General features: G+C 45.4%; 1 protein-coding gene across 1 annotated transcript; it reads left to right on the top strand.

Moving 5' to 3' along the window:
- The first annotated feature begins 43224 nt into the window (after positions 1-43224).
- Positions 43225-70478, top strand: LOC123486966 (forkhead box protein K1-like). The gene is made up of 8 exons (XM_045218125.1): positions 43225-43659; positions 50666-50878; positions 64345-64522; positions 64861-65007; positions 67715-67908; position 68965; positions 69447-69624; positions 70092-70478. Exons 1-8 carry the CDS (start codon positions 43229-43231, stop codon positions 70406-70408), a joined length of 1659 nt encoding a protein of 552 aa, XP_045074060.1. The 5' UTR covers positions 43225-43228; the 3' UTR covers positions 70409-70478.
- Positions 70479-72089: the final 1611 nt, after the last annotated feature.

The following is a 72089-nucleotide window of genomic DNA, read 5'->3' as shown; positions in this document are numbered from 1 at the left end:
AGGTTTGCACACATCTTAGGAGGGATTTTGTCCCACTCCTCTTTGCAGATCTTCTCCAAGTCATTAAGGTTTCGAGCCTGACGTTTGGCAACTCGAATCTTCAGCTCCCTTCACAGATTTTCTATGGGATTAAGGTCTGGAGACTGGCTAGGCCACTCCAGGACCTTAATGTGCTTCTTCTTGAGCCACTCCTTTGTTGCCTTGGCCGTGTATTTTGGGTCATTGTCATGCTGGAATACCCATCCACGACCCATTTTCAATGCCCTGGCTGAGGGAAGGAGGTTCTCACCCAAGATTTGACGGTACATGGCCCCGTCCATTGTCCCTTTGATGCGGTGAAGTTGTCCTGTCCCCTTAGCAGAAAAACACCCCCAAAGCATAATGTTTCCACCTCCATGTTTGACGGTGGGGGTGGTGTTCTTGGGGTCATAGGCAGCATTCCTCCTCCTCCAAACACGGCGAGTTGAGTTGATGCCAAAGAGCTCGATTTTGGTCTCATCTGACCACAACACTTTCACCCAATTCTCCTCTGAATCATTCAGATGTTCATTGGCAAACTTCAGACGGGCCTGTATATGTGCTTTCTTGAGCAGGGGGACCTTGCGGGCCCTGCAGGATTTCAGTCCTTCACGGCGTAGTGTGTTACCAATTGTTTTCTTGGTGACTATGGTCCCAGCTGCCTTGAGATCATTGACAAGATCCTCCCGTGTAGTTCTGGGCTGATTCCTCACCGTTCTCATGATCATTGCAACTCCACGAGGTGAGATCTTGCATGGAGCCCCAGGCCGAGGGAGATTGACAGTTCTTTTGTGTTTCTTCCATTTGCGAATAATCGCACCAACTGTTGTCACCTTCTCACCAAGCTGCTTGGCGATGGTCTTGTAGCCCATTCCAGCCTTGTGTAGGTCTACAATCTTGTCCCTGACATCATTGGAGACCTCTTTGGTCTTGGCCATGGTGGAGAGTTTGGAATCTGATTGATTGATTGCTTTTGTGGACAGGTGTCTTTTATACAGGTAACAAACTGAGATTAGGAGCACTCCCTTTAAAGTGTGTGCTCCTAATCCCAGCTCGTTACCTGTATAAAAGACACCTGGGAGCCAGAAATCTTTCTGATTGAGAGGGGGTCAAATACTTATTTCCCTCATTAAAATGTAAATCAATTTATAACATTTTTGACATGCGTTTTTCTGGATTTTTTTGTTGTTATTCTGTCTCTCACTGTTCAAATAAACCTACCATTAAAATTATAGACTGATCATTTCTTTGTCAGTGGGCAAACGTACAAAATCAGCAGGTGATCAAATACTTTTTTCCCTCACTGTACACATGTTCATCGTTGGTGTTTCAACCAGAACGCGGGAATGCCCTTTCTTTATTTTCGCATATGCGCAGTTGTACATCTCTCATAGGACATAACTGTACCAGTGTAAGAACACAATTTATAACATATTAGTCTATATGTTAATAGAGGGGGAATCCCGGCTTTCCAACGGTGCAGATCTATTTAGGCTATACAGTGCCGGTGGAAAGGCGACGACATTAATGCTCAGTTAGATAACTGCTACAAGTTATGTTTTGAATTGGCTATGCGGTTAGTCTGTTGTCTGTCATTATTTTATACCTGCTGTTGAAATGTCGCGGCTCTCTCCTCGGGCAACGGCACACACAGACGCAGCACTGAAGGGTCATTAAGATAATGAATTATATGTGTAGATTTTTAAGTGATTTATAATATTTCAAAGTGTGCCTTCGTGAATTACGTTAACAAACACGATTAAACTGATTTCCATTACGTTTTTTATGACATTACAAACCCTCATTTGACAACTTGGAACAGTGCGTCATGCGTTTTCAAGCTGGTGCATTTTTCAATCTGCGCCTACTGTCACGCACAGATTCACAGACTTCCGGCAAATCAACTTGAACAAAAGCAGAATCAGGAAATGAATGACCCCACTCAATTGCTGTTCAATGCAGATCCCGCCATCATTCTGCTTCGATCAACCTTTAATGCGTGTCAATCTGGACCAGTTGTAGGCTACTTTGTTTAATAGAGGTGCTGCAAAATTAGAAGTGTCGGTAAAGCGCTCCGGACAGCTCCGGCCCAAGTCAAGCACTGTCCATATATGACGTTACGAGCGCTTATTTCAAAGAGCGCTCCGGAAGCCACGCCCCAGTGGGCAGAGATAGGCACGTTGCACTGGCACACATTTCAATATGGTGAAAAGCCTCTTATATTACAATGGGTCCGCCGTGTTTCTGTGCAGCCTAGTTATGCTAATATATTTTAGACTAGTGTATTGCTGTTAATTTCGTCTTTGACTTAAATACTGTATATTTCGGTAGTTGACAGTGAAGCACGAGTCCCAGACAGTTCACAATAGAACACACCAGAGCGGAGCCTCATTTACCACCTCAGTTATTGGGATCATCTGGTTATCACCAGTGTTTTGGAAATACTTTGAGCTCGTTGACAAAAAACAGACCATGGGACGCCTTTTTCTTGTGATCGCAGCGAAACGACTTATTTAGCTCAAATGGTGTTTTACTTTAAAAGATGCGGCCTGGCTGAAAATAGAACATTCCGTTTTCTGCCTGAGTGTGGCGCTGTCTACCGCAATTTTTTCTGCATTATCTCGTGACCAGATCAAAACGACTTATTTTACTTGAAATAAATAGTGTTTCTTTAAAAAGATGCGCCTGGCTGACATGGACTGATTCCTAACCTTATTCTCCTTGTGGTTTCAATGGTTGTTGGTTATTTACCAGGTAACAACAAGTGAAAGCGAAACAAGATTGAAATAAATGGTGTTTCTTTTAAAAGATGCGCCTGGCCGACATGAACAATACATTAAGGGGAAAGGATCCACAGACACAGAGACTTATTATCTTTCTGCACAGCTCTTTAGTTACAATGCTGGTTGCCATGGTTAACACAAACACAGGACGTTGAAGGCTTCCTGAACTGACTCAGAAAAGTAACCTAAGCAGTCATACAGCATCACAGTGAGGTCAAACAGGTGTGTGTGTGTTAGTCAGATTACCCAGTGTCCACAGCAACACTATTGATTATTCTTTACCTCCAGTGTATGTGGTGTCCTATGGTCTCACTAGTCTCTACTCCCAGTGTATGTGGTGTCCTATGGTCTTAGTCTCATTAGTCTCTACTCCCAGTGTATGTGGTGTCCTATGGTCTCACTAGTCTCTACTCCCAGTGTATGTGGTGTCCTATGGTCTTAGTCTCACTAGTCTCTACTCCCAGTGTATGTAGTGTCCTATGGTCTTAGTCTCACTAGTCTCTACTCCCAGTGTATGTGGTGTCCTATGGTCTTAGTCCCACTAGTCTCTACTCCCAGTGTATGTGGTGTCCTATGGTCTCACTAGTCTCTACTCCCAGTGTATGTGGTGTCCTATGGTCTCACTAGTCTCTACTCCCAGTGTATGTGGTGTCCTATGGTCTTAGTCTCACTAGTCTCTACTCCCAGTGTATGTGGTGTCCTATGGTCTTAGTCCCACTAGTCTCTACTCCCAGTGTATGTGGTGTCCTATGGTCTCACTAGTCTCTACTCCCAGTGTATGTGGTGTCCTATGGTCTCACTAGTCTCTACTCCCAGTGTATGTGGTGTCCTATGGTCTTAGTCTCACTAGTCTCTACTCCCAGTGTATGTAGTGTCCTATGGTCTTAGTCTCACTAGTCTCTACTCCCAGTGTATGTGGTGTCCTATGGTCTTAGTCTCACTAGTCTCTACTCCCAGTGTATGTGGTGTCCTATGGTCTTAGTCTCACTAGTCTCTACTCCCAGTGTATGTGGTGTCCTATGGTCTCACTAGTCTCTACTCCCAGTGTATGTGGTGTCCTATGGTCTTAGTCCCACTAGTCTCTACTCCCAGTGTATGTGGTGTCCTATGGTCTTAGTCTCACTAGTCTCTACTCCCAGTGTATGTGGTGTCCTATGGTCTTAGTCTCACTTGTCTCTACTCCCAGTGTATGTGGTGTCCTATGGTCTTAGTCTCACTAGTCTCTACTCCCAGTGTATGTGGTGTCCTATGGTCTTAGTCTCACTAGTCTCTACTCCCAGTGTATGTGGTGTCCTATGGTCTTAGTCTCACTAGTCTCTACTCCCAGTGTATGTAGTGTCCTATGGTCTCACTAGTCTCTACTCCCAGTGTATGTGGTGTCCTATGGTCTTAGTCTCACTAGTCTCTACTCCCAGTGTATGTGGTGTCCTATGGTCTTAGTCTCACTAGTCTCTACTCCCAGTGTATGTGGTGTCCTATGGTCTCACTAGTCTCTACTCCCAGTGTATGTGGTGTCCTATGGTCTTAGCTCACTAGTCTCTACTCCCAGTGTATGTGGTGTCCTATGGTTTTAGTCTCACTAGTCTCTACTCCCAGTGTATGTGGTGTCCTATGGTCTTAGTCTCACTAGTCTCTACTCCCAGTGTATGTGGTGTCCTATGGTCTTAGTCTCACTAGTCTCTACTCCCAGTGTATGTGGTGTCCTATGGTCTCACTAGTCTCTACTCCCAGTGTATGTGGTGTCCTACGGTCTCACTAGTCTCTACTCCTAGTGTATGTAGTGTCCTATGGTCTTAGTCTCACTAGTCTCTACTCCCAGTGTATGTGATGTCCTATGGTCTCACTAGTCTCTACTCCCAGTGTATGTGGTGTCCTATGGTCTCACTAGTCTCTACTCCCAGTGTATGTGGTGTCCTATGGTCTTAGTCTCACTAGTCTCTACTCCCAGTGTATGTGGTGTCCTATGGTCTCAATAGTCTCTACTCCCAGTGTATGTGGTGTCCTATGGTCTTAGTCTCACTAGTCTCTACTCCCAGTGTATGTGGTGTCCTATGGTCTTAGTCTCACTAGTCTCTACTCCCAGTGTATGTGGTGTCCTATGGTCTCACTAGTCTCTACTCCCAGTGTATGTAGTGTCCTATGGTCTCACTAGTCTCTACTCCCAGTGTATGTGGTGTCCTATGGTCTTAGTCTCACTAGTCTCTACTCCCAGTGTATGTGGTGTCCTATGGTCTTAGTCTCACTAGTCTCCACTCCCAGTGTATGTGGTGTCCTATGGTCTCACTAGTCTCTACTCCCCAGTGTATGTGGTGTCCTATGGTCTCACTAGTCTCTACTCCCAGTGTATGTGGTGTCCTATGGTCTTAGTCTCACTAGTCTCTACTCCCAGTGTATGTGGTGTCCTATGGTCTTAGTCTCACTAGTCTCTACTCCCAGTGTATGTGGTGTCCTATGGTCTTAGTCTCACTAGTCTCTACTCCCAGTGTATGTGGTGTCCTATGGTCTTAGTCTCAATAGTCTCTACTCCCAGTGTATGTGGTGTCCTATGGTCTTAGTCTCACTAGTCTCTACTCCCAGTGTATGTGGTGTCCTATGGTCTCACTAGTCTCTACCCCCAGTGTATGTTGTGTCCTATGGTCTTAGTCTCACTAGTCTCTACTCCCAGTGTATGTGGTGTCCTATGGTCTTAGTCTCACTAGTCTCTACTCCCAGTGTATGTAGTGTCCTATGGTCTCACTAGTCTCTACTCCCAGTGTATGTAGTGTCCTATGGTCTTAGTCTCACTAGTCTCTACTCCCAGTGTATGTGGTGTCCTATGGTCTCACTAGTCTCTACTCCCAGTGTATGTAGTGTCCTATGGTCTTAGTCTCACTAGTCTCTACTCCCAGTGTATGTAGTGTCCTATGGTCTCACTAGTCTCTACTCCCAGTGTATGTAGTGTCCTACGGTCTCACTAGTCTCTACTCCCAGTGTATGTGGTGTCCTATGGTCTCACTAGTCTCTACTCCCAGTGTATGTGGTGTCCTATGGTCTTAGTCTCACTAGTCTCTACTCCCAGTGTATGTGGTGTCCTATGGTCTTAGTCTCACTAGTCTCTACTCCCAGTGTATGTGGTGTCCTATGGTCTTAGTGTCACTAGTCTCTACTCCCAGTGTATGTGGTGTCCTATGGTCTTAGTCTCACTAGTCTCTACTCCAGTGTATGTGGTGTCCTATGGTCTCACTAGTCTCTACTCCCCAGTGTATGTGGTGTCCTATGGTCTTAGTCTCACTAGTCTCTACTCCCAGTGTATGTGGTGTCCTATGGTCTTAGTCTCACTAGTCTCTACTCCCAGTGTATGTGGTGTCCTATGGTCTTAGTCTCACTAGTCTCTACTCCCAGTGTATGTGGTGTCCTATGGTCTTAGTCTCACTAGTCTCTACTCACAGTGTATGTGGTGTCCTATGGTCTCACTAGTCTCTACTCCCAGTGTATGTGGTGTCCTATGGTCTCACTAGTCTCTACTCCCAGTGTATGTGGTGTCCTATGGTCTTAGTCTCACTAGTCTCTACTCCCAGTGTATGTAGTGTCCTATGGTCTTAGTCTCACTAGTCTCTACTCCCAGTGTATGTGGTGTCCTATGGTCTCACTAGTCTCTACTCCCAGTGTATGTGGTGTCCTATGGTCTTAGTCTCACTAGTCTCTACTCCCAGTGTATGTGGTGTCCTATGGTCTTAGTCTCACTAGTCTCTACTCCCAGTGTATGTGGTGTCCTATGGTCTTAGTCTCACTAGTCTCTACTCCCAGTGTATGTGGTGTCCTATGGTCTTAGTCTCACTAGTCTCTACTCCCAGTGTATGTGGTGTCCTATGGTCTTAGTCTCACTAGTCTCTACCCCCAGTGTATGTGGTGTCCTATGGTCTCACTAGTCTCTACTCCCAGTGTATGTGGTGTCCTATGGTCTTAGTCTCACTAGTCTCTACTCCCAGTGTATGTGGTGTCCTATGGTCTTAGTCTCACTAGTCTCTACTCCCAGTGTATGTGGTGTCCTATGGTCTTAGTCTCACTAGTCTCTACTCCCAGTGTATGTGGTGTCCTATGGTCTCACTAGTCTCTACTCCCAGTGTATGTGGTGTCCTATGGTCTCACTAGTCTCTACTCCCAGTGTATGTGGTGTCCTATGGTCTTAGTCTCACTAGTCTCTACTCCCAGTGTATGTGGTGTCCTATGGTCTTAGTCTCACTAGTCTCTACTCCCAGTGTATGTGGTGTCCTATGGTCTTAGTCTCACTAGTCTCTACTCCCAGTGTATGTGGTGTCCTATGGTCTTAGTCTCAATAGTCTCTACTCCCAGTGTATGTGGTGTCCTATGTTCTTAGTCTCACTAGTCTCTACTCCCAGTGTATGTGGTGTCCTATGGTCTCACTAGTCTCTACTCCCAGTGTATGTGGTGTCCTATGGTCTTAGTCTCACTAGTCTCTACTCCCAGTGTATGTGGTGTCCTATGGTCTTAGTCTCACTAGTCTCTACTCCCAGTGTATGTAGTGTCCTATGGTCTCACTAGTCTCTAACCCCAGTGTATGTGGTGTCCTATGGTCTTACGCTCACTAGTCTCTACTCCCAGTGTATGTGGTGTCCTATGGTCTTATTCTCACTAGTCTCTACTCCCAGTGTATGTGGTGTCCTATGGTCTCACTAGTCTCTACTCCCAGTGTATGTAGTGTCCTATGGTCTTAGTCTCACTAGTCTCTACTCCCAGTGTTTGTGGTGTCCTATGGTCTCACTAGTCTCTACTCCCAGTGTATGTGGTGTCCTATGGTCTTAGTCTCACTAGTCTCTACTCCCAGTGTATGTGGTGTCCTATGGTCTTAGTCTCACTAGTCTCTACTCCCAGTGTATGTGGTGTCCTATGGTCTTAGTCTCACTAGTCTCTACTCCCAGTGTATGTGGTGTCCTATGGTCTTAGTCTCACTAGTCTCTACTCCCAGTGTATGTGGTGTCCTATGGTCTTAGTCTCACTAGTCTCTACCCCCAGTGTATGTGGTGTCCTATGGTCTCACTAGTCTCTACTCCCAGTGTATGTGGTGTCCTATGGTCTTAGTCTCACTAGTCTCTACTCCCAGTGTATGTGGTGTCCTATGGTCTTAGTCTCACTAGTCTCTACTCCCAGTGTATGTGGTGTCCTATGGTCTTAGTCTCACTAGTCTCTACTCCCAGTGTATGTGGTGTCCTATGGTCTCACTAGTCTCTACTCCCAGTGTATGTGGTGTCCTATGGTCTCACTAGTCTCTACTCCCAGTGTATGTGGTGTCCTATGGTCTTAGTCTCACTAGTCTCTACTCCCAGTGTATGTGGTGTCCTATGGTCTTAGTCTCACTAGTCTCTACTCCCAGTGTATGTGGTGTCCTATGGTCTTAGTCTCACTAGTCTCTACTCCCCAGTGTATGTGGTGTCCTATGGTCTTAGTCTCAATAGTCTCTACTCCCAGTGTATGTGGTGTCCTATGTTCTTAGTCTCACTAGTCTCTACTCCCAGTGTATGTGGTGTCCTATGGTCTCACTAGTCTCTACTCCCAGTGTATGTGGTGTCCTATGGTCTTAGTCTCACTAGTCTCTACTCCCAGTGTATGTGGTGTCCTATGGTCTTAGTCTCACTAGTCTCTACTCCCAGTGTATGTAGTGTCCTATGGTCTCACTAGTCTCTAACCCAAGTGTATGTGGTGTCCTATGGTGTTAGGCTCACTAGTCTCTACTCCCAGTGTATGTGGTGTCCTATGGTCTTATTCTCACTAGTCTCTACTCCCAGTGTATGTGGTGTCCTATGGTCTCACTAGTCTCTACTCCCAGTGTATGTAGTGTCCTATGGTCTTAGTCTCACTAGTCTCTACTCCCAGTGTATGTAGTGTCCTATGGTCTCACTAGTCTCTACTCCCAGTGTATGTAGTGTCCTACGGTCTCACTAGTCTCTACTCCTAGTGTATGTAGTGTCCTATGGTCTTAGTCTCACTAGTCTCACCTCCAAGTGTATGTGATGTCCTATGGTCTCACTAGTCTCTACTCCCAGTGTATGTGGTGTCCTGGTCTCACTAGTCTCTACTCCCAGTGTATGTGGTGTCCTATGGTTTTAGTCTCACTAGTCTCTACTCCCAGTGTATGTGGTGTCCTATGGTCTTAGTCTCACTAGTCTCTACTCCCAGTGTATGTGGTGTCCTATGGTCTTAGTCTCACTAGTCTCTACTCCCAGTGTATGTGGTGTCCTATGGTCTCACTAGTCTCTACTCCCAGTGTATGTGGTGTCCTACGGTCTCACTAGTCTCTACTCCTAGTGTATGTAGTGTCCTATGGTCTTAGTCTCACTAGTCTCTACTCCCAGTGTATGTGATGTCCTATGGTCTCACTAGTCTCTACTCCCAATGTATGTGGTGTCCTATGGTCTCAATAGTCTCTACTCCCAGTGTATGTGGTGTCCTATGGTCTTAGTCTCACTAGTCTCTACTCCCAGTGTATGTGGTGTCCTATGGTCTTAGTCTCACTAGTCTCTACTCCCAGTGTATGTGGTGTCCTATGGTCTCACTAGTCTCTACTCCCAGTGTATGTAGTGTCCTATGGTCTCACTAGTCTCTACTCCCAGTGTATGTGGTGTCCTATGGTCTTAGTCTCACTAGTCTCTACTCCCAGTGTATGTGGTGTCCTATGGTCTTAGTCTCACTAGTCTCTACTCCCAGTGTATGTGGTGTCCTATGGTCTCACTAGTCTCTACTCCCAGTGTATGTGGTGTCCTATGGTCTCACTAGTCTCTACTCCCAGTGTATGTGGTGTCCTATGGTCTTAGTCTCACTAGTCTCTACTCCCAGTGTATGTGGTGTCCTATGGTCTTAGTCTCAATAGTCTCTACTCCCAGTGTATGTGGTGTCCTATGGTCTTAGTCTCACTAGTCTCTACTCCCAGTGTATGTGGTGTCCTATGGTCTCACTAGTCTCTACCCCCAGTGTATGTGGTGTCCTATGGTCTTAGTCTCACTAGTCTCTACTCCCAGTGTATGTGGTGTCCTATGGTCTTAGTCTCACTAGTCTCTACTCCCAGTGTATGTAGTGTCCTATGGTCTCACTAGTCTCTACTCCCAGTGTATGTAGTGTCCTATGGTCTTAGTCTCACTAGTCTCTACTCCCAGTGTATGTAGTGTCCTATGGTCTCACTAGTCTCTACTCCCAGTGTATGTAGTGTCCTACGGTCTCACTAGTCTCTACTCCCAGTGTATGTGGTGTCCTATGGTCTCACTAGTCTCTACTCCCAGTGTATGTGGTGTCCTATGGTCTTAGTCTCACTAGTCTCTACTCCCAGTGTATGTGGTGTCCTATGGTCTTAGTCTCACTAGTCTCTACTCCCAGTGTATTTGGTGTCCTATGGTCTTAGTGTCACTAGTCTCTACTCCCAGTGTATGTGGTGTCCTATGGTCTTAGTCTCACTAGTCTCTACTCCAGTGTATGTGGTGTCCTATGGTCTCACTAGTCTCTACTCCCAGTGTATGTGGTGTCCTATGGTCTTAGTCTCACTAGTCTCTACTCCCAGTGTATGTGGTGTCCTATGGTCTTAGTCTCACTAGTCTCTACTCCCAGTGTATGTGGTGTCCTATGGTCTTAGTCTCACTAGTCTCTACTCACAGTGTATGTGGTGTCCTATGGTCTCACTAGTCTCTACTCCCAGTGTATGTGGTGTCCTATGGTCTCACTAGTCTCTACTCCCAGTGTATGTGGTGTCCTATGGTCTTAGTCTCACTAGTCTCTACTCCCAGTGTATGTAGTGTCCTATGGTCTTAGTCTCACTAGTCTCTACTCCCAGTGTATGTGGTGTCCTATGGTCTCACTAGTCTCTACTCCCAGTGTATGTGGTGTCCTATGGTCTTAGTCTCACTAGTCTCTACTCCCAGTGTATGTGGTGTCCTATGGTCTTAGTCTCACTAGTCTCTACTCCCAGTGTATGTGGTGTCCTATGGTCTTAGTCTCACTAGTCTCTACTCCCCAGTGTATGTGGTGTCCTATGGTCTTAGTCTCACTAGTCTCTACTCCCAGTGTATGTGGTGTCCTATGGTCTTAGTCTCACTAGTCTCTACCCCCAGTGTATGTGGTGTCCTATGGTCTCACTAGTCTCTACTCCCAGTGTATGTGGTGTCCTATGGTCTTAGTCTCACTAGTCTCTACTCCCAGTGTATGTGGTGTCCCTATGGTCTTAGTCTCACTAGTCTCTACTCCCAGTGTATGTGGTGTCCTATGGTCTTAGTCTCACTAGTCTCTACTCCCAGTGTATGTGGTGTCCTATGGTCTCACTAGTCTCTACTCCCAGTGTATGTGGTGTCCTATGGTCTCACTACTCTCTACTCCCAGTGTATGTGGTGTCCTATGGTCTTAGTCTCACTAGTCTCTACTCCCAGTGTATGTGGTGTCCTATGGTCTTAGTCTCACTAGTCTCTACTCCCAGTGTATGTGGTGTCCTATGGTCTTAGTCTCACTAGTCTCTACTCCCAGTGTATGTGGTGTCCTATGGTCTTGGTCTCAATAGTCTCTACTCCCAGTGTATGTGGTGTCCTATGGTCTTAGTCTCACTAGTCTCTACTCCCAGTGTATGTGGTGTCCTATGGTCTCACTAGTCTCTACCTCCAGTGTATGTGGTGTCCTATGGTCTTAGTCTCACTAGTCTCTACTCCCAGTGTATGTGGTGTCCTATGGTCTTAGTCTCACTAGTCTCTACTCCCAGTGTATGTAGTGTCCTATGGTCTCACTAGTCTCTACTCCCAGTGTATGTAGTGTCCTATGGTCTTAGTCTCACTAGTCTCTACTCCCAGTGTATGTGGTGTCCTATGGTCTCACTAGTCTCTACTCCCAGTGTATGTAGTGTCCTATGGTCTTAGTCTCAAAAGTCTCTACTCCCAGTGTATGTAGTGTCCTATGGTCTCACTAGTCTCTACTCCCAGTGTATGTGGTGTCCTACGGTCTCACTAGTCTCTACTCCCAGTGTATGTGGTGTCCTATGGTCTCACTAGTCTCTACTCCCAGTGTATGTGGTGTCCTATGGTCTTAGTCTCACTAGTCTCTACTCCCACTGTATGTGGTGTCCTATGGTCTTAGTCTCACTAGTCTCTACTCCCAGTGTATGTGGTGTCCTATGGTCTTAGTGTCACTAGTCTCTACTCCCAGTGTATGTGGTGTCCTATGGTCTTAGTCTCACTAGTCTCTACTCCAGTGTATGTGGTGTCCTATGGTCTCACTAGTCTCTACTCCCAGTGTATGTGGTGTCCTATGGTCTTAGTCTCACTAGTCTCTACTCCCAGTGTATGTGGTGTCCTATGGTCTTAGTCTCACTAGTCTCTACTCCCAGTGTATGTGGTGTCCTATGGTCTTAGTCTCACTAGTCTCTACTCCCAGTGTATGTGGTGTCCTATGGTCTTAGTCTCACTAGTCTCTACTCACAGTGTATGTGGTGTCCTATGGTCTCACTAGTCTCTACTCCCAGTGTATGTGGTGTCCTATGGTCTCACTAGTCTCTACTCCCAGTGTATGTGGTGTCCTATGGTCTTAGTCTCAATAGTCTCTACTCCCCAGTGTATGTGGTGTCCTATGTTCTTAGTCTCACTAGTCTCTACTCCCAGTGTATGTGGTGTCCTATGGTCTCACTAGTCTCTACTCCCAGTGTATGTGGTGTCCTATGGTCTTAGTCTCACTAGTCTCTACTCCCAGTGTATGTGGTGTCCTATGGTCTTAGTCTCACTAGTCTCTACTCCCAGTGTATGTAGTGTCCTATGGTCTCACTAGTCTCTAACCCCAGTGTATGTGGTGTCCTATGGTCTTAGTCTCACTAGTCTCTACTCCCAGTGTATGTGGTGTCCTATGGTCTTATTCTCACTAGTCTCTACTCCCAGTGTATGTGGTGTCCTATGGTCTCACTAGTCTCTACTCCCAGTGTATGTAGTGTCCTATGGTCTTAGTCTCACTAGTCTCTACTCCCAGTGTATGTAGTGTCCTATGGTCTCACTAGTCTCTACTCCCAGTGTATGTAGTGTCCTACGATCTCACTAGTCTCTACTCCTAGTGTATGTAGTGTCCTATGGTCTTAGTCTCACTAGTCTCACCTCCAAGTGTATGTGATGTCCTATGGTCTCACTAGTCTCTACTCCCAGTGTATGTGGTGTCCTATGGTCTCACTAGTCTCTACTCCCAGTGTATGTGGTGTCCTATGGTTTTAGTCTCACTAGTCTCTACTCCCAGTGTATGTGGTGTCCTATGGTCTTAGTCTCACTAGTCTCTACTCCCAGTGTATGTGGTGTCCTATGGTCTTAGTCTCACTAGTCTCTACTCCCAGTGTATGTGGTGTCCTATGGTCTCACTAGTCTCTACTCCCAATGTATGTGGTGTCCTACGGTCTCACTAGTCTCTACTCCTAGTGTATGTAGTGTCCTATGGTCTTAGTCTCACTAGTCTCTACTCCCAGTGTATGTGATGTCCTATGGTCTCACTAGTCTCTACTCCCAATGTATGTGGTGTCCTATGGTCTCAATAGTCTCTACTCCCAGTGTATGTGGTGTCCTATGGTCTTAGTCTCACTAGTCTCTACTCCCAGTGTATGTGGTGTCCTATGGTCTCACTAGTCTCTACTCCCAGTGTATGTAGTGTCCTATGGTCTCACTAGTCTCTACTCCCAGTGTATGTGGTGTCGTATGGTCTTAGTCTCACTAGTCTCTACTCCCAGTGTATGTGGTGTCCTATGGTCTTCAGTCTCACTAGTCTCTACTCCCAGTGTATGTGGTGTCCTATGGTCTCACTAGTCTCTACTCCCAGTGTATGTGGTGTCCTATGGTCTCACTAGTCTCTACTCCCAGTGTATGTGGTGTCCTCATGGTCTTAGTCTCACTAGTCTCTACTCCCAGTGTATGTGGTGTCCTATGGTCTTAGTCTCAATAGTCTCTACTCCCAGTGTATGTGGTGTCCTATGGTCTTAGTCTCACTAGTCTCTACTCCCCAGTGTATGTGGTGTCCTATGGTCTCACTAGTCTCTACCCCCAGTGTATGTGGTGTCCTATGGTCTAGTCTCACTAGTCTCTACTCCCAGTGTATGTAGTGTCCTATGGTCTTAGTCTCACTAGTCTCTACTCCCAGTGTATGTAGTGTCCTATGGTCTCACTAGTCTCTACTCCCAGTGTATGTAGTGTCCTATGGTCTCACTTCTCTACTCCCAGTGTTGTAGTGTCCTATGGTCTTAGTCTCACTAGTCTCTACTCCCAGTGTATGTAGTGTCCTATGGTCTCACTAGTCTCTACTCCCAGTGTATGTAGTGTCCTACGGTCTCACTAGTCTCTACTCCCAGTGTATGTGGTGTCCTATGGTCTCACTAGTCTCTACTCCCAGTGTATGTGGTGTCCTATGGTCTTAGTCTCACTAGTCTCTACTCCCCAGTGTATGTGGTGTCCTATGGTCTTAGTCTCACTAGTCTCTACTCCCAGTGTATTTGGTGTCCTATGGTCTTAGTGTCACTAGTCTCTACTCCCAGTGTATGTGGTGTCCTATGGTCTTAGTCTCACTAGTCTCTACTCCAGTGTATGTGGTGTCCTATGGTCTCACTAGTCTCTACTCCCAGTGTATGTGGTGTCCTATGGTCTTAGTCTCACTAGTCTCTAATCCCAGTGTATGTGGTGTCCTATGGTCTTAGTCTCACTAGTCTCTACTCCCAGTGTATGTGGTGTCCTATGGTCTTAGTCTCACTAGTCTCTACTCACAGTGTATGTGGTGTCCTATGGTCTCACTAGTCTCTACTCCCAGTGTATGTGGTGTCCTATGGTCTCACTAGTCTCTACTCCCAGTGTATGTGGTGTCCTATGGTCTTAGTCTCACTAGTCTCTACTCCCAGTGTATGTAGTGTCCTATGGTCTTAGTCTCACTAGTCTCTACTCCCAGTGTATGTGGTGTCCTATGGTCTCACTAGTCTCTACTCCCAGTGTATGTGGTGTCCTATGGTCTTAGTCTCACTAGTCTCTACTCCCAGTGTATGTGGTGTCCTATGGTCTTAGTCTCACTAGTCTCTACTCCCAGTGTATGTGGTGTCCTATGGTCTTAGTCTCACTAGTCTCTACTCCCAGTGTATGTGGTGTCCTATGGTCTTAGTCTCACTAGTCTCTACTCCCAGTGTATGTGGTGTCCTATGGTCTTAGTCTCACTAGTCTCTACTCCCAGTGTATTTGGTGTCCTATGGTCTTAGTGTCACTAGTCTCTACTCCCAGTGTATGTGGTGTCCTATGGTCTTAGTCTCACTAGTCTCTACTCCAGTGTATGTGGTGTCCTATGGTCTCACTAGTCTCTACTCCCAGTGTATGTGGTGTCCTATGGTCTTAGTCTCACTAGTCTCTACTCCCAGTGTATGTGGTGTCCTATGGTCTTAGTCTCACTAGTCTCTACTCCCAGTGTATGTGGTGTCCTATGGTCTTAGTCTCACTAGTCTCTACTCACAGTGTATGTGGTGTCCTATGGTCTCACTAGTCTCTACTCCCAGTGTATGTGGTGTCCTATGGTCTCACTAGTCTCTACTCCCAGTGTATGTGGTGTCCTATGGTCTTAGTCTCACTAGTCTCTACTCCCAGTGTATGTAGTGTCCTATGGTCTTAGTCTCACTAGTCTCTACTCCCAGTGTATGTGGTGTCCTATGGTTTCACTAGTCTCTACTCCCAGTGTATGTGGTGTCCTATGGTCTTAGTCTCACTAGTCTCTACTCCCAGTGTATGTGGTGTCCTATGGTCTTAGTCTCACTAGTCTCTACTCCCAGTGTATGTGGTGTCCTATGGTCTTAGTCTCACTAGTCTCTACTCCCAGTGTATGTGGTGTCCTATGGTCTTAGTCTCACTAGTCTCTACTCCCCAGTGTATGTGGTGTCCTATGGTCTTAGTCTCACTAGTCTCTACCCCCAGTGTATGTGGTGTCCTATGGTCTCACTAGTCTCTACTCCCAGTGTATGTGGTGTCCTATGGTCTTAGTCTCACTAGTCTCTACTCCCCAGTGTATGTGGTGTCCTATGGTCTTAGTCTCACTAGTCTCTACTCCCAGTGTATGTGGTGTCCTATGGTCTTAGTCTCACTAGTCTCTACTCCCAGTGTATGTGGTGTCCTATGGTCTCACTAGTCTCTACTCCCAGTGTATGTGGTGTCCTATGGTCTCACTACTCTCTACTCCCCAGTGTATGTGGTGTCCTATGGTCTTAGTCTCACTAGTCTCTACTCCCAGTGTATGTGGTGTCCTATGGTCTTAGTCTCACTAGTCTCTACTCCCAGTGTATGTGGTGTCCTATGGTCTTAGTCTCACTAGTCTCTACTCCCAGTGTATGTGGTGTCCTATGGTCTTGGTCTCAATAGTCTCTACTCCCAGTGTATGTGGTGTCCTATGGTCTTAGTCTCACTAGTCTCTACTCCCAGTGTATGTGGTGTCCTATGGTCTCACTAGTCTCTACCTCCAGTGTATGTGGTGTCCTATGGTCTTAGTCTCACTAGTCTCTACTCCCAGTGTATGTGGTGTCCTGTGGTCTTAGTCTCACTAGTCTCTACTCCCAGTGTATGTAGTGTCCTATGGTCTCACTAGTCTCTACTCCCAGTGTATGTAGTGTCCTATGGTCTTAGTCTCACTAGTCTCTACTCCCAGTGTATGTGGTGTCCTATGGTCTCACTAGTCTCTACTCCCAGTGTATGTAGTGTCCTATGGTCTTAGTCTCAAAAGTCTCTACTCCCAGTGTATGTAGTGTCCTATGGTCTCACTAGTCTCTACTCCCAGTGTATGTAGTGTCCTACGGTCTCACTAGTCTCTACTCCCAGTGTATGTGGTGTCCTATGGTCTCACTAGTCTCTACTCCCAGTGTATGTGGTGTCCTATGGTCTTAGTCTCACTAGTCTCTACTCCCACTGTATGTGGTGTCCTATGGTCTTAGTCTCACTAGTCTCTACTCCCAGTGTATGTGGTGTCCTATGGTCTTAGTGTCACTAGTCTCTACTCCCAGTGTATGTGGTGTCCTATGGTCTTAGTCTCACTAGTCTCTACTCCAGTGTATGTGGTGTCCTATGGTCTCACTAGTCTCTACTCCCAGTGTATGTGGTGTCCTATGGTCTTAGTCTCACTAGTCTCTACTCCCAGTGTATGTGGTGTCCTATGGTCTTAGTCTCACTAGTCTCTACTCCCAGTGTATGTGGTGTCCTATGGTCTTAGTCTCACTAGTCTCTACTCCCAGTGTATGTGGTGTCCTATGGTCTTAGTCTCACTAGTCTCTACTCACAGTGTATGTGGTGTCCTATGGTCTCACTAGTCTCTACTCCCAGTGTATGTGGTGTCCTATGGTCTCACTAGTCTCTACTCCCAGTGTATGTGGTGTCCTATGGTCTTAGTCTCAATAGTCTCTACTCCCAGTGTATGTGGTGTCCTATGTTCTTAGTCTCACTAGTCTCTACTCCCAGTGTATGTGGTGTCCTATGGTCTCACTAGTCTCTACTCCCAGTGTATGTGGTGTCCTATGGTCTTAGTCTCACTAGTCTCTACTCCCAGTGTATGTGGTGTCCTATGGTCTTAGTCTCACTAGTCTCTACTCCCAGTGTATGTAGTGTCCTATGGTCTCACTAGTCTCTAACCCCAGTGTATGTGGTGTCCTATGGTCTTAGTCTCACTAGTCTCTACTCCCAGTGTATGTGGTGTCCTATGGTCTTATTCTCACTAGTCTCTACTCCCAGTGTATGTGGTGTCCTATGGTCTCACTAGTCTCTACTCCCAGTGTATGTAGTGTCCTATGGTCTTAGTCTCACTAGTCTCTACTCCCAGTGTATGTAGTGTCCTATGGTCTCACTAGTCTCTACTCCCAGTGTATGTAGTGTCCTACGGTCTCACTAGTCTCTACTCCTAGTGTATGTAGTGTCCTATGGTCTTAGTCTCACTAGTCTCACCTCCAAGTGTATGTGATGTCCTATGGTCTCACTAGTCTCTACTCCCAGTGTATGTGGTGTCCTATGGTCTCACTAGTCTCTACTCCCAGTGTATGTGGTGTCCTATGGTTTTAGTCTCACTAGTCTCTACTCCCAGTGTATGTGGTGTCCTATGGTCTTAGTCTCACTAGTCTCTACTCCCAGTGTATGTGGTGTCCTATGGTCTTAGTCTCACTAGTCTCTACTCCCAGTGTATGTGGTGTCCTATGGTCTCACTAGTCTCTACTCCCAATGTATGTGGTGTCCTACGGTCTCACTAGTCTCTACTCCTAGTGTATGTAGTGTCCTATGGTCTTAGTCTCACTAGTCTCTACTCCCAGTGTATGTGATGTCCTATGGTCTCACTAGTCTCTACTCCCAATGTATGTGGTGTCCTATGGTCTCAATAGTCTCTACTCCCAGTGTATGTGGTGTCCTATGGTCTTAGTCTCACTAGTCTCTACTCCCAGTGTATGTGGTGTCCTATGGTCTTAGTCTCACTAGTCTCTACTCCCAGTGTATGTGGTGTCCTATGGTCTCACTAGTCTCTACTCCCAGTGTATGTAGTGTCCTATGGTCTCACTAGTCTCTACTCCCAGTGTATGTGGTGTCGTATGGTCTTAGTCTCACTAGTCTCTACTCCCAGTGTATGTGGTGTCCTATGGTCTTAGTCTCACTAGTCTCTACTCCCAGTGTATGTGGTGTCCTATGGTCTCACTAGTCTCTACTCCCAGTGTATGTGGTGTCCTATGGTCTCACTAGTCTCTACTCCCAGTGTATGTGGTGTCCTATGGTCTTAGTCTCACTAGTCTCTACTCCCAGTGTATGTGGTGTCCTATGGTCTTAGTCTCAATAGTCTCTACTCCCAGTGTATGTGGTGTCCTATGGTCTTAGTCTCACTAGTCTCTACTCCCAGTGTATGTGGTGTCCTATGGTCTCACTAGTCTCTACCCCCAGTGTATGTGGTGTCCTATGGTCTTAGTCTCACTAGTCTCTACTCCCAGTGTATGTGGTGTCCTATGGTCTTAGTCTCACTAGTCTCTACTCCCAGTGTATGTAGTGTCCTATGGTCTCACTAGTCTCTACTCCCAGTGTATGTAGTGTCCTATGGTCTTAGTCTCACTAGTCTCTACTCCCAGTGTATGTAGTGTCCTATGGTCTCACTAGTCTCTACTCCCAGTGTATGTAGTGTCCTACGGTCTCACTAGTCTCTACTCCCAGTGTATGTGGTGTCCTATGGTCTCACTAGTCTCTACTCCCAGTGTATGTGGTGTCCTATGGTCTTAGTCTCACTAGTCTCTACTCCCAGTGTATGTGGTGTCCTATGGTCTTAGTCTCACTAGTCTCTACTCCCAGTGTATTTGGTGTCCTATGGTCTTAGTGTCACTAGTCTCTACTCCCAGTGTATGTGGTGTCCTATGGTCTTAGTCTCACTAGTCTCTACTCCAGTGTATGTGGTGTCCTATGGTCTCACTAGTCTCTACTCCCCAGTGTATGTGGTGTCCTATGGTCTTAGTCTCACTAGTCTCTAATCCCAGTGTATGTGGTGTCCTATGGTCTTAGTCTCACTAGTCTCTACTCCCAGTGTATGTGGTGTCCTATGGTCTTAGTCTCACTAGTCTCTACTCACAGTATATGTGGTGTCCTATGGTCTCACTAGTCTCTACTCCCAGTGTATGTGGTGTCCTATGGTCTCACTAGTCTCTACTCCCCAGTGTATGTGGTGTCCTATGGTCTTAGTCTCACTAGTCTCTACTCCCAGTGTATGTAGTGTCCTATGGTCTTAGTCTCACTAGTCTCTACTCCCAGTGTATGTGGTGTCCTATGGTCTCACTAGTCTCTACTCCCAGTGTATGTGGTGTCCTATGGTCTTAGTCTCACTAGTCTCTACTCCCAGTGTATGTGGTGTCCTATGGTCTTAGTCTCACTAGTCTCTACTCCCAGTGTATGTGGTGTCCTATGGTCTTAGTCTCACTAGTCTCTACTCCCAGTGTATGTGGTGTCCTATGGTCTTAGTCTCACTAGTCTCTACTCCCAGTGTATGTGGTGTCCTATGGTCTTAGTCTCACTAGTCTCTACTCCCAGTGTATGTGGTGTCCTATGGTCTTAGTCTCAATAGTCTCTACTCCCAGTGTATGTGGTGTCCTATGGTCTTAGTCTCACTAGTCTCTACTCCCAGTGTATGTGGTGTCCTATGGTCTCACTAGTCTCTACTCCCAGTGTATGTGGTGTCCTATGGTCTTAGTCTCACTAGTCTCTACTCCCAGTGTATGTGGTGTCCTATGGTCTTAGTCTCACTAGTCTCTACTCCCAGTGTATGTAGTGTCCTATGGTCTCACTAGTCTCTAACCCCAGTGTATGTGGTGTCCTATGGTCTTAGTCTCACTAGTCTCTACTCCCAGTGTATGTGGTGTCCTATGGTCTTATTCTCACTAGTCTCTACTCCCAGTGTATGTGGTGTCCTATGGTCTCACTAGTCTCTACTCCCAGTGTATGTAGTGTCCTATGGTCTTAGTCTCACTAGTCTCTACTCCCAGTGTATGTAGTGTCCTATGGTCTCACTAGTCTCTACTCCCAGTGTATGTAGTGTCCCTACGGTCTCACTCAGTCTCTACTCCTAGTGTATGTAGTGTCCTATGGTCTTAGTCTCACTAGTCTCTACTCCCAGTGTATGTGATGTCCTATGGTCTCACTAGTCTCTACTCCCAGTGTATGTGGTGTCCTATGGTCTCACTAGTCTCTACTCCCAGTGTATGTGGTGTCCTATGGTTTTAGTCTCACTAGTCTCTACTCCCAGTGTATGTGGTGTCCTATGGTCTTAGTCTCACTAGTCTCTACTCCCAGTGTATGTGGTGTCCTATGGTCTTAGTCTCACTAGTCTCTACTCCCAGTGTATGTGGTATCCTATGGTCTCACTAGTCTCTACTCCCAGTGTATGTGGTGTCCTACGGTCTCACTAGTCTCTACTCCTAGTGTATGTAGTGTCCTATGGTCTTAGTCTCACTAGTCTCTACTCCCAGTGTATGTGATGTCCTATGGTCTCACTAGTCTCTACTCCCAATGTATGTGGTGTCCTATGGTCTCAATAGTCTCTACTCCCAGTGTATGTGGTGTCCTATGGTCTTAGTCTCACTAGTCTCTACTCCCAGTGTATGTGGTGTCCTATGGTCTTAGTCTCACTAGTCTCTACTCCCAGTGTATGTGGTGTCCTATGGTCTCACTAGTCTCTACTCCCAGTGTATAGTGTCCTATGGTCTCACTAGTCTCTACTCCCAGTGTATGTGGTGTCCTATGGTCTTAGTCTCACTAGTCTCTACTCCCAGTGTATGTGGTGTCCTATGGTCTTAGTCTCACTAGTCTCTACTCCCAGTGTATGTGGTGTCCTATGGTCTCACTAGTCTCTACTCCCCAGTGTATGTGGTGTCCTATGGTCTCACTAGTCTCTACTCCCAGTGTATGTGGTGTCCTATGGTCTTAGTCTCACTAGTCTCTACTCCCAGTGTATGTGGTGTCCTATGGTCTTAGTCTCAATAGTCTCTACTCCCAGTGTATGTGGTGTCCTATGGTCTTAGTCTCACTAGTCTCTACTCCCAGTGTATGTGGTGTCCTATGGTCTCACTAGTCTCTACCCCCCAGTGTATGTGGTGTCCTATGGTCTTAGTCTCACTAGTCTCTACTCCCAGTGTATGTGGTGTCCTATGGTCTTAGTCTCACTAGTCTCTACTCCCAGTGTATGTAGTGTCCTATGGTCTCACTAGTCTCTACTCCCAGTGTATGTAGTGTCCTATGGTCTTAGTCTCACTAGTCTCTACTCCCAGTGTATGTAGTGTCCTATGGTCTCACTAGTCTCTACTCCCAGTGTATGTAGTGTCCTACGGTCTCACTAGTCTCTACTCCCAGTGTATGTGGTGTCCTATGGTCTCACTAGTCTCTACTCCCAGTGTATGTGGTGTCCTATGGTCTTAGTCTCACTAGTCTCTACTCCCAGTGTATGTGGTGTCCTATGGTCTTAGTCTCACTAGTCTCTACTCCCAGTGTATTTGGTGTCCTATGGTCTTAGTGTCACTAGTCTCTACTCCCAGTGTATGTGGTGTCCTATGGTCTTAGTCTCACTAGTCTCTCACTCCAGTGTATGTGGTGTCCTATGGTCTCACTAGTCTCTACTCCCAGTGTATGTGGTGTCCTATGGTCTTAGTCTCACTAGTCTCTAATCCCAGTGTATGTGGTGTCCTATGGTCTTAGTCTCACTAGTCTCTACTCCCAGTGTATGTGGTGTCCTATGGTCTTAGTCTCACTAGTCTCTACTCACAGTGTATGTGGTGTCCTATGGTCTCACTAGTCTCTACTCCCAGTGTATGTGGTGTCCTATGGTCTCACTAGTCTCTACTCCCAGTGTATGTGGTGTCCTATGGTCTTAGTCTCACTAGTCTCTACTCCCAGTGTATGTAGTGTCCTATGGTCTTAGTCTCACTAGTCTCTACTCCCAGTGTATGTGGTGTCCTATGGTCTCACTAGTCTCTACTCCCAGTGTATGTGGTGTCCTATGGTCTTAGTCTCACTAGTCTCTACTCCCAGTGTATGTGGTGTCCTATGGTCTTAGTCTCACTAGTCTCTACTCCCAGTGTATGTGGTGTCCTATGGTCTTAGTCTCACTAGTCTCTACTCCCAGTGTATGTGGTGTCCTATGGTCTTAGTCTCACTAGTCTCTACTCCCAGTGTATGTGGTGTCCTATGGTCTTAGTCTCACTAGTCTCTACTCCCAGTGTATGTGGTGTCCTATGGTCTTAGTCTCAATAGTCTCTACTCCCAGTGTATGTGGTGTCCTATGGTCTTAGTCTCACTAGTCTCTACTCCCAGTGTATGTGGTGTCCTATGGTCTCACTAGTCTCTACTCCCAGTGTATGTGGTGTCCTATGGTCTTAGTCTCACTAGTCTCTACTCCCAGTGTATGTGGTGTCCTATGGTCTTAGTCTCACTAGTCTCTACTCCCAGTGTATGTAGTGTCCTATGGTCTCACTAGTCTCTAACCCCAGTGTATGTGGTGTCCTATGGTCTTAGTCTCACTAGTCTCTACTCCCAGTGTATGTGGTGTCCTATGGTCTTATTCTCACTAGTCTCTACTCCCAGTGTATGTGGTGTCCTATGGTCTCACTAGTCTCTACTCCCAGTGTATGTAGTGTCCTATGGTCTTAGTCTCACTAGTCTCTACTCCCAGTGTATGTAGTGTCCTATGGTCTCACTAGTCTCTACTCCTAGTGTATGTAGTGTCCTATGGTCTTAGTCTCACTAGTCTCTACTCCCAGTGTATGTGATGTCCTATGGTCTCACTAGTCTCTACTCCCAGTGTATGTGGTGTCCTATGGTCTCACTAGTCTCTACTCCCAGTGTATGTGGTGTCCTATGGTTTTAGTCTCACTAGTCTCTACTCCCAGTGTATGTGGTGTCCTATGGTCTTAGTCTCACTAGTCTCTACTCCCAGTGTATGTGGTGTCCTATGGTCTTAGTCTCACTAGTCTCTACTCCCAGTGTATGTGGTGTCCTATGGTCTCACTAGTCTCTACTCCCAGTGTATGTGGTGTCCTCACGGTCTCACTAGTCTCTACTCCTAGTGTATGTAGTGTCCTATGGTCTTAGTCTCACTAGTCTCTACTCTCAGTGTATGTGATGTCCTATGGTCTCACTAGTCTCTACTCCCAATGTATGTGGTGTCCTATGGTCTCAATAGTCTCTACTCCCAGTGTATGTGGTGTCCTATGGTCTTAGTCTCACTAGTCTCTACTCCCAGTGTATGTGGTGTCCTATGGTCTTAGTCTCACTAGTCTCTACTCCCAGTGTATGTGGTGTCCTATGGTCTCACTAGTCTCTACTCCCAGTGTATGTAGTGTCCTATGGTCTCACTAGTCTCTACTCCCAGTGTATGTGGTGTCCTATGGTCTTAGTCTCACTAGTCTCTACTCCCAGTGTATGTGGTGTCCTATGGTCTTAGTCTCACTAGTCTCTACTCCCAGTGTATGTGGTGTCCTATGGTCTCACTAGTCTCTACTCCCAGTGTATGTGGTGTCCTATGGTCTCACTAGTCTCTACTCCCAGTGTATGTGGTGTCCTATGGTCTTAGTCTCACTAGTCTCTACTCCCAGTGTATGTGGTGTCCTATGGTCTTAGTCTCAATAGTCTCTACTCCCAGTGTATGTGGTGTCCTATGGTCTTAGTCTCACTAGTCTCTACTCCCAGTGTATGTGGTGTCCTATGGTCTCACTAGTCTCTACCCCCAGTGTATGTGGTGTCCTATGGTCTTAGTCTCACTAGTCTCTACTCCCAGTGTATGTGGTGTCCTATGGTCTTAGTCTCACTAGTGTCTACTCCCAGTGTATGTAGTGTCCTATGGTCTCACTAGTCTCTACTCCCAGTGTATGTAGTGTCCTATGGTCTTAGTCTCACTAGTCTCTACTCCCAGTGTATGTAGTGTCCTATGGTCTCACTAGTCTCTACTCCCAGTGTATGTAGTGTCCTACGGTCTCACTAGTCTCTACTCCCAGTGTATGTGGTGTCCTATGGTCTCACTAGTCTCTACTCCCAGTGTATGTGGTGTCCTATGGTCTTAGTCTCACTAGTCTCTACTCCCAGTGTATGTGGTGTCCTATGGTCTTAGTCTCACTAGTCTCTACTCCCAGTGTATTTGGTGTCCTATGGTCTTAGTGTCACTAGTCTCTACTCCCAGTGTATGTGGTGTCCTATGGTCTTAGTCTCACTAGTCTCTACTCCAGTGTATGTGGTGTCCTATGGTCTCACTAGTCTCTACTCCCAGTGTATGTGGTGTCCTATGGTCTTAGTCTCACTAGTCTCTACTCCCAGTGTATGTGGTGTCCTATGGTCTTAGTCTCACTAGTCTCTACTCCCAGTGTATGTGGTGTCCTATGGTCTTAGTCTCACTAGTCTCTACTCACAGTGTATGTGGTGTCCTATGGTCTCACTAGTCTCTACTCCCAGTGTATGTGGTGTCCTATGGTCTCACTAGTCTCTACTCCCAGTGTATGTGGTGTCCTATGGTCTTAGTCTCACTAGTCTCTACTCCCAGTGTATGTAGTGTCCTATGGTCTTAGTCTCACTAGTCTCTACTCCCAGTGTATGTGGTGTCCTATGGTCTCACTAGTCTCTACTCCCAGTGTATGTCGGTGTCCTATGGTCTTAGTCTCACTAGTCTCTACTCCCAGTGTATGTGGTGTCCTATGGTCTTAGTCTCACTAGTCTCTACTCCCAGTGTATGTGGTGTCCTATGGTCTTAGTCTCACTAGTCTCTACTCCCAGTGTATGTGGTGTCCTATGGTCTTAGTCTCACTAGTCTCTACTCCCAGTGTATGTGGTGTCCTATGGTCTTAGTCTCACTAGTCTCTACCCCCAGTGTATGTGGTGTCCTATGGTCTCACTAGTCTCTACTCCCAGTGTATGTGGTGTCCTATGGTCTTAGTCTCACTAGTCTCTACTCCCAGTGTATGTGGTGTCCTATGGTCTTAGTCTCACTAGTCTCTACTCCCAGTGTATGTGGTGTCCTATGGTCTCACTAGTCTCTACTCCCAGTGTATGTGGTGTCCTATGGTCTCACTAGTCTCTACTCCCAGTGTATGTGGTGTCCTATGGTCTTAGTCTCACTAGTCTCTACTCCCAGTGTATGTGGTGTCCTATGGTCTTAGTCTCACTAGTCTCTACTCCCAGTGTATGTGGTGTCCTATGGTCTTAGTCTCACTAGTCTCTACTCCCAGTGTATGTGGTGTCCTATGGTCTTGGTCTCAATAGTCTCTACTCCCAGTGTATGTGGTGTCCTATGGTCTTAGTCTCACTAGTCTCTACTCCCAGTGTATGTGGTGTCCTATGGTCTCACTAGTCTCTACCTCCAGTGTATGTGGTGTCCTATGGTCTTAGTCTCACTAGTCTCTACTCCCAGTGTATGTGGTGTCCTATGGTCTTAGTCTCACTAGTCTCTACTCCCAGTGTATGTAGTGTCCTATGGTCTCACTAGTCTCTACTCCCAGTGTATGTAGTGTCCTATGGTCTTAGTCTCACTAGTCTCTACTCCCAGTGTATGTGGTGTCCTATGGTCTCACTAGTCTCTACTCCCAGTGTATGTAGTGTCCTATGGTCTTAGTCTCACTAGTCTCTACTCCCAGTGTATGTAGTGTCCTATGGTCTCACTAGTCTCTACTCCCAGTGTATGTAGTGTCCTACGGTCTCACTAGTCTCTACTCCCAGTGTATGTGGTGTCCTATGGTCTCACTAGTCTCTACTCCCAGTGTATGTGGTGTCCTATGGTCTTAGTCTCACTAGTCTCTACTCCCAGTGTATGTGGTGTCCTATGGTCTTAGTCTCACTAGTCTCTACTCCCAGTGTATGTGGTGTCCTATGGTCTTAGTGTCACTAGTCTCTACTCCCAGTGTATGTGGTGTCCTATGGTCTTAGTCTCACTAGTCTCTACTCCAGTGTATGTGGTGTCCTATGGTCTCACTAGTCTCTACTCCCAGTGTATGTGGTGTCCTATGGTCTTAGTCTCACTAGTCTCTACTCCCAGTGTATGTGGTGTCCTATGGTCTTAGTCTCACTAGTCTCTACTCCCAGTGTATGTGGTGTCCTATGGTCTTAGTCTCACTAGTCTCTACTCCCAGTGTATGTGGTGTCCTATGGTCTTAGTCTCACTAGTCTCTACTCACAGTGTATGTGGTGTCCTATGGTCTCACTAGTCTCTACTCCCAGTGTATGTGGTGTCCTATGGTCTCACTAGTCTCTACTCCCAGTGTATGTGGTGTCCTATGGTCTTAGTCTCACTAGTCTCTACTCCCAGTGTATGTGGTGTCCTATGGTCTTAGTCTCACTAGTCTCTACTCCCAGTGTATGTAGTGTCCTATGGTCTCACTAGTCTCTACTCCCAGTGTATGTGGTGTCCTATGGTCTCACTAGTCTCTACTCCCAGTGTATGTGGTGTCCTATGGTCTTAGTCTCACTAGTCTCTACTCCCAGTGTATGTGGTGTCCTATGGTCTTAGTCTCACTAGTCTCTACTCCCAGTGTATGTGGTGTCCTATGGTCTCACTAGTCTCTACTCCCAGTGTATGTGGTGTCCTATGGTCTCACTAGTCTCTACTCCCAGTGTATGTGGTGTCCTATGGTCTTAGTCTCACTAGTCTCTACTCCCAGTGTATGTGGTGTCCTATGATCTCAGTCATGATCTCACTAACCCTCATCTTTTCTCTGACTCTCCCTTCCGGAGGGCCTGAGGCTCTTGGACTGTGACTGAGGACAACCTGGCCTGACACCTGGAAGGGCCCGGCCCAATCCCAGCTGGTTCCCCCTCTACCAGCCTGTTGCTGCCTCCACTGGTTCTGTCTCCCCCTCCAGTCACTGACCCACAAACCTGGATTCCATTACTTACCATGACGTCTTTGTGAAAAGCCAAATGACCATAAGGTCTTGAAGTGTTAGTACTTTCTCTGTAGTCATTATGGATATTGTCTGAGCCTGCTGGCCGTGTAATACAGGCATTGCTCTTTCATTATTGAAATGGTGAATAAAATAAGACTATGCTTTCAATTGAGACACAATGAAGACATTGTCAGATTAAATGTGTGTTTTTGTTCGGTCTGTATCTCTGTATTACAGTAAGTCAAATAAAGATTGGTGCCAACTGGAAGCGTGACTTTTCCCCCATTGATTTCCTATTGGTGCCAACTGGAAGCGTGACTTTTTCCCCCCATTGATTTCCTAAGGCGGAGGTACTTTGTCAGTTATTCCATACCAAGGCTAGATGGGGCTGAATAGCAACTAGTTCATCTCATTGGTACATGACTGTTCAGTCTGCTGAATATTTCATCAATGAAAATATGGATTTCTTGGCTGAATAAAGGTTTTATTAAACGTTCAAAAAGGGGAGACACACATACACAATAAAGGGAGTTCATCACATTCAGTCATTGACACAAAAAATAAAAAAAGCAATTTACCGCATCAATTACAGTCACAGCCTCTCCCCTTCATCTGATTAACGTTGACACAATTACAGTCACAGCCTCTCCCCTTCATCTGATTAACGTTGACACAATTACAGTCACAGCCTCTCCCCTTCATCTGATTAACGTTGACACAATTACAGTCACAGCCTCTCCCCTTCATCTGATTAACGTTGACACAATTACAGTCACAGCCTCTCCCCTTCATCTGATTAACGTTGACACAATTACAGTCACAGCCTCTCCCCTTCATCTGATTAACGTTGACACAATTACAGTCACAGCCTCTCCCCTTCATCTGATTAACGTTGACACAATTACAGTCACAGCCTCTCCCCTTCATCTGATTAACGTTGACACAATTACAGTCACAGCCTCTCCCCTTCATCTGATTAACGTTGACACAATTACAGTCACAGCCTCTCCCCTTCATCTGATTAACGTTGACACAATTACAGTCACAGCCTCTCCCCTTCATCTGATTAACGTTGACACAATTACAGTCACAGCCTCTCCCCTTCATCTGATTAACGTTGACACAATTACAGTCACAGCCTCTCCCCTTCATCTGATTAACGTTGACACAATTACAGTCACAGCCTCTCCCCTTCATCTGATTAACGTTGACACAATTACAGTCACAGCCTCTCCCCTTCATCTGATTAACGTTGACACAATTACAGTCACAGCCTCTCCCCTTCATCTGATTAACGTTGACACAATTACAGTCACAGCCTCTCCCCATCATCTGATTAACATTGACATTTTAGTCATTTACCAGACGCTCTATCCAGAGCCACTTACAGTTAGTGAGTGCATACATGTTTCATACTTAATCTGGGGCAATGGGATGGAGAAATGGTTTACAGCAGGCAGGGTAGGGGCTGAACAGGAGGAAAGAGATGGAGAAATGGTTTACAGCAGGCAGGGTAGGGGCTCAACAGGAGGAATGAGATGGAGAAATGGTTTACAGCAGGCAGGGTAGGGGCTCAACAGGAGGAATGAGATGGAGAAATGGTTTAGAGCAGGCAGGGTAGGGGCTCAACAGGAGGAATGAGATGGAGAAATGGTTTACAGCTGGCAGGGTGGGGCTCAACAGGAGGAATGAGATGGAGAAATGGTTTACAGCTGGCAGGGTGGGGCTCAACAGGAGGAATGAGATGGAGAAATGGTTTACAGCAGGCAGGGTAGGGGCTCAACAGGAGGAATGAGATGGAGAAATGGTTTACAGCAGGCAGGGTAGGGGCTCAACAGGAGGAATGAGATGGAGAAATGGTTTACAGCAGGCAGGGTAGGGGCTCAACAGGAGGAATGAGATGGAGAAATGGTTTACAGCAGGCAGGGTAGGGGCTCAACAGGAGGAATGAGATGGAGAAATGGTTTACAGCAGGCAGGGTAGGGGCTCAACAGGAGGAATGAGATGGAGAAATGGTTTACAGCAGGCAGGGTAGGGGCTCAACAGGAGGAATGAGATGGAGAAATGGTTTACAGCAGGCAGGGTAGGGGCTCAACAGGAGGAATGAGATGGAGAAATGGTTTACAGCAGGCAGGGTAGGGGCTCAACAGGAGGAATGAGATGGAGAAATGGTTTACAGCAGGCAGGGTAGGGGCTCAACAGGAGGAATGAGATGGAGAAATGGTTTACAGCAGGCAGGGTAGGGGCTCAACAGGAGGAATGAGATGGAGAAATGGTTTCCAGCAGGCAGGGTAGGGGCTCAACAGGAGGAATGAGATGGAGAAATGGTTTACAGCAGGCAGGGTAGGGGCTCAACAGGAGGAATGAGATGGAGAAATGGTTTACAGCAGGCAGGGTAGGGGGCTCAACAGGAGGAATGAGATGGAGAAATGGTTTACAGCAGGCAGGGTAGGGGCTCAACAGGAGGAATGAGATGGAGAAATGGTTTACACCAGGCAGGATAGGGGCTCAACAGGAGGAATGAGATGGAGAAATGGTTTACAGCAGGCAGGGTAGGGGCTCAACAGGAGGAATGGGTCCTAAAGGTCTCCCTAATGGATCCAGAGCTGGTTAATTATGGGCTCAACAGGAGGAATGAGTCCTAAAGGTCTCCCTAATGGATCCAGAGCTGGTTAATTATGGGCTCAACAGGAGGAATGAGTCCTAAAGGTCTCCCTAATGGATCCAGAGGTGGTTAATTATGGGCTCAACAGGAGGAATGGGTCCTAAAGGTCTCCCTAATGGATCCAGAGCTGGTTAATTATGGGCTCAACAGGAGGAATGAGTCCTAAAGGTCTCCCCTAATGGATCCAGAGCTGGTTAATTATGGGCTCAACAGGAGGAATGAGTCCTAAAGGTCTCCCCTAATGGATCCAGAGCTGGTTAATTATGGGCTCAACAGGAGGAATGGGTCCTAAAGGTCTCCCTAATGGATCCAGAGCTGGTTAATTATGGACTCAACAGGAGGAATGAGTCCTAAAGGTCTCCCTAATGGATCCAGAGCTGGTTAATTATGGGCTCAACAGGAGGAATGGGTCCTAAAGGTCTCCCTAATGGATCCAGAGCTGGTTAATTATGGGCTCAACAGGAGGAATGGGTCCTAAAGGCCTCCCTAATGGATCCAGAGCTGGTTAATTATGGGCTCAACAGGAGGAATGAGTCCTAAAGGTCTCCCTAATGGATCCAGAGCTGGTTAATTATGGGCTCAACAGGAGGAATGAGTCCTAAAGGTCTCCCTAATGGATCCAGAGCTGGTTAATTATGGGCTCAACAGGAGGAATGAGTCCTAAAGGTCTCCCCTAATGGATCCAGAGCTGGTTAATTATGGGCTCAACAGGAGGAATGATTCCTAAAGGTCTCCCTAATGGATCCAGAGCTGGTTAATTATGGGCTCAACAGGAGGAATGAGTCCTAAAGGTCTCCCTAATGGATCCAGAGCTGGTTAATTATGGGCTCAACAGGAGGAATGAGTCCTAAAGGTCTCCCTAATGGATCCAGAGCTGGTTAATTATGGGCTCAACAGGAGGAATGGGTCCTAAAGGTCTCCCTAATGGATCCAGAGCTGGTTAATTATGGGCTCAACAGGAGGAATGAGTCCTAAAGGTCTCCCTAATGGATCCAGAGCTGGTTAATTATGGGCTCAACAGGAGGAATGGGTCCTAAAGGTCTCCCTAATGGATCCAGAGCTGGTTAATTATGGGCTCAACAGGAGGAATGGGTCCTAAAGGTCTCCCTAATGGATCCAGAGCTGGTTAATTATGGGCTCAACAGGAGGAATGGGTCCTAAAGGTCTCCCTAATGGATCCAGAGCTGGTTAATTATGGGCTCAACAGGAGGAATGAGTCCTAAAGGTCTCCCTAATGGATCCAGAGCTGGTTAATTATGGGCTCAACAGGAGGAATGAGTCCTAAAGGCCTCCCTAATGGATCCAGAGCTGGTTAATTATGGGCTCAACAGGAGGAATGAGTCCTAAAGGTCTCCCTAATGGATCCAGAGCTGGTTAATTATGGGCTCAACAGGAGGAATGAGTCCTAAAGGCCTCCCTAATGGATCCAGAGCTGGTTAATTATGGGCTCAACAGGAGGAATGGGTCCTAAAGGTCTCCCTAATGGATCCAGAGCTGGTTAATTATGGGCTCAACAGGAGGAATGAGTCCTAAAGGCCTCCCTAATGGATCCAGAGCTGGTTAATTATGGGCTCAACAGGAGGAATGGGTCCTAAAGGTCTCCCTAATGGATCCAGAGCTGGTTAATTATGGGCTCAACAGGAGGAATGAGTCCTAAAGGCCTCCCTAATGGATCCAGAGCTGGTTAATTATGGGCTCAACAGGAGGAATGAGTCCTAAAGGCCTCCCTAATGGATCCAGAGCTGGTTAATTATGGGCTCAACAGGAGGAATGGGTCCTAAAGGTCTCCCTAATGGATCCAGAGCTGGTTAATTATGGGCTCAACAGGAGGAATGAGTCCTAAAGTTCTCCCTAATGGATCCCGAGCTGGTTAATTATGGGCTCAACAGGAGGAATGGGTCCTAAAGGTCTCCCTAATGGATCCAGAGCTGGTTAATTATGGGCTCAACAGGAGGAATGGGTCCTAAAGGTCTCCCCTAATGGATCCAGAGCTGGTTAATTATGGGCTCAACAGGAGGAATGAGTCCTAAAGGTCTCCCTAATGGATCCAGAGCTGGTTAATTATGGGCTCAACAGGAGGAATGAGTCCTAAAGGTCTCCCTAATGGATCCAGAGCTGGTTAATTATGGGCTCAACAGGAGGAATGGGTCCTAAAGGTCTCCCTAATGGATCCAGAGCTGGTTAATTATGGATTTCACTACTACTTACTACTGCAGCATCTTGTGTCAATTATCTGCCCTTTTATGGAATACCTTTTTTACTACGGACTCAAAAGGTGTCTGTGGCCGTTAACATTGGACTGCATATCCATTGTCCTTCTCTCAAAGTCTGTGCCCGTTAACATTGGACTGCATATCCATTGTCCTTCTCACAAAGTCTGTGCCCGTTAACATTGGACTGAATATCCATTGTCCTTCTCCCAAAGTGTGTGGCCGTTAACATTGGGCTGAATATCCATTGTCCTTCTCCCAAAGTGTGTGACCGTTATCATTGGACTGCATATCCATTGTCCTTCTCCCCAAAGTGTGTGACCGTTATCATTGGACTGCATATCCATTGTCCTTCTCCCAAAGTGTCGACTCATTTCTTCTCATCTCAGGGATGTAACCATGACGACAGCGACAACAACACAATACATATAAAAATCATGTGGATAGCGTGAAAGGGGTAGATTTATGTAATCTAGTCTTCAGGAGATTTTATTAGCTCTTTACTTTATTTAGTCAGATCAGTGCGAACAATTCCCGTTCTTAACGGGGCAATAATACAGGGTAATTACTGTGCTTGTCTGTCGCGTTCGTTGTATAAATAAATGGTCGGACCAAGGTGCCGCGTGGTATGCGTACATAGTCGTTTATAAATAAACACTTGACAAAATAACAAAATCCAACAGACCGTGAAGTTCAAACGCTAACAGCAACAAGCCTAAAAAACCGAAACAAGATCCCCACAACATAGGTAGGCAAAATGGCTACCTAAGTATGATCCTCAATCAGGAGACAACGATCGACAGCTGCCTTTGATTGGGAACCACAACCCGGCCAACATAGAAACACATGACATAGAATTCCCACCCTGACCAACTCAACTGGAGATCTCAACGGCAGGGCGTGACATCTTCAGCAACAGCACCACCGGTATTCCCCACGTCTATTGTACTATTCTACTTCTTCCCAGTGTCGCCAGTGTAATCACATATTTGAAATCTGATATGCCCTACTTGTGTGTTTGAAGATGAATTATATGAGGCTGTGTATTTTTTTGCGGCCATTCATGGACTGTTTTCAATAAGTCATACAAATAAGCATTGGATGTGAAATACTCCAAGAAACAAATATAGTTTTTGACGTGCACATGCTAGGCAGAGACGGTAGGGAGACTCACAACTCATAAAGGCATCATATTGTGTCTATGTAGAGGAAGATGACGGTGAGGATATTCAACTAGTAGGCATAAACCACCTGAATATTGATATTCATTAGATTTTTTCTTGAAGGTTGGGTGATTTTGATAAATGAATTGTTATATGACGAGAACATTTTCAAACACCCGGCACTTGGGAAACATAGCTCAGGGGTGGCCAACCCTGCTGGAGAGCAAGCAGGATTTTCTTCCAGACCTATTTTAAAGAGAGTTCACCCTAATTACAAAATATAAAATGTTTGTGTCCTTACCTTGAAAGTAGTCTATGGACAAGCAGACTGCAATCTATAATTTGGTTACCCACTGCCATCAACCATTAATATTAACATTTCCTATGCAGAGCCTTGGTGTAGTGGTAACACTCCCCAGCACGTGTCGCATACAACTTTCCACATTAGAACAGGGATCAATCCCTGCTTCCAACCTTCCCACTGTTTCTAGCACTTTCCACATGAGAACAGGGATCAATCCCTGCTTCCAACCTTCCCACTGTTTCTAGCACTTTCCACATGAGAACAGGGATCAATCCCTGCTTCCAACCTTCCCACTGTTTCTAGCACTTTCCACATGAGAACAGGGATCAATCCCTGCTTCCAACCTTCCCACTGTTTCTAGCACTTTCCACATGAGAACAGGGATCAATCCCTGCTTCCAACCTTCCCACTGTTTCTAGCATTTGTCGGTCTACCTATATCATTTAATTACTGTCTGAATAAAGCGTCAAACCACCTAAAAAACATTAGCATACTTTACATTTAATTCCCAAAAAGTCTCAAAGTAAAAAAGTAGTCACATTTTTTGTATTCATTTAGTGTTCAAAACATCCTGAATACAGCTGATTGGTCATATGCCTAAGCCATGTCGAAATACGTAAAACAGGAAATTAGCTTTAAAACAGTCAAATCTGTGCCCTCTGGCACAGTCAAAACAAACAGTCAAAGCTTTAAAACAGTCAACCCCCCCGTGTAGGGATTGTGCCAGAGGGCAATACAATTCACACAGTAAATCTCACTCCAAGCTTTTCTAAAAATAAAAAATAAAGGTCAGCCCTGAGAAAATGACATGCTCGCTAACTTGTTTAGCTACTTGATGAAATGAATCTGTTTCCAACAAATCAACTGTTTTAGACTGTTTGTATTTGAACCAAGCAAGAGGAAACAAACGACCCAGAATAGTTTTGGAACAAACACTTCAGGACTGTCCGTTAAAATGATCTGTCGAAATCAGCGTTTTAAGAACAGGGTTCGTATTTGTAAAGGCTAGAAGTACCGCATGTGTATCTGAAGGTTGGATACATTTTGACAATTATTAATTTATAGTTTTGACAATCCCCATCCCCGACACACACACTTATGTATATTTATTAGGCGGCTCTTGAAAGAGGCCTTTGGGTTGGTGGAGTGGCAGGCGAGTGGCAGTGAGTGGGGTGGCCTTTGGGTTGGTGGAGTGGCAGGCGAGTGGCAGTGAGTGGGGTGGCCTTTGGGTTGGTGGAGTGGCAGGCGAGTGGCAGTGAGTGGGGTGGCCTTTGGGTTGGTGGAGTGGCAGGCGAGTGGCAGTGAGTGTGGTGGTGTGTACTACTGTGTGTGTCTCGCTAGAACGGAGGAAAGACCAGCTCTCAGACTCTCAAGGAAGAGGTCTTTGCCCTCATCTGTAGAGATGCAATCCAATCGCCACAGTGCTTTATGGCAGATTGGGGGGGTGATTGTGGGAATGTGCCTGTCACGGAGAAATGCAAGCTGGCCCATGTGGAACTGACAAACAACTCATGGCAATTCAAATTCACGCAGTAAACACGCTACTTCGCACACTGTCAATATTTAAAAATGTATGTTCTGTTCCAAATCTGTGAGTTCTCCCACCTGTTTTCCTATTTATAAATGAGGATGTTGGACAGCTGTGTTCAGCATTACTTAGGACATTTATAGCTGAGGTTTTTCTATTCAAGGGTTTAGAGCACCTATCCACTTTCAGATTTGTAAATATGTCTATAATTTATCTTAAGAGTTTTGTACTTGTCTAATGACTTTGTATTTTTCCAGATGTTTCTCAGCCGTTGGTCATTTATTTACAGTGGTTGGTTGAATCAGGAGTTACCAAAGTTGCTCTTGACGATCTACAAGGTTATGCAGGCTGTTCGTCAAGCCCAGTGGTACCACACCTGGTTCTACCACTCAGCTGTTCGTCAAGCCCAGTGGTACCACACCTGGTTCTACCACTCAGCTGTTCGTCAAGCCCAGTGGTACCACACCTGGTTCTACCACTCAGCTGTTCGTCAAGCCCAGTGGTACCACACCTGGTTCTACCACTCAGCTGATCGTCAAGCCCAGTGGTACCACACCTGATTCTACCACTCAGCTATTCATCAAGCCCAGTGGTACCACACCTGGTTCTACCACTCAGCTATTCATCAAGCCCAGTGGTACCACACCTGGTTCTACTACTCAGCTGTTCGTCAAGCCCAGCGGTACCACACCTGGTTCTACCACTCAGCTGTTCGTCAAGCCCAGTGGTACCACACCTGGTTCTACCACTCAGCTGTTCGTCAAGCCCAGTGATACCACACCTGGTTCTACCACTCAGCTGTTCGTCAAGCCCAGTGGTACCACACCTGGTTCTACCACTCAGCTGTTCGTCAAGCCCAGTGGTACCACACCTGGTTCTACCACTCAGCTGTTCGTCAAGCCCAGTGGTACCACACCTGGTTCTACCACTCAGCTGTTCGTCAAGCCCAGTGGTACCACACCTGGTTCTACCACTCAGCTGTTCGTCAAGCCCAGTGGTACCACACCTGGTTCTACCACTCAGCTGTTCGTCAAGCCCAGTGGTACCACACCTGATTCTACCACTCAGCTGACCTCAAGACCTCAGCTGTTCAAGACCTCAGCTGTTCATCGAGACCATGAATAGTCCAACAGAGCTGTTGCCAGATAATTGAATGTTAATTTCCCCTACCATAAGACGCCTCCAACGTCATTTTAGAGAATTTGGCAGTACGTCCAACCGGCATCGCAACCACAGACCACGTGTAACCACGCCAGCCCAGGACTTCCGCATCTGGCTTCTTCACCAGTGGGATCGTCTGAGACCAGCCACCCAGACAGCTGATGAAACTGTGGGATTGCACAACCAAAGAATTTCTGCACAAACTGTCAGAAACCGTCTCAGGGACGCTCATCTGCATACTCGTCATCCTCACCAGGGTCTTGACATGACCGCAGTTTGGCGTCATAACCGACTTCAGTGGGCAAATGCTCACCTTCAATGGCCACAGCTATGCTGGAGAAGTGTGCTCTTCACGGATGAATCCCGGTTTTCAACTGTACCGGGCAGATGGCAGACTATGGTGTCCTGTGGGTGAGGGGTTTCCTGATGTCAACGTTGTGAACAGAGTGCCCCATGGTGGTGGTGGGGTTATGGTATGGGCAAGCATAAGCTACAGACAACGAACACAATTGCATTTTATCAATGGCAATTTCAATGCACAGAGATACCGTGATGAGATCCTGAGGCCCATTGTCACTCCATTCATCCACCGCCATCACCTCATGTTTCGGCATGATAATGCACAGCATCATGTTGCAAGGATCTGTACACAATTTCTGGAAGCTGAAAATGTTCCAGTTCTTCCATGGCCTGCATAGTCCCCAGACATGTCACCCATTGAGCATGTTTGGGATGCTCTGGATCGACGTGTACGACAGCGTGTTCCAGTTCCCGCCAATATCCAGCAACTTCGCACAGTCATTGATGAGGAGTGGGACAACATTCCACAGGCCGCAACCAACAGCCTGATCAACTCTATGCGAAGGAGATGTGTTGCGTTGCACGAGGCAAATGGTGGTCACACCAGATACTGACTGGTTACTCTGATCCACGCCCCTACCTTTAAAAAAAAATCTGTGTTCCCAGTCATGTGAAATCCATTAGATTAGGGCCGAATTTATTTATTTCAATTGACTGATTTCCTTATATGCAATGTTGCGTTTATATTTTTGTTCAGCATAAGAATAGAAGCAAAGGTTGCTTTGATTGAAATTCAAAAAAGCATGAAAAGGATTAATAGGATAATGTCTTACTGTGGTGTGTGAAGAATCCCGAGTGGCGCAGTGGTCTAAGGCACTGCATCGCAGTGCTAGCTGTGCCACTAGAGATCCTGGTTCGAATCCAGGCTCTGTCGTAGCCGGCCGCGACCGGGAGACCCATGGGGCGGCACGCAATTGGTCCAGGGTAGGGGAGGGAATGGCCGGCAGGGATGTAGCTCAGTTGATAGAGCATGATCAATCAATCAATCAATCAATCAATTTTATTTTATATAGCCCTTCTTACATCAGCTAATATCTCGAAGTGCTGTACAGAAACCCAGCCTAAAACCCCAAACAGCTAGTAATGCAGGTGTAGAAGCACGGTGGCTAGGAAAAACTCCCTAGAAAGGCAAAACCTAGGAAGAAACCTAGAGAGGAACCAGGCTATGAGGGGTGGCCAGTCCTCTTCTGGCTGTGCCGGGTGGAGATTATAACAGAACCATGCCAAGATGTTCAAAAATGTTCATAAGTGACAAGCATGGTCAAATAATAATCAGGAATAAATCTCAGTTGGCTTTTCATAGCCGATCATTAGAGTTTAAAACAGCAGGTCTGGGACAGGTAGGGGTTCCATAACCGCAGGCAGAACAGTTTAAACTGGAATAGCAGCAAGGCCAGGCGGACTGGGGACAGCAAGGAGTCACCACGGCCGGTAGTCCCGACGTATGGTCCTAGGGCTCAGGTCTCTCAGTTGGCTTTTCATAGCCGATCATTTAGAGTTGAAAACAGCAGGTCTGGGACAGGTAGGGGTTTCGTAGCCGCAGGCAGAACAGTTGAAACTGGAATAGCAGCAAGGCCAGGCGGACTGGGGACAGCAAGGTGTCATCATGCCCGGTAGTCCTGACGTATGGTCCTAGGGCTCAGGTTCTCAGAGAGAAAGAGAGAACGAGAGAATTAGAGAGAGCATACTTAAATTCACACAGGACACTGGATAAGACAGGAGAAGTACTCCAGGTATAACCAACTAACCCCAGCCCCCGACACATAAACTACTGCAGCATAAATACTGGAGGCTGAGACAGGAGCGGTCCGGAGACACTGTGGCCCCATCCGAAGAAACCCCCGGACAGGGCCAAACAGGAAGGATATAACCCCACCCACTCCGCCAAAGCACAGCCCCCGCACCACTAGAGGGATATCCCCAACCACCAACTTACAATCCTGAGACAAGGCCGAGTATAGCCCACAGAGGTCTCCACCACAGCACAAACCAAGGGGGGGCGCCAACCCAGACAGGAAGATCACGTCAGTAACTCAACCCACTCAAGTGACGCACCCCTCCCAGGGACGGCATGAAAGAGCACCAGCAAGCCAGTGACTCAGCCCCTGCAACAGGGTTAGAGGCAGAGAACCCCAGTGGAGAGGGAACCGGCCCGGCAGAGACAGCAAGGGCTGTTCGTTGCTCCAGCCTTTCCGTTCACCTTCACACTCCTGGGCCAGACTACACTCAATCATATGACCTACTGAAGAGATAAGTCTTCAGTAAAGACTTAAAGGTTGAGACCGAGTCTGCGTCTCTCACATGGGTAGGCAGACTGTTCCATAAAAATGGAGATCTATAGGAGAAAGCCCTGCCTCCCGCTGTTTGCTTAGAAATTCTAGGGACAATTAGGAGGCCTGCGTCTTGTGACCGTAGCGTACGTATTGGTATGTACGGCAGGACCAACTCGGAAAGATAGGTAGGAGCAAGCCCATGTAACGCTTTATAGGTTAACAGTAAAACCTTGAAATCAGCCCTTGCCTTAACAGGAAGCCAGTGTAGGGAAGCTAGCACTGGAGTAATATGATCAAATTTCTTGGTTCTAGTCAGGATTCTAGCAGCCGTATTTAGCACTAACTGAAGTTTATTTAGTGCTTTATCCGGGTAGCCGGAAAATAGAGCATTGCAGTAGTCTAATCTAGAAGTAACAAATGCATGGATTAATTTTTCTGCATCATTTTTGGACAGAAAATTTCTGATTTTTGCAATGTTACGTAGATGGAAAAAAGCTGTCCTTGAAACAGTCTTGATATGTTCGTCAAAAGAGAGATCAGGGTCAAGAGTAACGCCTAGGTCCTTCACAGTTTTATTTGAGACGACTTTACAACCATCAAGATGAATTGTCAGATTTAACAGAAGATCTCTTTGTTTCTTGGGACCTAGTACAAGCATCTCTGTTTTGTCCGAGTTTAAAAGTAAAAAGTTTTCAGCCATCCACTTCCTTATGTCTGAAACACAGGCTTCTAGCGAGGGCAATTTTGGGGCTTCACCATGCTTCATTGAAATGTACAGCTGTGTGTCATCCGCATAGCAGTGAAAGTTAACATTATGTTTTCGAATAACATCTCCAAGAGGTAAAATATATAGTGAAAACAATAGTGGTCCTAAAAACGGAACCTTGAGGAACACCGAAATGTACAGTTGATTTGTCGGAGGACAGACCATTCACAGAGACAAACTGATATCTTTCCGACAGGTAGGATCTAAACCAGGCCAGAACTTGTCCGTGTAGACCAATTTGGGTTTCCAGTCTCTCCAAAAGAATGTGGTGATCGATGGTGTCAAAGGCAGCACTAAGGTCTAGTAGCACGAGGACAGATGCAGAGCCTCGGTCTGACGCCATTAAAAGGTCATTTACCACCTTCACAAGTGCAGTCTCAGTGCTATGATGGGGTCTAAAACCAGACTGAAGCATTTCGTATACATTGTTTGTCTTCAGAAAGGCAGTGAGTTGCTGCGCAACAGCTTTTTCTAAAATTTTTGAGAGGAATGGAAGATTCGATATAGGCCGATAGTTTTTTATATTTTCCGGGTCAAGGTTTGGCTTTTTCAAGAGAGGCTTTATCACTGCCACTTTTAGTGAGTTTGGTACACATCCGGTGGATAGAGAGCTGTTTATTATGTTCAACATAGGAGGGCCAAGCACAGGAAGCAGCTCCTTCAGCAGTTTAGTAGGAATAGGATCCAGTATGCAGCTTGAAGGTTTAGAGGCCATGATTATTTTCATCATTGTGTCAAGAGATATAGTACTAAAACACTTAAGTGTCTCTCCCGATCCCAGGCCCTCGCAGAGTCTGTGCAGATCCAGGACAGCTAAGCCCCTGGAGGAATACGCAGATTCAAAGAGGAGTCCGTAATTTGCTTTCTAATGGTCATGATCTTTTCCTCAAAGAAGTTCATGAATTTATCACTGCTGAAGTGAAAACCATCCTCTCTTGGGGAATGCTGCTTTTTAGTTAGCTTTGCAACAGTATCAAAAAGAAATTTTGGATTGTTCTTATTTTCCTCGATTAATTTGGAAAAGTAGGATGATCGAGCAGCAGTGAGGGCTCTTCGGTACTGCACGGTACTGTCTTTCCAAGCTAGTCGGAAGACTTCCAGTTTGGTGTGGCGCCATTTCCGTTCCAATTTCCTGGAAGCTTGCTTCAAAGCTCGGGTATTTTCTGTATACCAGGGAGCTAGTTTCTTATGACAAATGTTTTTCGTTTTTAGGGGTGCAACTGCATCTAGGGTATTGCGCAAGGTTAAATTGAGTTCCTCAGTTAAGTGGTTAACTGATTTTTGTCCTCTGACGTCCTTGGGTAGGCAGAAGGAGTCTGGAAGGGCATCAATGAATTTTTGTGTTGTCTGAGAATTTATAGCACGACTTTTGATGCTCCTTGGTTGGGGTCTGAGCAGATTATTTGTTGCGATTGCAAACGTAATAAAATGGTGGTCCGATAGTCCAGGATTTTGTGGAAAAACATTAAGATCTACAACATTTATTCCATGGGACAAAACTAGGTCCAGAGTATGACTGTGGCAGTGAGTAGGTCCAGAGACATGTTGGACAAAACCCACTGAGTCGATAATGGCTCCGAAAGACTTTTGGAGTGGGTCTGTGGACTTCTCCATGTGAATATTAAAATCACCAAAAATTAGAATATGATCTGCTATGACTACAAGGTCTGATAGGAATTCAGGAAACTCAGAGAGGAACGCTGTATATGGCCCAGGAGGCCTGTAAACAGTAGCTATAAAAAGTGATTGAGTAGGCTGCATAGATTTCATGACTAGAAGCTCGAAAGATGAAAACGTCATTTTTTTTTTGTAAATTGAAATTTGCTATCGTAAATGTTAGCAACACCTCCGCTTTTTTTTTTTGTAAATTGAAATTTGCTATCGTAAATGTTAGCAACACCTCCGCCTTTGCGGGATGGTGTTTGCAACGCCAGGGTTGTGGGTTCGATTCCCACAGGGGGTAGGAAAAAAATAAATAATGTATGCATTCACTAACTGTAAGTCGCTCTGGATAAGAGCGTCTGCTAAATGACTAAAATGTAAATGTAAGAATCCAATACTTTATCTTGTATGCGGTACAAATCATATTAATGTGGAAGCACCTCCTCTAAGACTATGAATCAGGCTTTTTGAGAAGGTTTGAATCCTAAGCAACCTGCCTACACATAGTTTGAAGTACAATACCAACATAGCTACTGTAGTAGGTCAAAGCTGTGTGCTGGGAAAACCTTGGTAGAGCATGGGGTGGAATAGGCATTGTGGTGCTGTTCCCCGTGTAGCTCAGTTGGTAGAGCATGGCGTTTGCAACGCCAGGGTTGTGGGTTCGATTCCCACGGGGGGGCCAGTATGAAAAATTTATGTACTCACTAACTGTAAGTCGCTCTGGATAAAAGCGTCTGTTAAATGATGCAAATGTACGTATAAATATGTGCTCATGTGAATTTCCTATCTTTTTTTTCAGCTTCAGAATGATGCCTATTCTCACTCAACGTAGTTTTTTGTTTTTAATAAGTTACAAACACACACAAATATACATGAGAACAATTAATATATATATTGATTGATTTGTTATTTATCAAGACATATTTCTAATTTCATTCAGCTAGGCCTAATTGTAGTGTTCCACACATGTGCGTTTGTTTTCCGATCCCAATACCGCCCTCGTGTGGCCATTGGATGTAAATACACAGCCCTGCCCGTACAAAAAAAAGATTGCCCTTTTAAAAGTGCAGTAAAAGTGCAGTAACATCAGTCCACTGTGGTATTTTGGTATTTTCAGTAATTGCAGAATAACGCTGAAAAATTACTGTAGTAAAAAACAGTTTTTCGTAAGGGCGGTAGCTCGCCTGGTCCAATTCCAAACAACTGATCCACTCTCCACACTTTCCAGCTCTCTTGTACTTTCAGCGTTTATAAACACAGTGCAGAGAATCTCTGATCGCGAAGTTCACCTCCTTCACACAGAGAACAGTTCACCTTCATATTCCGAACAAACAGTCGGGGATAGCAGTGACCAAACAAGTAATAATCTCAAATTAAAAACATTTCTCATTCTGGCCCCGAACCAACGCCATATGTCACGCACGTGTTGTCCGGTTCCTGGAAACGAGTATTAACCCTCTCTCGTCCAAGGGCATACATTTTTTTTTTTTTACCGTTTAGAAAAAAAAAGAGCACAAAAAAAATAAAACTCATTTAGAATCTAAAGATAATATTGTTAAATACGATTCCAATAAGCCTAACATCTTCTTTAATACCATACTATTGGCCTCGTCTGGTCAATCTGGTCTTGAACAACGCTACAAATAGATAGGCATAGTGGGATATAGAACGGGGGGGTGTAGTTATTGAGCAGCAACAGTGTGATGTTTACAGCGTCGGCTTGGTAGAACAGGATTCTCTTATCGCTATCAGGTGTTATTATTGGACCGAAGGGTCGAGACAACTTTGTCGAACTAACTCCATTTCCGGATCACACTCCTCATTCACACCGGGTCTTCGCCGCGGCCAGAATCCATGTTGTTTCTGTCTCTCCGACAGCGACGGAGCTAGCGGGCTGTCCAATAACCCTTCACGTTGCAGGGACCTGTGTGTGTCTGAGAGTCGAGAGTGTGTTTGTATTCACCCCCCCCAAAAAAAAAGATGGCAGACTTTCGGGACGACAACGGAGCTCGAGCCCTACTGGCCTTGCAATCTGCCCCTTGCAGCCCTGTTCGAGTCGGGGTGACCTCGGCCGCACACCCTCCCAATTTCTCCTTCTCGGGCTCTTCGGTGCTGGGCCGGGGCTGCGGAATGCCTACTCGCCTCGCGTCCCCGCCTCGGGCCCTGGCCAAGCTCGAAGGCCGGGACTTTGAGTTTGTCATGCGGCAGCGAACGGTGACCGTAGGCCGTAACTCGTCGCACGGCTCCGTGGACATCAACATGGGTCACTCCAGCTTCATCTCTCGGCGGCACCTCCAGATCACCTTGGAGGAGCCGTGCGGGTTCTCGCTGCGCTGCCTCGGCAAGAACGGGGTGTTCGTGGACGGCGTGTTCCAGAGGAGAGGCGCGCCACCCATGCAACTGCCCCGAGAGTAAGTTAGCTTAGCATGACTAGCATGCTAATGTTGCTAGCTACATAAACAAAACACAAGCCACATTACACCGTCTAAGCTGGCTACTGGAAGCTAGCTAGCTAACTAGTTGTCTACTCAATACATTCGCATTGAGAGCCCCATATTGGAAAAAGATAGGAGACTGTGGCTAACTTGTAAGTTAGCTTAGCATAACTAGCATGCTAATGTTGCTAGCTACATAAACAAACATAAGCCACATTACACATCTAAGCTGGCTACTGTGAAGCTAGCTAGCTAACTAGTTGTCTACTCAATACATTAGCCATTCGCATTGAGAGCCCATATTGAAAAAAGATAGGAGACTGTGGCTAACTTTTTACCTACATTAGGAAGACGCTAGCTAAAGTGAATCCGTTGCAGACGTGAGCAGCATTATGGAAGTAGCTAAACAGAAACATTAGCCACATTTAGAGTTAACTTGTTAGCTTAGCTACTGACTGTATCTTAGTGTTTTGACGGACGCTGGCGTCGGCGTCGCGTAAACAAAGTCACTCAAGTCAGCATGACGGATATTTACGATCTAATCAAAGTGTATTGGTCGCCTACACAGATTTGCAGACGCAGCGAAATGCTTGTTTCTCTAGCAACAACAGTGCAGGAATACCTAGCAAGCAATACAAAAAAACATAGAAATATCATAACGACAAATGTCAGTCTGGAATATATATACAGTACCAGTCAAAAGTTTGGACACACCTACTCATTCCAGTTTTTAAAAAAACAAACAATTTTCTACATTGTAGAGTAATAGTGAAGACATCAGGTAGCTTAGTGGTTAGTGGTTAAGAGCGTTGTGCCAGTAACCGAAAGGTCGCTGGTTCTAATCCCAGAGCCGACTCGGTGACAAATCTGTCGATGTGCCCTTGAGCAAGGCACTTAACCCCTAATTGCTCCTGTAAGGTGCTCTGGATAAGCTCTGCAAATGACTAAAAATGTTTAAAAAAAAAAAAAAAAAAAAAAACTTGAAATAACATATGGAATCATGTAGTAACCAAAAAAGTGTTAAACAAATCAAAATATATTTTCGATTCTTCAAAGTAGCCACCCTTTGCCTTGATGACAGCTTTGCACACTCTTGGCATTCTCTCAACCAGCTTCATGAGGTAGTCACCTGGAAATCATTTCAATTAACAGGTGTGCCTTGTTAAAAGTTATTTGTTTTTTTCTTGTCATCAGTTTACAAGGTAGGTGGTCAGAAGATGGCCCTATTTTACCATCTTATCAACCAAAAGCCGTCCATTTACTTAAACACAACAGTCAATCTGCTTTACATCAAAACCATCAAGCGCTATGATGAAACTGACCGCCACAGGAAAGGAAGACCCAGAGTTACCTCTGCTGCGGAGGATAAATTCATTAGAGTTACCAGCCTCAGAAATTGCAGCCCAAATAAATGCTTCACAGAGTTCAAGTAACAGACACATCTCAACATCAACTGTTCAGAGGAGCCTGCGTGAATCAGGCCTTCATGGTCGAATTGTTGCAAAGAAACCACTACTGAAGGACACCAATAAGAAGAAGAGACCTGCTTGGGCCAAGAAACACGAGCAATGGACATTAGACCGGTCGAAATCTGTAATTTGGTCTGATGAGTCCAAATTTGAGATTTTTGGTTCCAACCTCTATGTCTTTGTGAGACGCAGAGCAGGTGAACGGATTATCTCCGATGTGTGGTTCCCACCGTGAAGCATGGAGGAGGTGGTGTGGGGTACTTTGCTGGTGACACTGTCAGTGATTTTATTTAGAATTCAAGGCACACTTAACCCGCATGGCTACCACAGCATTCTGCAGCGATACGCCATCCCATCTGGTTTGCGCTTAGTGGGACTATCATTTGTTTTTCAACAGGACAATGACCCAAACACACCTCCAGGCTGTGTAAGGGCTATTTGAGTGATGGAGTGCTGCATCAGATGACCTGGCCTCCACAATCACCTGACCTCAACCCAAATGAGATGGTTTGGGATGAGTTGGACTGCAGAGTGAAGGAAAAGCAGCCAACAAGTGCTCAGCATATGTGGGAACTCCTTCAAGACTGTTGGAAAAGCATTCCAGATGAAGCTGGTTGTGAGAATGCCAAGAGTGTGCAAAGCTGTCATCAAGGCAAAAGGGTGGCTACTTTGAAGAATCTCAAATATAAAATATATTTTGATTTGTTTAACACTATTTTGGTTACTACATGATTCCATGTGTGTTATTTCAAAGTTTTGATGTCTTCACTATTATTCTACAATGTGGAAAATAGTAAAAATAAAGAAAAACCCTTGAATGAGTAGGTGTGTCCAAACTTTTGACTGGTACTGTGTGTGTGTGTGTGTGTGTGTGTGTGTGTGTGTGTGTGTGTGTGTGTATATAGGGCAGTTGTTGTTGTTGCCATCCTGTACCTGTCCCGCAGGTGTGATGTTCGGATGTACCGATCCTGTGCAGGTGTTGTTACACGTGGTCTGCCACTGCGAGGACGATCAGCTGTCCGTCCTGTCTCCCTGTAGCGCTGTCTTAGGCATCTCACAGTACGGACATTGCAATGTATTGCCCTGGCCACATCTGCAGTCCTCATGCCTCCTTGCAGCATGCCTAAGGCACGTTCACGCAGATGAGCAGGGACCCTGGGCATCTTTCTTTGGTGTTTTTCAGAGTCAGTAGAAAGGCCTCTTTAGTGTCCTAAGTTTTCATAACTGTGACCTTAATTGCCTACCGTCTGTAAGCTGTTAGTGTCTTAACGACCGTTCCACAGGTGCATGTTCATTAATTGTTTATGGTTCATTGAACAAGCATGGGAAACAGTGTTTAAACCCTTTACAACGAAGATCTGTGAAGTTATTTTGATTAATTATCTTCGAAAGTCAGGGTCCTGAAGAAGGGATGTTTATATATATATATATATATAGATAGATAGATAGATAGATAGATAGATATCACACATGGTCGAAAGTATGTGGACTCTCCTTCAAATTTACATTTTAGTCATTTAGTAGACGCTATTATCCAGAGCGACTTACATTTTCATACTGGCCCCCCCGTGGGAATCGAACCCACAACCCTGGCGTTGCAAACGCCATGCTCTACCAACTGAGCTACAGGGGACCTTGTCATGTGACCCTGGACTAGACACCTTGTCATGTGACCCTGGACTAGACACCTTGTCATGTGACCCTGGACTAGATACATTGTCATGTGACCCTGGACTAGATACATTGTCATGGGACCCTGGACTAGACATATTGTCATGTGACCCTGGACTAGATACCTTGTCATGTGACCATAGGTTAGATACCTTGTCATGTGACCCTGGACTAGATACCTTGTCATGTGACCATAGGTTAGATACCTTGTCATGTGACCATAGGTTAGATACCTTGTCATGTGACCATAGGTTAGATACCTTGTCATGTGACCATAGGTTAGATACCTTGTCATGTGACCATAGGTTAGATACCTTGTCATGTGACCATAGGTTAGATACCTTGTCATGTGACGCTAGACCAGATGAGTGGATTTGGCTATTTCAGCCCGTTGATGACAGGTGTATAAAATCGAGCACACAGCCATGCAATCTCCATAGACAAACATTGGCAGTAGAATGGCCTTACTGAAGAGCTCAGTGTCTTTCAACGTGGCACCGTCATAGGATGCCACCTTTCCAACAAGTCAGTTTGTAAAATGTCTGCTCTGCTAGAGCTTCCCCCGGTCAACTGTAAGTGCTGTTATTGTGAAGTGGAAACGTCTAGGAGCAACAACGGCTCAGCCGCGAAGTGGTAGGCCACACAAGCTCACAGAACGGGACCGCTGTAGCGCGCAGCTCGTAAAAATCGTCTGTCCTCGGTTGCAACACTCAGTACCGAGTTCCAAACTGCCTCTGGAGGCAACGTCGGCAAAATAACTGTTCATCGGGAGCTTCATGAAATTGGTTTCCATGGCCGAGAAGCTGCACACAAGCCTAATATCACCATCACAATGCCAAGCGTCAGCTGATCACACAGATGACAATATTGTTGTTGTTTGTAATGAATGGAGGAATAAGATTCTTATTACTGATATCAAAAATAATTCAATTAATCACATCAAGTGGAGATGTACAGTTGAATTCGGAAGTTTACATACACTTAGGCTGGAGTCATTAACTTTTTTTCAACCACTCCACACATTTCTTGTTAACAAACTATAGTTTTGGCAAGTCGGTTAGGACATCTACTTTGTCCATGATACAAGTAATTTTCCCAACAATTGTTTACAGACAGATTTATAATTATAACATATTTATATATTATATATATAACACTTGTAATTCACTGTATCACAATTCCAGTGGGTTAGAAGTTTACATACACTAAGTTGACTGTGCCTTTAAACAGCTTGGAAAATTCCAGAAAATGATGTCATGGCTTTAGAAGCTTCTGATAGGATAATTGACATCATTTGAGTCATTTGGAGGTGTACCTGTGGATGTATTTCAAGGCCTACCTTCAAACTCAGTGCCTCTTTGCTTGACATCATGGGAAAATGAAAAGAAATCAGCCAAGACCTCAGAAAAAAAATTGTAGACCTCCACAAGTCTGGTTCATCCTTGGGAGCAATTTCCAATCGTCTGAAGGTACCAAGTTCATCTGTACAAACAATAGTACGCAAGTATAAACACCATGGGACCACACAGCCGTCATACCGCTCTGGAAGGAGACGCGTTCTGTCTCCTAGAGATGAACGTACTTTGGTGCGAAAAGTGCAAATCAATCCCAGAACAACAGCAAAGGATCTTGTGAAGATGCTGGAGGAAACAGGTACAAAAGTATCTATATCCACAGTAAAACAAGTCCTATATCGACATAACCTGAAAGGCCGCTCAGCAAGGAAGAAGCCACTGCTCCAAAACCGCCATAAAAAAGCCAGACTACGGTTTGGAACTGCGCATGGGGACAAAGATCGTACTTTTTGGAGAAATGGCCTCTAGTCTGATGAAACAAAAATAGAACTGTTTGGCCATAATGACCATCGTTATGTTTGGAGGAAAAAGGGGGGGGGGGGTAGCTTGCAAGCCGAAGAACACCATCCCAACCGTGAAGCACGGCGGTGGCAGCATCATGCTGTGGGGGTGCTTTGCTGCAGGAGGGACTGGTGCACTTCACAAAATAGATTGCATCATGAGGAAGGAAAATTATGTGGATATATTGAAGCAACATCTCAAGACGTCAGTCAGGAAGTTAAAGCTTGGTCGCAAATGGGTCTTCCAAATGGACAATGACCCCAAGCATACTTCCAAAGTTGTGCCAAAATGGCTTAAGGACAACAAAGTCAAGGTATTGGAGTGGCCATCACAAAGCCCTGACCTCAATCCTATAGAAAATGTGTGGGCAGAACTGAAAAAGCGTTTGCGAGCAAGGAGGCCTCAAACCTGACTCAGTTACACCAGCTCTGTCAGGAGGAATGGGCCAAAATTCACCCAATTTATTGTGGGAAGCTTGTGGAAGGCTACCCGAAACATTTGATCCAAGTTAAACAATTTAAAGGCAATGCTACCAAATACTAATTGAGTGTATGTAAACATCTGACCCACTGGGAATGTGATGAAATGTGATGAAATAAATCATTCTCTCTACTATTATTCTGACATTTTCACATTCTTAAAATAAAGTGGTGATCCTAACTGACCTAAGACAGGTAATTTTTTACTAGGATTAAATGTCAGGAATTGTGAAAAACTGAGTTTAAATGTATTTGGCTTAGGTGTATGTAAACTTCCGACTTCAACTGTACTTTCCATTCAAACACACATTTTAAAAAGTAGAACAGGAATAGTGTGTTTCAAAGGGAAGTGTGCTGGTCCCGTGTAGCTCAGTTGGTAGAGCATGGCGTTTGCAACGCCAGGGTTGTGGGTTCGATTCCCACGGGGGGCCAGTATGAAAAATGTATGCACTAACTAACTGTAAGTCGCTCTGAATAAGAGCGTCTGCTAAATGACTATAAATGTAAGTGTGAGGCAGCTATCTGTCTGTCTGTCTGTGTGTCTGTCTGTCTGTCTGTCTGTCTGTGTGGTGCCTGTCTGTCTGTCTCTGTCTATATACTAACCTGATCATGGGCTGGTGCCACCAACTGAAAAACGTAGTGGCAGCATTATTACCACCAGGGGAAAGTGTTAGTGTGTAACCAGGTGTGTTAACTTAATGGAACTAATGGCTGCTCTAACAGGAGTAGAGAGTGTTCTAATGTCTAGGAACTGTAAAATAGTGAACTAAACACCTCCATCTGTCTTCTCTCTCTCTCCTCTCCTCCCCCTCCCCCTCTCCTCCCCCTCTCTCTCTCTCTCCTCCCCCTCTCTCCCCTCCCCTCTCCTCCCCCTCTCTCTCTCTCTCTCCTCCCCCTCTCTCTCCTCCCCCTCTCTCTCTCTCCCCCCTCTCCCTCTCTCTCTCTCTCCTCCCCCTCTCTCTCCTCCCCCTCTCTCCTCCCCCTCTCTCTCCTCCCCCTCTCCCTCTCCTCCCCTCCCCTCTCCTCCCCCTCTCCCTCTCCTCCCCCCTCTCCCCTCTCTCTCTCTCCTCCCTCCCCTCTCTCTCTCTCCTCCCCCTCTCTCCCCCCTCTCCTCCCCCTCCCTCTCCTCCCCCTCCCCCTCTCCCCTCTCTCTCCCTCTCCTCTCTCTCCTCCCTCCCTCTCTCTCTCTCCTCCCCCTCTCTCTCCTCCCCCTCTCCTCCCCCTCTCCCTCTCCTCTCCCCTCTCCTCCCTCCCCTCTCCCTCTCCTCCCCCCTCTCCCTCTCCTCTCTCTCCTCCCCCCTCTCTCTCTCCCCTCTCCTCCCCCCTCTCTCTCTCCTCCCCCTCTCTCTCTCTCTCCCTCCCTCTCCTCTCCTTCCCCTCTCTCTCTCCCCTCTCCTCTCCTCCCCCTCTCCCTCTCCTCCTCCCTCTCCCTCTCCTCCCCCTCTCCCTCTCCTCCCCCCCCTCCCCCTCTCCCCTCTCCTCCCCCTCTCCCCTCTCCTCCTCCTAGCTGTGTATTCAGGTTCCCCAGTACAGTGATAAAGATCCAGTTCTCCTCTCTGTTGTCTGGAGAGGAGTTGAGAGAGGAGGAGCAGCAGTCTCCTCCGCCCCGCCTCTCCCTCCTCCCCCACATCTCCCCCCTCAAGATCAGCATTCCCACAATGCACCATGATGACCTGCGACACCTGGTCAGCCCGCTGCCCTCCCCGACAGGCACCCTCAGGTGAGGACAGATAGATTAACACATGCATGCTCACACACACACACACACACACGTTCAGAATCTCTGAGTTCGCGTTAGTTGGGGGGACTGTTCCATGACACTCCTGAATGCATCATTTGGGGAATTTTAGATTCTCCCTGATTGTCTAGTTTTTATTTTGGTGATTTTTAGTTCTCAAAAGAGGATCTTATTCAAATCAAATCGTATTGGTCGCATACACGTGTTTAGCAGATGTTATAGCGGGTGTAGCGAAATGCTTGTGCTTCTAGCTCCAACAGTGCAGTAATATCTAACAAGTAATATCTAACAATTTCACAACATATACCCAATATACACAAATCTAAGTCAGGAATGAATTAAGAATATATACATATATGGACGAGCGATGTCAGAGCGGCATGGACTAAGATACAGTAGAACATTATAGAATAGAATACAGTATATACATATGAGATGAGTAATACAAGATATGTAAACATTATTAAAGTGAGTAGTGTTCCATTTCTTAAAGTGGCCAGTGATTTCAATAGGCAGCAGCAGCCTCTAATGTGCTAGTGATGGCTATTTAACAGTCTGATGGCCTTGAGATACAAGCTGTTTTTCAGTCTCTCGGTCCCAGCTTTGATGCACCTGTACTGACCTCGCCTTCTGGATGATAGCGGGGTGAACAGGCAGTGGCTCGGGTGGTTGATGTCCTTGATGACCTTTTTGGCCTTCCTATGACATCGGGTGCTGTAGGTGTCCTGGAGAGCAGGCAGTGTGCCCCCGGTAATGCGTTCGGCAGACCGCACCACCCTCTGGAGAGCCCTGCAGTTGCGGGCGGTGCAGTTGCCGTACCAGTCGGTGATACAGCCCGACAGGATGCTCTCAATTGTGCATCTTTAAAAGTTTGAGGCTTTTAGGTGCCAAGCCAAATTTCTTCAGCCTCCTGAGGTTGAAGAGACTCTGTTGCGCCTTCTTCACCACACTGTTTGTGTGGGTGGACCATTTCAGTTTGTCAGTGATGAGTATGCCAAGGAACTTGAAGCTTTCCACCTTCTCCACTGCAGTCCCGTCGATGTGGATAGGGGGGTGCACCCTCTGCTGTTTCCTGAAGTCCACGATCATCTCCTTTGTTTTGTTGACGTTAAGGGAGAGGTTATTTTTCCTGGCACCGAGTGAGTGAGAGGTTATTTTTCCTGGCACCGAGTGAGTGAGAGGTTATTTTTCCTGGCACCGAGTGAGTGAGAGGTTATTTTCCTGGCACCGAGTGAGAGGTTATTTTCCTGGTACCGAGTGAGAGGTTATTTTCCTGGTACCGAGTGAGTGAGAGGTTATTTTCCTGGTACCGAGTGAGAGGTTATTTTCCTGGCACCGAGTGAGAGGTTATTTTCCTGGCACCTCGCTCCTATCACGCTGTGGCCTATTTAAGTATATAGCTCTATCTTTTCTAAATACTTTTAGTAGTTTAAGTTTACAAAGAAAACATTTCTCCATTCAAAAATATTATTTGTGTGTGTGTGTGTGTGTGTGTGTGTGTTTGTGTGTGTGTGTGTGTGTGTGTATATATATGTTATTTTTTTTAAAGATTTTTTTTATTTTATTTTTTACTGTTTGGACATAGGTGCCCGAAAAAACACTTGCCCAAGACTTAGTCAGAAAAAACCCTGGGAAGAGAGAGGAAGTGTTTCCCAGCGTATTCCCTCTGTGTCTCCCCCTGGTGGTGTGTGTGTGGTCCTGCACCACGTATTCCCTCTGTGTCTCTGTGTCTCCCCCTGGTGGTGTGTGTGTGGTCCTGCACCACGTGGGCCCTCCAGTGTCATAGTGTGTCAAGCCATATATGGCACGGCAGCCGCTAGCAGGCTCCTGATTGGTTCAACCACAGGTTGTTTTGCCTAGGCCCTGATTTGTTTGTCCTCACTCACTGGTTTCCTTTTCAGAGCTCCCCCCTTAGCCTCCTACACACACACACACACACCCCCCCTTCCCTCGCTCCTATCACACACTGTGGCCTTATCCAGGCTTGCTGCTGTAACACCCCCTACAGTAATTGATACATGGACACTTCCCCCAGACCTCCCCCAAAACCAAAACATTGGGATGGAGCCACTGGTCTAGTTGGACAAGTTTCTACTGTGTGTTTTTATATTCTCCCCTAACGTCCCCCTCTCCTTGGCAGTTCTCATGTTGACACTGGTGGGGGGTGGGGGGGTGGGGGGGGGGGGACTAGAAGAGGGAGGGAGGGAGGGAGGGAGGGATAAGGGTGTGAGTGTGTGTGTGTGTTTGTGTGTGTGTGTGTGCTGTCGTTTGTAGCAAAAGTAAAGTGCTGAAAAAATACATTATTTATAAAGAATACATGAGTGAAGTAAAGGTTGAGGGGAGTCTGGGGTTACGACCCTGCTGATTACATCACTCTAGTTCTCAGTTCTAAACCTATTTACATAGTTCTATAGTTGTATAGTTTGGAGGTTCTACTGTTCTAAACCTATTTACATAGTTCTCTAGTTCTATAGTTTGGAGGTTCCACAGTTCTAAACCTATTTACATAGTTCTCTAGTTGTATAGTTTGGAGGTTCCACAGTTCTAAACCTATTTACATAGTTCTATAGTTTGGAGGTTCCACAGTTCTAAACCTATTTACATAGTTCTCTAGTTGTATAGTTTGGAGGTTCCACAGTTCTAAACCTATTTACATAGTTCTATAGTTGTATAGTTTGGAGGTTCTACTGTTCTAAACCTATTTACATAGTTCTCTAGTTGTATAGTTTGGAGGTTCCACAGTTCTAAACCTATTTACATAGTTCTCTAGTTCTATAGTTTGGAGGTTCCACAGTTCTAAACCTATTTACATAGTTCTCTAGTTGTATAGTTTGGAGGTTCCACAGTTCTAAACCTATTTACATAGTTCTCTAGTTGTATAGTTTGGAGGTTCCACAGTTCTAAACCTATTTACATAGTTGTATAGTTTGGAGGTTCTACAGTTCTAAACCTATTTACATAGTTCTATAGTTGTATAGTTTGGAGGTTCTACAGTTCTAAACCTATTTACATAGTTCTCTAGTTCTATAGTTTGGAGGTTCCACAGTTCTAAACCTATTTACATAGTTCTCTAGTTCTATAGTTTGGAGGTTCCACAGTTCTAAACCTATTTACATAGTTCTCTAGTTGTATAGTTTGGAGGTTCCACAGTTCTAAACCTATTTACATAGTTCTATAGTTGTATAGTTTGGAGGTTCTACAGTTCTAAACCTATTTACATAGTTCTCTAGTTCTATAGTTTGGAGGTTCCACAGTTCTAAACCTATTTACATAGTTCTCTAGTTCTATAGTTTGGAGGTTCCACAGTTCTAAACCTATTTACATAGTTCTCTAGTTCTATAGTTTGGAGGTTCCACAGTTCTAAACCTATTTACATAGTTCTCTAGTTCTATAGTTTGGAGGTTCCACAGTTCTAAACCTATTTACATAGTTCTCTAGTTCTATAGTTTGGAGGTTCCACAGTTCTAAACCTATTTACATAGTTCTCTAGTTCTATAGTTTGGAGGTTCCACAGTTCTAAACCTATTTACATAGTTCTCTAGTTCTATAGTTTGGAGGTTCCACAGTTCTAAACCTATTTACATAGTTCTCTAGTTCTATAGTTTGGAGGTTCCACAGTTCTAAACCTATTTACATAGTTCTCTAGTTGTATAGTTTGGAGGTTCCACAGTTCTAAACCTATTTACATAGTTCTCTAGTTGTATAGTTTGGAGGTTCCACAGTTCTAAACCTATTTACATAGTTGTATAGTTTGGAGGTTCTACAGTTCTAAACCTATTTACATAGTTCTCTAGTTGTATAGTTTGGAGGTTCCACAGTTCTAAACCTATTTACATAGTTCTCTAGTTGTATAGTTTGGAGGTTCCACAGTTCTAAACCTATTTACATAGTTCTCTAGTTGTATAGTTTGGAGGTTCCACAGTTCTAAACCTATTTACATAGTTCTATAGTTGTATAGTTTGGAGGTTCCACAGTTCTAAACCTATTTACATAGTTCTATAGTTGTATAGTTTGTAGGTTCTACAGTTCTACACCTATTTACATAGTTCTCTAGTTGTATAGTTTGGAGGTTCCACAGTTCTAAACCTATTTACATAGTTCTCTAGTTGTATAGTTTGGAGGTTCCACAGTTCTAAACCTATTTACATAGTTCTCTAGTTGTATAGTTTGGAGGTTCCACAGTTCTAAACCTATTTACATAGTTCTATAGTTGTATAGTTTGGAGGTTCTAGAGTTCTAAACCTATTTACATAGTTCTATAGTTGTATAGTTTGGAGGTTCCACAGTTCTAAACCTATTTACATAGTTCTATAGTTGTATAGTTTGGAGGTTCTAGAGTTCTAAACCTATTTACATAGTTCTATAGTTGTATAGTTTGGAGGTTCCACAGTTCTAAACCTATTTACATAGTTGTATAGTTTCGAGGTTCCACAGTTCTAAACCTATTTACATAGTTGTATAGTTTGGAGGTTCCACAGTTCTAAACCTATTTACATAGTTCTCTAGTTGTATAGTTTGGAGGTTCCACAGTTCTAAACCTATTTACATAGTTCTATAGTTGTATAGTTTGGAGGTTCTAGAGTTCTAAACCTATTTACATAGTTCTATAGTTGTATAGTTTGGAGGTTCCACAGTTCTAAACCTATTTACATAGTTGTATAGTTTCGAGGTTCCACAGTTCTAAACCTATTTACATAGTTGTATAGTTTGGAGGTTCCACAGTTATAAACCTATTTACATAGTTCTCTAGTTGTATAGTTTGGAGGTTCTACAGTTCTAAACCTATTTACATAGTTCTATAGTTGTATAGTTTGGAGGTTCTAGAGTTCTAAACCTATTTACATAGTTCTATAGTTGTATAGTTTGGAGGTTCCACAGTTCTAAACCTATTTACATAGTTGTATAGTTTCGAGGTTCCACAGTTCTAAACCTATTTACATAGTTGTATAGTTTGGAGGTTCCACAGTTCTACACCTATTTACATAGTTCTCTAGTTGTATAGTTTGGAGGTTCCACAGTTCTAAACCTATTTACATAGTTCTATAGTTGTATAGTTTGGAGGTTCTAGAGTTCTAAACCTATTTACATAGTTCTATAGTTGTATAGTTTGGAGGTTCCACAGTTCTAAACCTATTTACATAGTTGTATAGTTTCGAGGTTCCACAGTTCTAAACCTATTTACATAGTTGTATAGTTTGGAGGTTCCACAGTTCTAAACCTATTTACATAGTTCTATAGTTGTATAGTTGTTTAGTTCTATAGTTCCAGTTAGTTCTAAGGTTGTGTGATTATAGTTCCAGTTAGTTCTAAGGTTGTGTGATTATAGTTCTATAGTTCCAGTTAGTTCTAAGGTTGTGTGATTATAGTTCTATAGTTCCAGTTAGTTCTAAGGTTGTGTGATTATAGTTCTATAGTTCCAGTTAGTTCTAAGGTTGTGTGATTATAGTTCTATAGTTCCAGTTAGTTCTAAGGTTGTGTGATTATAGTTCTATAGTTCCAGTTAGTTCTAAGGTTGTGTGATTATAGTTCTATAGTTCCAGTTAGTTCTAAGGTTGTGTGATTATAGTTCTATAGTTCCAGTTAGTTCTAAGGTTGTGTGATTATAGTTCTATAGTTCCAGTTAGTTCTAAGGTTGTGTGATTATGGTTCTATAGTTCCAGTTAGTTCTTCGGTTGTGTGATTATAGTTCTATAGTTCCAGTTAGTTCTAAGGTTGTGTGATTATAGTTCTATAGTTCCAGTTAGTTCTAAGGTTGTGTGATTATAGTTCTATAGTTCCAGTTAGTTCTAAGGTTGTGTGATTATAGTTCTATAGTTCCAGTTAGTTCTAAGGTTGTGTGATTATAGTTCTATAGTTCCAGTTAGTTCTAAGGTTGTGTGATTATAGTTCTATAGTTCCAGTTAGTTCTAAGGTTGTGTGATTATAGTTCTATAGTTCCAGTTAGTTCTAAGGTTGTGTGATTATAGTTCTATAGTTCCAGTTAGTTCTAAGGTTGTGTGATTATAGTTCTATAGTTCCAGTTAGTTCTAAGGTTGTGTGATTATAGTTCTATAGTTCCAGTTAGTTCTAAGGTTGTGTGATTATAGTTCTATAGTTCCAGTTAGTTCTAAGGTTGTGTGGTTATAGTTCTATAGTTCCAGTTAGTTCTAAGGTTGTGTGATTATAGTTCTATAGTTCCAGTTAGTTCTAAGGTTGTGTGATTATAGTTCTATAGTTCCAGTTAGTTCTAAGGTTGTGTGATTATAGTTCTATAGTTCCAGTTAGTTCTAAGGTTGTGTGATTATAGTTCTATAGTTCCAGTTAGTTCTAAGGTTGTGTGATTATAGTTCTATAGTTCCAGTTAGTTCTAAGGTTGTGTGATTATAGTTCTATAGTTCCAGTTAGTTCTAAGGTTGTGTGATTATAGTTCTATAGTTCCAGTTAGTTCTAAGGTTGTGTGATTATAGTTCTATAGTTCCAGTTAGTTCTAAGGTTGTGTGATTATAGTTCTATGGTTCCAGTTAGTTCTAAGGTTGTGTGATTATAGTTCTATAGTTCCAGTTAGTTCTAAGGTTGTGTGATTATAGTTCTATAGTTCCAGTTAGTTCTAAGGTTGTGTGATTATAGTTCTATAGTTCCAGTTAGTTCTAAGGTTGTGTGATTATAGTTCTATAGTTCCAGTTAGTTCTAAGGTTGTGTGATTATAGTTCTATAGTTCCAGTTAGTTCTAAGGTTGTGTGATTATAGTTCTATAGTTCCAGTTAGTTCTAAGGTTGTGTGATTATAGTTCTATAGTTCCAGTTAGTTCTAAGGTTGTGTGATTATAGTTCTATAGTTCCAGTTAGTTCTAAGGTTGTGTGATTATAGTTCTATAGTTCCAGTTAGTTCTAAGGTTGTGTGATTATAGTTCTATAGTTCCAGTTAGTTCTAAGGTTGTGTGATTATAGTTCTATAGTTCCAGTTAGTTCTAAGGTTGTGTGATTATGGTTCTATAGTTCCAGTTAGTTCTAAGGTTGTGTGATTATAGTTCTATAGTTCCAGTTAGTTCTAAGGTTGTGTGATTATAGTTCTATAGTTCCAGTTAGTTCTAAGGTTGTGTGATTATAGTTCTATAGTTCCAGTTAGTTCTAAGGTTGTGTGATTATAGTTCTATAGTTCCAGTTAGTTCTAAGGTTGTGTGATTATAGTTCTATAGTTCCAGTTAGTTCTAAGGTTGTGTGATTATAGTTCTATAGTTCCAGTTAGTTCTAAGGTTGTGTGATTATAGTTCTATGGTTCCAGTTAGTTTCTAAGGTTGTGTGATTATAGTTCTATAGTTCCAGTTAGTTCTAAGGTTGTGTGATTATAGTTCTATAGTTCCAGTTAGTTCTAAGGTTGTGTGATTATAGTTCTATAGTTCCAGTTAGTTCTAAGGTTGTGTGATTATAGTTCTGTAGTTCCAGTTAGTTCTAAGGTTGTGTGATTATAGTTCTATAGTTCCAGTTAGTTCTAAGGTTGTGTGATTATAGTTCTATAGTTCCAGTTAGTTCTAAGGTTGTGTGATTATAGTTCTATAGTTCCAGTTAGTTCCTAAGGTTGTGTGATTATAGTTCTATAGTTCCAGTTAGTTCTAAGGTTGTGTGATTATAGTTCTATAGTTCCAGTTAGTTCTAAGGTTGTGTGATTATAGTTCTATAGTTCCAGTTAGTTCTAAGGTTGTGTGATTATAGTTCTATAGTTCCAGTTAGTTCTAAGGTTGTGTGATTATAGTTCTATAGTTCCAGTTAGTTCTAAGGTTGTGTGATTATAGTTCTATAGTTCCAGTTAGTTCTAAGGTTGTGTGGTTATAGTTCTATAGTTCCAGTTAGTTCTAAGGTTGTGTGATTATAGTTCTATAGTTCCAGTTAGTTCTAAGGTTGTCTGATTATAGTTCTATAGTTCCAGTTAGTTCTAAGGTTGTGTGATTATAGTTCTATAGTTCCAGTTAGTTCTAAGGTTGTGTGATTATAGTTCTATAGTTCCAGTTAGTTCTAAGGTTGTGTGATTATAGTTCTATAGTTCCAGTTAGTTCTAAGGTTGTGTGATTATAGTTCTATAGTTCCAGTTAGTTCTAAGGTTGTGTGATTATAGTTCTATAGTTCCAGTTAGTTCTAAGGTTGTGTGATTATAGTTCTATAGTTCCAGTTAGTTCTAAGTTTGTCTGATTATAGTTCTATAGTTCCAGTTAGTTCTAAGGTTGTCTGATTATAGTTCTATAGTTCCAGTTAGTTCTAAGGTTGTGTGATTATAGTTCTATAGTTCCAGTTAGTTCTAAGGTTGTGTGATTATAGTTCTATAGTTCCAGTTAGTTCTAAGGTTGTGTGATTATAGTTCTATAGTTCCAGTTAGTTCTAAGGTTGTGTGATTATAGTTCTATAGTTCCAGTTAGTTCTAAGGTTGTGTGATTATAGTTCTATAGTTCCAGTTAGTTCTAAGGTTGTGTGATTATAGTTCTATAGTTCCAGTTAGTTCTAAGGTTGTGTGATTATAGTTCTATAGTTCCAGTTAGTTCTAAGGTTGTGTGATTATAGTTCTATAGTTCCAGTTAGTTCTAAGGTTGTGTGATTATAGTTCTATAGTTCCAGTTAGTTCTAAGGTTGTGTGATTATGGTTCTATAGTTCCAGTTAGTTCTAAGGTTGTGTGATTATGGTTCTATAGTTCCAGTTAGTTCTAAGGTTGTGTGATTGGAGTTTTAACGGTTTGTTTTATCTTTTCCTGTCCTCTATTTTCTTTCTCTCTCATTTCACTCTTCCTCCTCCTCATGTCTCCTTCCTCTTCTTTTGTTTGAAGCAGCTGCAGCCCTTAACCCTGCTGAACAACACACACTACAGCATCTGAACAACACACACACTACAGCATCTGAACAACACACACACTACAGCATCTGAACAACACACACACTACAGCATCTGAACAACACACACTACAGCATCTGAACAACAATAAACACTACAGCATCTGAACAACAACACACACTACAGCATCTGAACAACAACACACTACATCATCTGAACAACAACACACTACAGCATCTGAACAACAACACACTACAGTATCTGAACAACACACACACACTACAGCATCTGAACAACAATAACACTACAGCATCTGAACAACAACACACACTACAGCATCTGAACAACACACACTACAGCATCTGAACAACAATAAACACTACAGCATCTGAACAACAACACACACTACAGCATCTGAACAACAACACACTACAGCATCTGAACAACACACACTACAGCATCTGAACAACAACACACTACAGCATCTGAACAACACACACACTCTCCCCTGGAAACCACTCTTTACTTTACTGCCAGAAGGAGGGGCGTGTGTGTGTGTGTGTGTGTGTGTGTGTGTGTGTGTGTGTGTGTGTGTGTGTGTGTGTGTGTGTGTGTGTGTGTGTGTGTGTGTGTGTGTGTGTGTGTGTGTGTGTGTGTGTGTGTGTGTGTGTGTGGTCTGGGGATCCTCCCACCTTGTAGTAGGGATTTAGTCATTTTATCAAAATCAGTTTTCCGTAAAACGCGAAGAAAAAGTCATAGAATTCCACGTAAATTCCCAATGCAGCAACGCTGCTGCCAGCAACGGTTTGGGTCTCACGGTGCGCCCCTTTCAGACGGTTTGGGTCTCACGGTGCGCCCCTTTCAGACGGTTAAGGATTGCACCTGTACTACTATCACTGTACCTCAGTTCCACCTCACAAAGTCTGCATTTCCTTCTCATTTAACTTGTCAGAGGATTGTCGTACAGGACTGCTGCTGTCGCTGGCCTTTCTCTGTCATTTTCCAGCTGTTAACGACGATGACCTAGTGGTGGAGAGTCGACTCATAAAGAATTGATTCCTCCACTCCTTGCACGTCGACTTCCCGGTGTCGACTCCCATTTCTGAGTGTCAAGATTCGATTCTACTAGGAATGTCTATCAGTATAGGCAGGTCAGCCACCAGACAGACAGTCAGAACCGTGCACTAGGCCTATCTATCAGTATAGGCAGGTCAGCCACCAGACAGACAGTCAGAACCCTGCACTAGGCCTATCTATCAGTATAGGCAGGTCAGCCACCAGACAGACAGAACCCTGCACTAGGCCTATCTATCAGTATAGGCAGGTCGGCCACCAGACAGACAGTCAGAACCGTGCACTAGGCCTATCTATCAGTATAGGCAGGTCAGCCACCAGACAGAACCCTGCACTAGGCCTATCTATCAGTATAGGCAGGTCAGCCACCAGACAGAACCCTGCACTAGGCCTATCTATCAGTATAGGCAGGTCAGCCACCAGACAGAACCCTGCACTAGGCCTATCTATCAGTATAGGCAGGTCAGCCACCAGACAGACAGAACCCTGCACTAGGCCTATCTATCAGTATAGGCAGGTCAGCCACCAGACAGACAGTCAGAACCCTGCACTAGGCCTATCTATCAGTATAGGCAGGTCAGCCACCAGACAGACAGAACCCTGCACTAGGCCTATCTATCAGTATAGGCTGGTCAGCCACCAGACAGACAGAACCCTGCACTAGGCCTATCTATCAGTATAGGCTGGTCAGCCACCAGACAGACAGAACCCTGCACTAGGCCTATCTATCAGTATAGGCAGGTCAGCCACCAGACAGACAGTCAGAACCCTGCACTAGGCCTATCTATCAGTATAGGCGGGTCAGCCACCAGACAGACAGTCAGAACCCTGCACTAGGCCTATCTATCAGTATAGGCAGGTCAGCCACCAGACAGACAGTCAGAACCCTGCACTAGGCCTATCTATCAGTATAGGCAGGTCAGCCACCAGACAGAACCCTGCACTAGGCCTATCTATCAGTATAGGCAGGTCAGCCACCAGACAGAACCCTGCACTAGGCCTATCTATCAGTATAGGCAGGTCAGCCACCAGACAGAACCCTGCACTAGGCCTATCTATCAGTATAGGCAGGTCAGCCACCAGACAGAACCCTGCACTAGGCCTATCTATCAGTATAGGCAGGTCAGCCACCAGACAGACACTCAGAACCCTGCACTAGGCCTATCTATCAGTATAGGCAGGTCAGCCACCAGACAGACAGAACCGTACATTTGACGGACCACATGTGTTTTTATCAGTGCAGTATTTTACTTTGTGGGGGGTTAAGTGCCTTGTCAATACCAGTGATAATAATGAAGGTTATTTAATGAAGTGGTTCCTTGCATCATACAACACCATTTACAGTCTCCTTTTTGGCCTATGGTGATACAGACCTGTTTTGGGACAAGTACCTTGAGCTTTCGGACAAGTAACAAATCAGTCCTACTTGTCCGAGCACAGCAGAGTAGAGTACAGCAGAGTAGAGTACAGCAGAGTAGAGTATATACAGTAGTACAGAGTAGAGTACAGCAGAGTAGAGTATATTCAGTAGTACAGAGTAGAGTACAGCAGAGTAGAGTATATACAGTAGTACAGAGTAGAGTACAGCAGAGTAGAGTATATACAGTAGTACAGAGTAGAGCACAGCAGAGTAGAGTATATACAGTAGTACAGAGTAGAGTACAGCAGAGTAGAGTATATGCAGTGGTACAGAGTAGAGGTACAGCAGAGTAGAGTATATTCAGTGTACAGAGTGAGAGTACAGCAGAGTAGAGTACAGCAGAGTAGAGTACAGCAGAGTAGAGCCAGCAGGTAGAGTATATACAGTGGTACAGGTAGAGTACAGCAGAGTAGAGTACAGCAGAGTAGTACAGCGGAGAGAGTAGAGTCAGCAGAGTGAGGACAGCAGAGTAGAGTACATCAGAGTAGAGTACAGCAGAGTAGAGTATATTCAGTAGTACAGAGTAGAGTACAGCAGAGTAGAGTACAGCAGAGTAGAGCACATCAGAGTAGAGTACAGCAGAGTAGAGTACAGCAGAGTAGAGCACATCAGAGTAGAGTATATACAGTGGTACAGTAGAGGTACAGCAGAGTAGAGTACAGCAGAGTAGAGTACAGCGGAGTACGAGTAGGTACAGAGTGAGAGTACAGCAGAGTGAGTATGCAGTGGTACAGAGTAGAGTACAGCAGAGCAGAGTATATACAGTGGTACAGGTAGAGTACAGCAGAGTAGAGTATATACAGTAAGTACAGAGTAGAGTACAGCAGAGTAGAGTATATACAGTAGTGCAGAGTAGAGTACAGCAGAGTAGAGTATATACAGTAGTACAGAGTAGAGTACAGCAGAGTAGAGTATATACAGTAGTACAGAGTAGAGTACAGCAGAGTAGAGTATATACAGTAGTACAGAGTAGAGTACAGCAGAGTAGAGTATATACAGTAGTACAGGTAGAGTACAGCAGAGTAGAGATACAGTAGTACAGAGTAGAGTACAGCAGAGTAGAGTACAGCAGAGCAGAGTATATACAGTAGTACAGAGTAGAGTACAGCAGAGTAGAGTACAGCGAGAGTAGAGTATATACAGTAGTACAGAGTAGAGTACAGCAGAGTAGAGTATATACAGTAGTACAGAGTAGAGTGCAGCCAGAGTAGAGTACAGCAGAGTAGAGTATATACAGTAGTACAGAGTAGAGTACAGCAGAGTATAGTATATGCAGTGGTACAGAGTAGAGTACAGCAGAGTAGGTATATACAGTGGTACAGAGTAGAGTACAGCAGAGTGAGAGTATATACAGTAGTACAGAGTAGAGTGCAGCAGAGTAGAGTATATACAGTAGTACAGGTAGAGTACAGCGAGAGTAGAGTATATACAGTAGTACAGAGTAGAGTACAGCAGAGTAGAGTATATACAGTAGTACAGAGTAGAGTACAGCAGAGTAGAGTATATTCAGTAGTACAGAGTAGAGTACAGCAGAGTAGAGTATATACAGTAGTACAGAGTAGAGTACAGCAGAGTAGAGTACAGCAGAGTAGAGTACAGCAGAGTAGAGTATATACAGTAGTACAGAGTAGAGTACAGCAGAGTAGAGTACAGCAGAGTAGAGTATATACAGTAGTACAGAGTAGAGTACAGCAGAGTAGAGTATATACAGTAGTACAGAGTAGAGTACAGCAGAGTAGAGTATATACAGTAGTACAGAGTAGAGTACAGCAGAGTAGAGTACAGCAGAGTAGAGTATATACAGTAGTACAGAGTAGAGTACAGCAGAGTAGAGTATATTCAGTAGTACAGAGTAGAGTACAGCAGAGTAGAGTATATTCAGTAGTACAGAGTAGAGTATATACAGTGCTGTACAGTAAATCTGCACAGTTCTTCCAGTAAATGTGTTTTTGGAAAATGTTCAGTGTAAATAGTTAAAAGTAGTCCTTATAGAGTTGTATGGTTTGTTAGACTTTTGAAATCAATGATTTCTGTTTGGCATCCATTTGAAGTGAAAGTCAAGAGTCTCAGTGCAATTCAATTAGGTGGAATTATCCCATTCTATTATAGGTCTTCATCATCCTCTCCTCCTCCTCCTCTCCTCCTCTCTCCTCCTCTCCAGTGTTCCTAACTCGTGCCCGGCCAGTCCGAGGGGTGCGGGGTCATCGGGTTATCGCTACGGACGCAACGTGACCTCCGACCTCCAGCTGGCTGCAGAGTTCGCTGCAAAGGCTGTCTCCGAGCAACAGAGGGGCGTTGCCGAGCAACAGGGAGAGTCCGGCGGCGGAGACAGCCCCAGGGTATACCTCACTCCGTGTGTGTGTGTCTACTGTGTGTGTGTGTGTGTGTCTACTGTGTGTGTGTGTGTGTCTACTGTGTGTGTGTGTGTGTGTCTACTGTGTGTGTGTCTACTGTGTGTGTGTCTACTGTGTGTGTGTGTGTGTGTGTGTGTGTGTCTACTGTGTGTGTCTACTGTGTGTGTGTGTGTCTAGTGTGTCTATTGTGTGTGTGTCTAGTGTGTCTATTGTGTGTGTGTCTATTGTGTGTGTGTGTGTGTGTCGAGTGTGTGTGTATCTACTGTGTGTGTGTGTGTATCTACTGTGTGTGTGTGTTAACCCCCCTCTCCTCTCTTATCCAGGATGAGTCTAAGCCTCCCTACTCCTACGCCCAGTTGATAGTCCAGGCCATCTCTTCAGCACCAGACAGACAGCTGACCCTCTCTGGAATCTACACGCACATCACCAGACACTACCCCTACTACCGTACCGCTGACAAGGGCTGGCAGGTAACTACACATCACCAGACACTACCCCTACTACCGTACCGCTGACAGGTAACTACACATCACCAGACACTACCCCTACTACCGTACCGCTGACAGGTAACTACACATCACCAGACACTACCCCTACTACCTGCAGCTGACAGGTAACTACACATCACCAGACACTACCCCTACTACCGTACCGTGACAGGTAACTACACATCACCAGACACTACCCCTACTACCGTACCGCTGACAGGTAACTACACATCACCAGACACTACCCCTACTACCGTACCGCTGACAGGTAACTACACATCACCAGACACTACCCCTACTACCTGCATTCCGCTGACAGGTAACTACACATCACCAGACACTACCCCTACTACCGTACCGCTGACAGGTAACTACACATCACCAGACACTACCCCTACTACCGTACCGCTGACAGGTAACTACACATCACCAGACACTACCCCTACTACCGTACCGCTGACAGGTAACTACACATCACCAGACACTACCCCTACTACCGTACGCTGACAGGTAACTACACATCACCAGACACTACCCCTACTACCGTACCGCTGACAGGTAACTACACATCACCAGACACTACCCCCTACTACCGTACCGCTGACGGGTAACTACACATCACCAGACACTACCCTACTACCGTACCGCTGACAGGTAACTACACATCACCAGACACTACCCCTACTACCCGTACCGCTGACAGGTAACTACACATCACCAGACACTACCCCTACTACCGTACCTCTGACAGGTAACTACACATCACCAGACACTACCCCTACTACCGTACCGCTGACAGGTAACTACACATCACCAGACACTACCCCTACTACCGTGCACCGCTGACAGGTAACTACACATCACCAGACACTACCCCTACTACCGTATCGCTGACAGGTAACTACACATCACCAGACACTACCCCTACTACCGTACCGCTGACAGGTAACTACACATCACCAGACACTACCCCTACTACCGTACCGCTGACAGGTAACTACACATCACCAGACACTACCCCTACTACTGCATCGCTGACAGGTAACTACACATCACCAGACACTACCCCTACTACCGTACCGCTGACAGGTAACTACACATCACCAGACACTACCCCTACTACCGTACCGCTGACAGGTAACTACACATCACCAGACACTACCCCTACTACCGTACCGCTGACAGGTAACTACACATCACCAGACACTACCCCTACTACCGTACCGCTGACAGGTAACTACACATCACCAGACACTACCCCTACTACCGTACCGCTGACAGGTAACTACACATCACCAGACACTACCCCTACTACCGTACCGCTGACAGGTAACTACACATCACCAGACACTACCCCTACTACCGTACCGCTGACAGGTAACTACACATCACCAGACACTACCCCTACTACCGTGCACGCTGACAGGTAACTACACATCACCAGACACTACCCCTACTACCGTACCGCTGACAGGTAACTACACATCACCAGACACTACCCCTACTACCGTACCGCTGACAGGTAACTACACATCACCAGACACTACCCCCTACTACCGTACCGCTGACAGGTAACTACACATCACCAGACACTACCCCTACTACCGTACCGCTGACAGGTAACTACACATCACCAGACACTACCCCTACTACCGTACCGCTGACGGGTAACTACACATCACCAGACACTACCCCTACTACCGTACCGCTGACAGGTAACTACACATCACCAGACACTACCCCTACTACCGTACCGCTGACAGGTAACTACACATCACCAGACACTACCCCTACTACCGTACCGCTGACAGGTAACTACACATCACCAGACACTACCCCTACTACCGTACCCTGACAGGTAACTACACATCACCAGACACTACCCCTACTACCCGTACCGCTGACAGGTAACTACACATCACCAGACACTACCCCTACTACCGTACAGCTGACAGGTAACTACACATCACCAGACACTACCCCTACTACCGTGCCGCTGACAGGTAACTACACATCACCAGACACTACCCCTACTACCGTCGCTGACAGGTAACTACACATCACCAGACACTACCCCTACTACCGTACCGCTGACAGGTAACTACACATCACCAGACACTACCCCTACTACCGTACCGCTGACAGGTAACTACACATCACCAGACACTACCCCTACTGCCGTACCGCTGACAGGTAACTACACATCACCAGACACTACCCCTACTACCGTACCGCTGACAGGTAACCAGGAAGGTAACCAGGTTTTTGATGGAAAATTGTTGTCTCCATGGACGAGTGGGGAGACAACAATCTTCCATCAAAAACCTGGTTACCTTCCTGGTAACCTTCCTGGTAACTGAGCTACATCCCTGCCGGCCAAAACCTGGTTACTCATGGGCGGCGCACAATTGGCCCAGCGTCGTCCAGGGTAGGGGAGGGAATGGCCGGCAGGGATGTAGCTCAGTTGATAGAGCATGGCGTTTGCAACGCCAGGGTTGTGGGTTCGATTCCCACGGGGGTCCAGTATAAAAAAAATATGTATTCACTAACTGTAAGTCGCTCTGGATAAGAGCGTCTGCTAAATGACTAAAATGTAATGTAATGTAAATGTCCCTCCCAAAGTAAATAAAAACTGTTTCTTGTGTAAATCCCAAAGTAACACCAGCTGTCCTCCCTCCTCCGTTCCCAGAACTCCATCCGCCACAACCTGTCCCTGAACCGTTACTTCCTGAAGGTGGCTCGGAGCCAGGAGGAGCCTGGGAAAGGTAGTTTCTGGCGCGTGGACTCGGCCTCAGAGGGTAAGCTGGTGGAGCAGGCCTTCAGGAAGAGACGGCAGAGGGGCGTGGCCTGCTTCCGCACGCCGTTCGGACCGCTCTCATCCAGGTACGACCCCTGACCCCTGACCTCTGACCCCTGGCCTTAGGTAACGCAGCTGATTCAGCTAAAGAAGGTTGTGAAGAGCAACTGGTTAGTAGAACCAGGTGTGTTAGTGCAGGGCTGGAGGAAAAGCCTGCATACACAGTAGCCTCTCTTTAGACCCTTCTCCTTGATGTAGTATGACCTGTTAGTTAAACAGTTATAACCTGTCTCTGTTTAACCCTCCCTCTCTCTCTCTCTCTCTCTCTCTCTCTCTCTCTCTCTCTGTGTCTCTCTCTCTCTCTCTCTCTCTCTCTCTCTCTCTGTCTCTCTCTCTCTCTGTCTCTCTCTCTCTCTCTCTCTGTCTCTCTCCTGTATCTCTCCATCTCTCTTTCTCTCTCTCTCTCTGTCTTTCTCCTGTATCTCTCCATCTCTCTCTCTCTCTCTCTCCTCTCTCTCTCTCTCTCTCTCTCTCTCTCTCTCTCTCTCCTCTCTGTTAAACAGTTATAATCTGTCTGTTTCTCTGTTTAACCCTCCCTCTCTCTCCCTCTCTCCCTCCCTCTCTCTCTCTCTCTCTCTCTCCCTCTCTCTCTCTCTCTCTCTCTCTCTCTCTCTCTCTCTCTCTCTCTCTCCCTCTCTCTCTCTCTCTCTCTCTCTCTCTCTCTCTCTCTCTCTCTCTCTCTCTCTCTGTCTCTGTCTCTCTCTCTCTCTCTCTCTCTGTCTCTCTCCTGTATCTCTCCATCTCTCTTTCTCTCTCTCTCTCTCTCTCTGTCTTTCTCCTGTATCTCTCCATCTCTCTCTCTCTCTCTCTCTCCCTCTCTCTCTCTCTCTCTCTCTCTCTCTCTCTCTCTCTCTCTCTCCTCTCTCTCTCCTCTCTGTTAAACAGTTATAATCTGTCTGTTTCTCTGTTTAACCCTCCCTCTCTCTCCCTCTCTCTCTCTCTCTCCTCTGTCAGTTACAGTTATAATCTGTCTGTTTCTGTCTGTTTAACCCTCTCATCTCTCTCTCTGCTTCTGCTCTCATGTGATTGGATAGAACAAAGTAAGTCTGTCTAGCTCACAGTAAGATGTGTTTGTGAGTGAGGGTGTGTCTGTGAGGGTGTGTCTGTGAGGGTGTGAGACAATCCTGGAGTGTGTGTTTGCTCTTTGCTCTCACCTTTTGAAAAGTCCCATTCAGTCTGTTTGACTTGAGTTAGTGTGTTTTACTGAAGGACCGTGTTTGACTTGAGTTAGTGTGTTTTACTGAAGGACCGTGTTTGACTTGAGTTAGTGTGTTTTACTGAAGGACCGTGTTTGACTTGAGTTAGTGTGTTTGCATCATTTTTATGCCCTAACCATCTCTCTCTCCCCCTCCCCCTCTCTCCCTCTCTCCCCCTCCCTCTCTCCCCCTCCCTCTCTCCCCCCTCCCCCTCTCTCCCCCTCCCCCTCTCTCCCCCTCTCCCTCTCTCCCCCTCCCCCTCTCTCCCTCCCCCTCTCTCCCTACCTCCCTCTCCCCCTCTCTCCCTCTCTCCCTCTCTCCCCTCTCTCCCCTCCCCCCATCTCCCTCTCTCCCCCTTTCCCCTCTAGAGTGCCCCAGCCTCCCCCACCCACCAGGGTCTCCTCTCCCCCCCCTCCAGCGGTGTCCAGACCCCAGAGTGTCTCTCTAGAGAGGGGTCTCCTCTGTCTCATGACCACACCCACCACCACGACCTGGCTCATAAACTGGCCTCCGTACCAGAGTACAGATATACACAGAGCGCCCCAGGTAGGAACACATCTACCCTGTAAACTATCCTCCGTACCAGATACACAGATACACAGGTAGGAACACATCTACCCTGTAAACTATCCTCCGTACCAGATACACAGATACACAGGTAGGAACACATCTACCCTGTAAACTATCCTCCGTACCAGATACACAGGTAGGAACACATCTACCCTGTAAACTATCCTCCATACCAGATACACAGATACACAGGTAGGAACACATCTACCCCATAAACTATCCTCCGTACCAGATACACAGATGCACAGGTAGGAACACATCTACCCCATAAACTATCCTCCGTACCAGATACACAGGTACACAGGTAGGAACACATCTACACCGTAAACTATCCTCCGTACCAGATACACAGATACACAGGTAGGAACACATCTACAGATGCTCAGACATCACAACTAAAGAAGGTGTATATAAGAAGGTTTTTTCCCCCACCCTCCCCCCAGGTTCTCCAGTTCACGGCCAGCCTGTGATCATGGCTGCCCCGCCCCACCCCCTGCCCTCGGGGATGGGTAAACCCCTAGCCTTGTTCGGTGGGGGACAGACCCTCCACATGCTGCAGAGCCCCCCCAGTACCCTCACCATGCTCCGTCTGGTCACCACGGCTACGGCCTCTCACCCCGCCAACGGGTACATCCTCACCCCCGGGGGGGGACAGAGTCATGGTAATACCAGCGCTGGCCAGCAGGGAGCAGAGGGCACCGGCGAGCATAGAGGTACGGCGAGACTGTGGCCCAATCCCAAATGGACCCCTAGACCCTAGACAATCTGAGAGGATTTCACAGGTGTTGGTGATATGGTAATATGGTGATATGGTGATATGGTAATATGGTAATATGGTGATATGGTGATATGGTGATATGGTAATATGGTAATATGGTGATATGGTAATATGGTGATATGGTGATATGGTGATATGGTGATATGGTAATATGGTGATATGGTGATATACAGATATGGTAATATGGTGATATGGTAATATGGTGATATACTGATATGGTGATATGGTAATATGGTGATATACTGATATGGTGATATACTGATATGGCGATATGGTGATATGGTAATATGGTAATATGGTGATATGGAAATATGGTGATATGGAAATATGGTGATATGGTGATATGGTGATATGGTAATATGGTGATATGGTGATATGGAAATATGGTGATATGGTAATATGGTGATATGGTAATATGGTGATATGGTAATATGGTGATATGGTGATATGGTAATATGGTAATAGCTCTACCTTGCCCTCTGATTGGCTAGGTGGAAATTTAACCATATTGCTTATACCAATCAAGTCCTCTGAAATCTCCACAAGTGTATTGTGGGTAGGGTCTAGGTCTCCATTTGGATATGTTGCATACTGTGTGTGTTTGTGTGTATATATACAGTGGGGAGAACAAGTATTTGATACACTGCCGATTTTGCAGGTTTTCCTACTTACAAAGCATGTAGAGGTCTGTAATTTTTATCATAGGTACACTTCAACTGTGAGAGACGGAATCTAAAACAAAAATCCAGAAAATCCCATTGTATGATTTTTAAGTAATTAATTTGCATTTTATTGCATGACATAAGTATTTGATCACCTACCAACCAGTAAGAATTCGGCTCTCACAGACCTGTTAGTTTTTCTTTAAGAAGCCCTCCTGTTCTCCACTCATTACCTGTATTAACTGCACCTGTTTGAACTCGTTACCTGTATAAAAGACACCTGTCCACACACTCAATCAAACAGACTCCAACCTCTCCACAATGGCCAAGACCAGAGAGCTGTGTAAGGACATCAGGGATAAAATTGTAGACCTGCACAAGGCTGGGATGGGCTACAGGACAATAGGCAAGCAGCTTGGTGAGAAGGCAACAACTGTTAGGCGCAATTATTAGAAAATGGAAGAAGTTCAAGATGACGGTCAATCACCCTCGGTCTAGGGCTCCATGCAAGATCTCACCTCGTGGGGCATCAATGATCATGAGGAAGGTGAGGGATCAGCCCAGAACTACACGGCAGGACCTGGTCAATGACCTGAAGAGAGCTGGGACCACAGTCTCAAAGAAAACCATTAGTAACACACTACGCCGTCATGGATTAAAATCCTGCAGCGCACGCAAGGTCCCCCTGCTCAAGCCAGCGCATGTCCAGGCCCGTCTGAAGTTTGCCAATGACCATCTGGATGATCCAGAGGAGGAATGGGAGAAGGTCATGTGGTCTGATGAGACAAAAATAGAGCTTTTGGTCTAAACTCCACTTGCCGTGTTTGGAGGAAGAAGAAGGATGAGTACAACCCCAAGAACACCATCCCAACCGTGAAGCATGGAGGTGGAAACATCATTCCTTGGGGATGCTTTTCTGCAAAGGGGACAGGACGACTGCACCGTATTGAGGGGAGGATGGATGGGGCCATGTATCGTGAGATCTTGGCCAACAACCTCCT

This window comes from Coregonus clupeaformis, unplaced genomic scaffold (assembly GCF_020615455.1).
Source record: "Coregonus clupeaformis isolate EN_2021a unplaced genomic scaffold, ASM2061545v1 scaf1387, whole genome shotgun sequence".
NCBI lineage: Eukaryota > Metazoa > Chordata > Actinopteri > Salmoniformes > Salmonidae > Coregonus > Coregonus clupeaformis.
The sequence above is the reverse complement of the archived record's forward strand: the minus strand, read 5'-3'. Positions and strand labels throughout refer to the sequence as shown.

Excerpts from the sequence above, each read along its gene's own strand:
- LOC123486966 (XM_045218125.1), top strand. The coding sequence starts at position 43,229 with ATGGCAGACTTTCGGGACGACAACGGAGCTCGAGCCCTACTGGCCTTG. Across the intron at positions 43,660-50,665 it reads CCCATGCAACTGCCCCGAGA|CTGTGTATTCAGGTTCCCCA; the intron begins GTAAGTTAGCTT and ends TCCTCCTCCTAG. Across the intron at positions 50,879-64,344 it reads TCCCCGACAGGCACCCTCAG|TGTTCCTAACTCGTGCCCGG; the intron begins GTGAGGACAGAT and ends CCTCCTCTCCAG.